The sequence below is a fragment of the Pseudochaenichthys georgianus genome, chromosome 12, assembly GCF_902827115.2.
Source record: "Pseudochaenichthys georgianus chromosome 12, fPseGeo1.2, whole genome shotgun sequence".
Taxonomy (NCBI): domain Eukaryota; kingdom Metazoa; phylum Chordata; class Actinopteri; order Perciformes; family Channichthyidae; genus Pseudochaenichthys; species Pseudochaenichthys georgianus.
Window position 1 is genome coordinate 22371106 of NC_047514.1, and position 72089 is coordinate 22443194.

Below are 72089 nucleotides of genomic sequence, written 5' to 3' on the forward strand. Positions count from 1 at the left end.
AACAGTCTCATAATACACACATGCACACAGAAGGATTCACACTTGTATTTCCGGATCCACACTTGTGTTTTTCAATGCACACACAAATGTGTTCCGTTTCATATACATGTAAATAAAATCCAATACAGAAAAAAGTTTGACATGTGTAGTTTTGATCCTCACATATTTGTTTTCCGTTTAAATCTCCTGCACCTGCAAACACAAACCGCTTTCTGTGCACGGATCGCTGTGCATTCGTGTGTAGGTTTTTTGAGACTCCCCTGACGGTCACCCGATTCGTACTTGTACTTTTTTCTATCTATAGCCAATCAGATGTCTCCTTCATTCTAAGCCAATCACATGAGCGCGCCCCCACGAGGGTATGATTTCTTGCGATTTGTGTGTGCATTGACAAACACAAGTGTCGATCCGGAAATACAAGTGTGAATCCTTTTGCGGATCATGAAATACAAGTGTGAATCCTTCTGTGTGCACGTGTGTATTATGAGACTGTTCTGAGCCCATACAAAAAAGGCCACATTGTTAACCCGAAAGTACACAATCTCACCATAGGCTGTTGCCATGGAAACGCATCCCTCGCCATAAAACACGATGTCGCTGTAGCTCCAATGGACACGGTTCGGTCGTCCCACAATCTTCACCTGTATACCACATCTCCATGCCTCAACAGCTCTATGTCAAAATCTGACATCTCACCTATGACGTTTTGATGGAAACGCATCCCTCGCCATAAAACACGATGTTGTCGTAACGCCTATGAAAAGGGTCAAAACAGCACCACACTTCAGATAATGGTTAACGGTCCAGCCCTCAACAGCTCTACGTCATTTATGGGGTTTCATCATATGCCGTTTCCATGGAAACGCATCCCTCGCCATAAAAGACGACGTCGCTATAACTCCTATGAAAATGTTCAAAAAGTGCTCAAACTTCACGTGTGTGCTAAAAGTCCAGCCGTGAAGAAATCTATGGGACAGTTATGAGATTTCTTCAAATGCCATTGCCATGGCAACACAATGCTCGCCATGAAACACGGTTTTCTCATAACTTCAGTGAAAGTGCTCCAAACGGCCCAAAACTTCACAGATTTGGTAACGTTGCAGCCATCAACGCATCTAAGCGTATTATGGGATGTCATCAAATGCCGTTGGCATGGCGACAGATCATTCGCCATCAAGTTAGCTCAAAAGTTTGCAGTTCAAATATTCTGCTGCTTTTCCAAGCCTTTTTCCAAGCCTTTTTACTTTCTTTTCTTCTCTTATCATTCAAGCCCCCAGTGTTCATGTGTAATTTCAATCTAAATTATTCACTTTCTTCTTACACATTACATTTCAGCATAGCAGTTTAGCGTCAGCCTTTCAGCATAAAGCATTCCCACTAGCAATTTCTTCAGGAATTGCATTCTCTAGTTTATTTATGGCATCCCGTTGGATTTGACGTCATCTGAACAGGACATCGCACGCTCACTGCTTGATAGCACGCGAAGGTCCGTTTACGCCCGTTGTTAAACACCATCGTTATGGGGAAATGCAAGTTTGCGTCCAACTAGTTGGAGGATAAGGAGGAAGGACAATCAATACTGTATATAGTAAATGTGAGGTAAAGTGTGACGCCAATGTAACCGGTTAAAACTCCAAGTAGCTTTCACCTGGTTAAATAAAGGCTACAAAACAAAGTGGCGATGAGGTCTTAAAATGTATGGAAAGGGTCTTAAAAAAGGTCTTAAAAGGTTTTACATTTGACATCAGGATTCCTGCATATACCCTGATATAAGAACTACTTTTGTTCTGTACACAGTAGCTTTTCTTCCTCTCAGCCCAAATGAGGTGATCTTGTAATCCTTCACATTACAGTGCATGTTCATTCCTCCTGTGGCTTTATATTGCGAGCATTAAAGGGAAAATAAACGTCATGTCCTGCAGATTTAGTGTAACAATAAGTGCACGGCTAGTTGTGGGTAAAAGGAATACAATTAATATCGTGTAATAACTGTTAAATGTTATCTTCATTAGACCTGATTAAACGTACATGGTGAAAAGTATCATTTATTATATCCATATATAGCTTTGTGTCATCTGCTATATGTACTTATGTCTTTGTATGAGTGTCTCTATAGATTACAATTATATTTGTATGGTTGTTACGCATTTATTTATTATTATATAAAGGCATTAAATGACTGGATTATATAAGTGATGCATTAATATGTTCATCATTTTTGTGTTGCAGCTGGTGAATGTAGAGAAATTCCTAATCACTTTACATAATGCTTGATAGCTTAATCTATATTATTATGTCATAGCATATGCAATGTCACTAGTACGTGGTGTAAGTTGTGGTTTTTATCTGTGGTCTCTAAAGACCATAAACCTTTTAAGGGGATGAAAATATGAAAATCGAATCATTTAACCTATTGTGATACCTGACACAGTGTTATATTGCTATCAATTAATGCAGTTACTACTCCTTATTAATCTAACAGTTAAAAATGGTCCTCCTTTCTCAATGAACTAATGCACAGCTCTTTATGTGCATGATCCTGCAGGGTCACATACACAAACACAAGGGATTGAGGTAAATGATATCCCATTATCGGCATTAATTGAAGGGATCATCTCCTGACATCTGTTGGTCCAACAATGGATGAGCTATCCAACATGTCGTCAAAATTAAAGCGTTGAAAATGCGAAAGGGTCAGTGTTGATGCATAACATGCACAGCGGGTTTATGACCCATCAAGATGGTGAGTGATCTCCTCTAATGGGTCCCTATTTCATAAAGAGCTCATTTAGTTAATCACTGAGGATTTGATCAAATGTATAGATTTGATGCTATTGTCCATTTCAGAAAAGCAGAGCAATTACATGAAGAGCAGGGGCCAGATGTCTGACCTCTGATTAAAAGCCAAGAAAGCAGCGCTGACAGCAACATTAAACTGAATTATTTCAGCTTTGAAGCTAGTTATGATCTCTTTAGTTATTTTCTTCCTCTCAGCCCAAATGAAGGGATCTTGTAATCCTTCACATTACAGTGCATGTTCGTTCCTCCTTTGGCTTTGCATTGCGAGCATTACAGGGAAAATACATTTCATTAGATCCCTGCAGATGTACGTGAAGTTGGACCTGAGCCTAAGAGGATTGTATCTGTGTTTATAGCATGAATGTTGAACCTCACATATGACTGGCCCAATCTGCTTTACTTCAGCGCCACATACAACAGAGATCCCAACCTTAATATGTGTACCTCATCAAGTCGCCATCTGGGCTTTCTGGGCATTTTGTTTCCAAAGCTCCTTAAAACAAATTCTAACAAATTCCTTCAGCCTATACATTCCTACGTATAGTCCAAGTCATGTATGTGCATTTCATTAGAGGAGGGGTAATCCTGATTAAAAAGCTTGATTGGCAACTACAAGACATAGAGGTGCTTTATATAATAGGGTGACCAGACGTCCCCGTTTGTATTGGCCTGTCCCCGGTTGAAACTGTCCCCGGAAATGTCCCCGTTTTTTAATATACGTTAAAAACACATAGCAAGGTGAAATAAAATGTTTCATGTCAGGACACACTGAGTAAACAGACTGCGGTCATGTCAGCCCCCACTTCGGAAAACACAGTCAAGCCAGCCCACACGTGTATTGCGGTGAGCGAATATCCTATGCATTACAGTAGAGGCCTGTAAAAACTGCCTTCAAAATAAAAGCGTTTACTCAGTCAATAACAAATATACCTAGAAAACACACCGAACATATTCATATATACTGGAGCTTAAATTAAGAAATATGTACTATATAATGTGATCAATATTAATTTAAAACAAACTACGTATAACTACCACATTATAACTGAGTGAATGTAAAATGTAAGTATACAGTTATGAAGACATATCTGACATTTCCACTGGGTGACTATTTAAAATGTATGCTGTTTAAAATCTCAAATTAGATCTATTGTCCATCTATATTTTGATTATTATTTAATGGAAACCGTCCATAATCAAAGAGTCATTCGAAGTCAATCAAATACTTATTTCAGAGTGATAGCAGGACACCCCATCTAGTCAATCAGAGAAAATCAGGACAATCCGATGTAGAATTTCAAAATAAAATACTTTTGAAATCTCATATGTGCTATCGTCCTTCTGTTTTTATACAAGAATAAATAAAAAACTGTCAAATCATCAAAGACTTATTTCACTTCAGGGTGATAGCAGGACACCCCATCTAGTCACTCAGAGAGAATCAGGACAATCTGACGTAGAGTTTCAAAATAAAAGACCTTTGAAGTCTCATATATGAGCTATCTTCCTTCTGTTTGTATCCAACAGTTCAAATGTTCGAATTACATTGAACCAGAATTGTCCTGCTTTTTTCTTTAACAGTGAAGAACATTGGTTATGTTAATGATATATTGACCGCAAAACTCAAAATGTCCCCGGTTTTAATTTTGAAAATCTGGTCACCTTATTATATAACATGTTGTACTTTGCTATGATGCATTTGGAAAAGGACATGAAGTCTGAAAATATCTGTAATACTAAATCTGTGTTCGTAGCTGCCTTATATGAATAGTTTGACATATTGAAATGCTCTTGTTTATTTGATTGCAGAGAGTTACATAAGGAGATTGATATTGATGTCATGTCTGCATAATAATAATAATGAAGCTATAGCAAGTTAGCTTAGCATAAAGACGGGGTATGGAATGAATCAGCTAGCCTGGTTTGTCGTTTTTAAACTTTTGTTTTTGCAAAGGTCAAACAAACAAACAAACAACACATAACACATGTGTTAATAAGTGTGAATAGGAGGTGCTTATAGCACAGCAAGGCTAACTGTTTCACTGTGTTTCCAGTCTTTATGCTAAGCTAAGCGAACCGGCTGTAGCTTCGTATTTAAAGTGGTAGGCTGTAGATTTTCTCCTCCCCTTTATCTGCAAGTAAGGGAATAAGCGTATTTTCCAACATGTTAAACTAGTCCCTTAAATTGCACACACATTTAAGAAGGATGATCCCTTGCTCTCCATCATTCTGTAATGTGTGCATTTGTGTTCATTCCAGCTCCTATAGGTTTGCATACATGTATACTTAGCCTACTTGTTTGTAGGCCATTTAGCTTAGCTTAGCTTAGCAACAACAAGAAAGAGTTAGGTTGGCTCTTTAAAATAAATAAATAATCAGGTTTCATTGGTTATGTGCTTGATAATTTATTGCAACTCAGTCTCACGGCATTTCGTGTTCACCAACACGATTTTTAATCTATTGATTCGTGTTCACCAACACGATTTTCCCCTTTTTTTCGTGTTGCACAGCACGATTTTAAAAGCAATGTATTTCTACTGGTAATGTGTTTCGTGCCTGCAGCACGTCTTTTTCTCCGGTCGGGTCGTGGAAGACCGGAAGCTGTGTGGTTCATAAAAACATGTTCTTACTCAATATCAAGCCACAGTTATTGCTTTTATTTTAAATCGTATAATTTCGGACTTTTGTTGCCGTCTGTGAGGAAAATAAATGGGGCTCAGAGCCTCAGAATACTGAAATCTGTTATTTTTAAATCTTTTTTTCCTTCTAATTTATTATTCTTTTCTAAATAACACACTGTTATTTATTCACCAATAACACACAATTATCCTTGCTTTTATTTATTGGTTTAATTCCATAATCTCGTTTTTTTTTTTGGCGTCCGTCAGGAACTGAATTTCAAAATAAAAATAACCGGAAACAGACGTAGGCATTTCGAGCGATTACCCAAGATCCTCAGCTATGGTTTAAGCTCGCTGATTGGATGTTTTAGCCGCAATGCATGCTGGGATTTGGTGTTAATATGAAATCTGGAAAAATAATAAAATAATACTTAATTCCGAGTGCTCTTGCTTTTCTCTTTGAAAGTCATCACATAACGGCATTGTAATACACGGTTCGGCTGCATTACATATTACAGATCTGCCGTAGTTCTTTATTTATAGAGCCCTGATGAGAAGACCTTTGGAAAAACTGGAAGAAATGCCACCGAAACTGAATACTTGACGTGGATCATAAATATATCAACAATTAAACAACATCTTCAATTTCTATTCACACAATACGTCTCCTTGCAGACTTTTACATTTGATCTAATTAGTAGATAAGTTATATTTACACCATAACGGTGCACAGCTGATATAAAAGGACTTGTAGTTTTTAAAGATATTACTGATTTTCTTTGAATATAAGAATGTAAATACTGAGTCTAAAATAGTATAGCAATATGCTGTACAATTATGTGAAAGCATGAATAAAACTACACATCTTCAGATGTTGTACATACATAAGTGTCCTACACTAATAATACAAAATTATTATGGCTGTGTGTACCTTGTGTGCACCGCCTAGTGGTTAAAGCATGTTATTGAATTATTGTTTGTATGTGTTATTTGATTAAAAAAATATTAAGAGTACATACTTTCATAGGGGGAAAGTAGAAGGTCTGTGATAGAAATATATAATATAAAAAATCAAGAAGATACTATAAGTGATCTCTACAATAAAACAGTTTAGTGCAGGATGTACAAAGATATTAATAGGAGGAGGTGCAACACAGAAAAACGAATTAACCTTTATTTAAACATTAAATAACAGATTAAGGTCTTCTTTTAAATAAGAAAAAAACTTTGGGGGTATCTATCTACAGATAAATATTAAGACTGACAAAGTACGTAACGTCTAATATATTGCTTTCCTACAATGTTAACTACTGTATGTTGAAGCACTTATTTTAACTGATATTATACATATGAATTATACTCTTATTTATGTAGATAGAATAAGAAATGTGCAGAATATGACAGTTTAATGGTGGAGGTACACACATAGATGTCTTGTAATGCACTGCTGAGGAACCTGTGACCCAGTAATGAATATACTTTATTACTCGTTTCCATTCATGTCAATTGCAGATAAATGTTTAACTCAAATAAGTGTAGTGGAGTAAAAATACCAGGTTAACCTCTGAATTGTAGTGGAGTAGAATTACAAAGTAGCAATGAGCTGTCATGTGGGTATATGTTAATGCTGCGCATTATGGACACAAGCGATTTTCACCCATTTATTAATTATATGTTTTACATTTGATAACACCAATGTGTTTAATACTGGCAATTTCTAATTGTGGGAAAAACGAAAATGTTCAGTAGAGACGTCCCATAGAACATTTTGCGAAACACAATAGCCAGCATGTGTAGTTCTGGGGGGGCGTTCGATTCCAGTTTTGGATAGTCTGGCGTGGTTTCGTTCCATTTCAAACAGCTGTTTGACGCTCGGCTAACCTAGGCGCACTGCCACTCCAACATCCAATCCCAGAGCTTGAAGATTAATCACGGGGACTGTAGTCCTAAACGATAGCTGGGGATTATGGGTAGTGTAGTGTCTTCCGCCATCCTAAACTCCTAGAGGCCTATGCAGACCCGGCGTCATGGGCGGGCCCCCCCATCCAGGATTTGGGCCCGCTATTTTAATCAGGGCTGAATACAACATTTTAATTGTTTTATTATTATGTTTATTGATGTTATTTGTAGGGTTTTGTCCTAATATTTATTTTTGTTTTAAACTATGTTGAAAGATTAGTTTAATATCATTTTTTTATTTTGCTATGAAATTCTGAATGAAATTCAGAATGAAAGGCTGCGCGCGAGACTGGTTTTTCGCTGGGTTGAGTCGTGTGGGTTTTTGAGTGAGATGCGGCACAGCAGCCTGTCAGTTTACTCTTGCTAGGTTAGTTTGGCTATTCTCATTTATATTTATCTGCAACAATGGATATCAGGAAGTGGTTCATGAAAGGAGTATGGCAACTCAGCGCCAGATGCAGGCACATTAGGACATCAGTTACGTTTACCAACGAGCTAGCAAGCCAGCCAGGGACAAGGGAGGCTGGCAATCAATTATATTTTGAAGAGAAGTTGACTCAAGCCGACTCTCTCACAAACTCCTGCTCTGTGCGCAAACAGACCGCTGCACACGCTCTCTGCCTCGCTCAATCTCTCTCTCTCCCTTTCTCTCCATCGCTCAACCTCACTCCACCTCTCCACCCTGCGTGCTTTCCCAAGTTGGCACAGCGTTACAAATGTGCCACAAAACCAACCATTTATTGGCCAGACCAGTGACTCAAACCACAAATTGTGAATTTGACACCAAATATTTCACAAACAAACAAGATAGGCCATACTGGCAAATGTGTTATTTTGTAAGAACTAGAGGTGCTTGTAGGTGTATTCTTTTACAATTGGTCAGAGCCAGGCTTCTGTCCTTTTAGCTAAATTAAGCTAAGCTAACCAGCTGCTGGCTATATCTTAATGTTTACCTTACAATCATGAGAGTAGTTCAGATTTTCTCATTAGCTCTCTGCAAGTAAGCGAATAAGCGTGTTTTGTAACATGTTAAAATATTCCCCTAAATTGCACATACATTTAAGAAGGATGATCCCTCGCTCCGTCTCTGTGTGTGTGTGTTCATTCCAGGTCTTATTGGTTTGCATACATGCATTGGTTTTGTTGGAGGAAAGCTTTACAAATAAACTCTGAAAATCCCTTTATGATATGTGTTGTACCTGCTCATATTCCCTCTCATTTCATGATGGTTTTATCTCTGCAGCTCTGATGTAACATCCCGGCTCAGGACAGGAGCACACGGGGCTCGGTGATGGGGATTACGGCTCATTCTTCAGCGCGCTCGGTTTATTTTAGGGTCTGACTGGATAAAACAGGATTAGCATCACAATGCATCCAATGGCCTTCAAACCCAGAGGTCAGCTCCTATCCGACCTTTGACATTTGAAATGTTTATAAATCCCCATCTGTGTTGTGATAGCTAAACATATATTTGATCAGCTGTCATTCCAGTGAGGTGTCCCTTTTTGATAAGTGCCATGCTGTTTTAGACGCTCAGTGTTCAGTGGTGACAGCTTTTACCTACCAGTGCATTTTCACTGCATGCTCAGTAGGGTGGTCCTTCGTGAGAGGTACATTTTTTGAATTAATTTATTTTAAGCTCCGACCACCGGAATTAGTTATGATAGTCAAGTGTCTCGTGGTGAATGTTATTCAAATTCCAACAACATTTACCCCTCCCTCATCAACCTGGGCTGCCACACCAGCAGCCACGGTGCTGCAACTGAGGCTAAACTGCAAGGTCGATGAGGGAGGGGTACATGTTGTCAGATTGAGGACAAAATTCACCGGGACAGTTTTCTTGACTAATAGAATGAATTCTGGGGGTTGGAGCTCAGACTTTTAAGGACCACCCAAATGTTCAGTTGCTTTATGAAGCTACTGATCGACCTTTGGGGAATTATGTCTTAATGTTTTTAAAATTTGGAATACACATTGAAATGTGTCCTCATTATTATAACACGATATACATTATTATGTTATATAATATAATATTGATTGTATTTTTTTATACACTTAATAAATCACAGTTAACAATAAAAAAAACATATATAAAATGATGAGATTACTAGATTTTTTTTTAAAAGAGTAAACCATGGAATAAAACAATAAAGTAATAGGCTAGAGATCACACAAAACTGAACACCTTAAAACAAAGTTCAAATTTAACGAAGGTCTTTCTGGTAAAAGTGAGCTTAAAAAAGTTGTTTTCAAATACAATTTCAGGTAGCATCCTCAGCTGAAAACATGAATACCCTTTTGTACTTTAAGTATATTTGGCTGCAAATACTAGTAGTATGTTCTGCCAAGAAAAAGTAGGAATGCAGTACGTATTGTGGACATTTGACTTTTACATAAGTATCTGAGTACTTCTACAACTCAGATACTTATGTATACTACATGTGACTACATGTTAGTCAGCTTATGTTTAACTTTGTATGTTTTGTGTTGATCCATACCTGCAATAACAAACCCACTTGCCTAACACTTAAGGGAAGATCAAGGAGATAAAGATTGACAGAATAATTGTTTAGCCTTGGGTGCCGCTTTGAAAAGGGGCCCGCTCTAACAAGTTATGGGGGAAAACTAAAATGTAATTTTCCTCGAAAGCTTTGTTAATATCTTATTGTAAAGCTAAATCCTTGGTTTTTGGTTGCTGTTTGAGTTGTGACCTGAAAGACAAGTTAATGAATCAGGCCGTAATGGAATCATAATTTACGGTCTGGCCTGCTCTCAGCACTTTTACATCCATCCACACACTTCTACTAATCAGAGCTGATGTCATCGCAGCTGGGTGGACCCTGCCTCGTCGTCAATGATTGAGAAACCCATATTACACATTAGCAATTAGATAATCACCCCCGAGCATGATCTTTGAACGTTCTCGGGACGGGAGACAGCATTATATATCTACACTCCACTTGATCTGGAGCCTTTCTGGCTTTAAAGCCCCTGAAAACTTCACTTTAAAGCTGAAGTATTTTCTTTTAACATTAAATATTAATGTCTAAATTAGCTCAAACTTAAAAAAACTACGTTTTCAACTATGATGAGTGATGAAGTGAGATTTATACTTTAACCTGTTGACCCGAGCCTGTTTTTCAGGTCTCAGGCTCGAAAATGACATTTCCAGAACAAATGACCATATCTTCCCTTCTAAAAGGGTTACATTAATCATCTTTTTTCTCAAAGTAATGATAAATCTGAGTTGGATATAGAAAAGTCAGAATCAATATAGATGTTTTTTATTTTAAAGAAAATTCAGATTGAACATAGTAAAAAACTGTAAATTATAGTGTCCGTCCAAAAATTCTTTTTTACTTATAGTGAAAAGAAAACTACCCTTGAATGATGGGATGGTAGACTAAAAGCTTTAGGAATCCAAAGTACAACATATAATAAGTACCCTGTATCTAGATTGATGCAAAACAAGTGACATTTGACCTTTTTAGAGAGATTTAGCAAAAGAAAACACTTCTGGGGTAATTTGGGTGAATTTGACCTATTTCTGGCCCCCCTTGGTTGAATTTGATGATTGACATCTCTTTTTAACCATCAGAGCCAATGGAATCGAGGGAAAGTTCCACATACACACACAGGTTACCAAATAAGGAGTGAGAGTGACGCATAGAAAAACCGGAAGCTGCACTAACCTCTGGAGCAGCTAATATTTATTCTCCGATTTTTGCATAACATTTTTATTATGGATTATCAATAATTTTTTAAAAGTGACAGACACATTGGATTAACGTATGGATTAACCTTCAGCCGCGTTTTTTCTCGTTTTAATGCCATTGAACACGACTTTTGATCAGAATAGCAGCTAAAGTGAGCATATCTGCGTGTTTTGCTACCTAAAGCTACGTTGTGTGTCTGTATTTGCTTCCTCTGTCACGAGTTGTGATTGCTCAGTGATGATATTTATATTTATATAATCTGTGGTATAATCTGTGATGTTAGCTAAACTTGTTTGTGCAGATCCAATAAGTAAATCGATCGGTATAACTAGAGTTCTGTAATAACGGCATTAAGATTTTTTCGCTCAGGGCAGATTCAGAGGCTCAGCGTTAGTCTTGTGTTTTTTTTGTGCTAAAAATGGTTCATATCATCAGTTAGCTGAGTTTCATCCCGTTACATGGATATGAAACATTCATAGTTTATTAAATATTAAGAAGCCCTCAGATGCTGTTTCCTGCAGATGATGCGTTTTTCCGCCCGGGGGTGGGGGGAAGGGGTTCAACAGGTTCAAACTCTGCTGAATCAGAACGGTGTGTTTGTTTAGATTTGATTGAGTGACAAATAAACCCACTAACAGGATAAAAACATTAACAAATGTTAAAATTAATGGATTTTTTTCTCCACTATAGTAATTTTGATCTTATTTATTATGGGGGAAAGTAATGCTTCAGTTTTGGAACCACAGATCTCATAGGCTTTTTGGATAATAGAGTCATGATGTGAGCTGTTGGTTACAACTTGAGCCTAGTATATTTATCCTACATCTGTTCACAGTTTTTCTCCAATAAAAGTATGCAGAATTAGCAATTAGCAGTTCCTGTTTACAATGTATCCATGGATATAAAGACAACTATCTTGGGTAAAATTTGGAAATTATAAGGATTTTTCTTTCTATCATATCTATCCGGATGTATAGACATTTATCTGCGATTGACAAACGACAAAGCTTTTGACCCGTTAAAAAGGATCAAGGCCCTGTAGTTGCCTTTATCTCTAGTTAAAATGATTAGCAGATATATAAACATAATAGTCTACCTTGATTGCAGACACCATATATTGCTCCAGCAAGAGTGGCATAGTCAGGGTAATGGCCTGGTTTATTGATTAACAGTCTTGAGTATTTACAGTGTACACACTTCTGCAGGGCAGCCACAGGGTGTGATGCACTCAGCAGCATGTGACTGGTACTAAAGTAGTCCTATTTCATTTGAAAGCTCCTGCGAGTGTGGAGGCTGGGGTTGTTTATGGTTTCTCTCCGGGGTCAGAAATTCATACAGCTGCACAACTGGAGGCTTCCCAGTTGGTTGGACACACACTTCCTGTGTGTCTGTGTCTGGGTCTGCCCTGTATGTATTTCGGGAACAGTTGACTGGGTATGGTCAACTGTTTTGTCTAACTGAGGACAAAACTGACATTCCCAGTTTGTTTTCACTGTAATTGCCTTCCGTCGAAGCTAAAGTCTTTACTAAAGGTTACTCAGCCCTTTTCCAGTTATTAGAGAGATAGAGTTATCTATCATAGAAATGTTGTCTTTGTACATGATGTTCCAGATTTTGGGTGGTTCTTGATTTGTTACTCTTTTTGCTACGCCAATCAGAGTGATTTCATTTTCCGGCAACCTTTGGCCGACTGCTTTTCGGCTGAAAAGGTGTCGGCACGGCTGAAAAGACACGACGGTGCGGGACACACCAATATCAGTAGGGCGCGTCGACGATCATCGTCGGCCTGACGCCCATCAACGGCCAAAATTGGCTTGGTGTGTCCGGGCCTTTAAAAGACAACTGGAACATTTGTATTTCCAAAAATAAAATATGATTGGATCTGTTTTGTTTTATCTTCTGAATGGTATGAATATGATTGAAACGTCTTCATCAAGGCCAAGCAAAAACGGTGAACGCTGATCATGACCGTTAAAATGACAACATAGTAGTAACAAACTTGACAAAAAGTCGGCATGATTACATTGTATTTCTGGAAATGCAGCTGAAATACTGTATTTATTTTATAAATTGACTAACTGATCATGTCATTTTAAACTCTAGTCTGTCGGGCGACAATTGATGGACTTTGGTCCCTCATTACTTCCCTGAGATCCCTTTCTGAGAGGTGCTCATCAATGCGTCAGATATATCTGTTAAATATTAACAGGGTGCTGTACAGTGCCAGAGCCTGCTCCCTCTATCAGGGCTTTTTAAAGATAAGCCGTCTGAACTCGTTGCCTTATCTTTAAACCTCATCCCTTTACAGCTCTGTAACCGGTGTGACTACATTACATGTCCGTCTGACCGCAAAGACGAATAATTCACATTCTCAAAGGAGACAAAAAATAAATAAAAAATACATTTACAATAATAGGAATTCTAAGAATTGATTCTGGCTGGCAAATGGCTGACAGTAAGAAAAGGGCAGTAATTCACTGGAATTGCTTCAAGCAGGCTTTTATAAGTACTATATTTGTATGCTTCAGTTCCCTAATAATAGGCTTGTTTGAGACAAGCGAGAACTGCGCAGACCTGCGCAATTTCGATCAACGTCTTGCATGATGATGGTTAGTCATTTTGTCCGACTTGCTCTGGAGGCTCGCCTACATGAGACGTTGTAATCTCGCGGGACAAAGAGGCCCGCAGCCTTGAGAGCGAGGCGCGGCGAGGCAGTAGGCTTGTTTGAGACACATTGCGGCTCGCCTCGAAAGTAGACGAGAGTAGCCGATCGCAGCCGGGGGAGGTGTCAAAAAGCTCGTCTTAAGTCGGACAGCTCGGACTCGGAGTCGGCTTGACTGGCTGGATTTGCAATGGCGGAAATTCCATTTTCCCCACTGTAGACAAAGGTGATCTCCATTGCTTTATATAGGTTTGTTAATTCAGTCATGATGATGAACCACACCAGTGACTGGGTTCCATAATTAGAAATGCTCCTCCCTCTTAATGTTTGCAAAACTGATAGGTGGACAGGCTACAAATGATCAGTCCCTTCAGATCCGCACACATGAAGCTTCATGAGCATGAATTGAACAGACCTGCTGCTGTGTTAATTCTTTAGCTGCCACGTTAAGCTTTATGATGTGTACAACATGGATGTAATTTGATTTAATCTTGCCATTTTAAATGATGTATTCAATAAATCAAGCATTTCGCTTCCGCAGCTCGTGGAGAGCAACTGCGTCAACTCGCTTCGCCTCGCTCTCAAGGCTGCAGGCGTCTTTGTCCCGCGAGATTTCAAAGTCTCATGTGGGCGAGCCTCCAGAGCAAGTCGGACAAAATGACTAACCATCATGCAACGCACTAGCAAGACGTTGATCGCAACTGCGCAGGTCTGCGCAGGTCTTGCTTGTAACCCAAGATGGACACTTTTAGCAAAGCTCAAAAATAAAACGAGAGAGAGATGAGTTATTGTTATTACAACGTGACTTCACTATTATTTAAAAACTCTTTCTATGGGGTTCTTTTATTTAGGGTTAAGTACATTGTCAGAATAAGTGAAAAATGAATTTAACTTCTGTTAGACAGCTATCATACTGAATACATATTTACTGTGAATGTGTGCAAAAATGTATGGCATATAGCTATCTAACAGAAGTTAAATCCATTTCTCACTTATTCTGACAATGTACTTAACCCCAAATAAAAGAACCCAATAAAAAGAGTTGTTAAATAATAGTGAAGTCACGTTGTAATAAAAGTCACGTTGTAATAACAATAACTCATCTCTCTCGAGTTCTCCTTTTGAGCTTTGCCAAAAGCCACTGTGTCAATATTGTCCTACTTGGGTTGCCGTCAGGAGTTGTCCAATATGGCGGACCATCTCGCACATGCGCACTGCAGATCGGGCAGAGCTGCAGATCGGGTAGTGACTGTCACTACCCGATCCGTCCCCCTGCCCGATCGGTACTGCGCATGTGCGAGATGGTCCGCCATATTGGACAACTCCGGACGGCAACCCAAGATGGACACTTGACATAGTGGCTTTTAGCAAAGCTCAAAAAGAAAACTCGCGAGAGATGAGTTATTGTTAATACAACGTGACTTCACTATTATTTAAAAACTCTTTTTATGGGGTTCTTTTATTTGGGGTTAAGTACATTGTCAGAATAAGTGAGAAATGAATTTAACTTCTGTTAGACAGCCATATGCCATACATTTTTGCATACATTCACAGTAAATATGTATTCAGTATGATAGCTGTCTAACAGAAGTTAAATTAATTTCTCACTTATTCTGACAATGTACTTAACCCCAAATAAAAGAACCCAATAAAAAGAGTTGTTAAATAATAGTGAAGTCACGTTGTAATAACAATAACTCATCTCTCTCGGTTTTTCTTTTTGAGCGTTGCTAAAAGCCACTGTGTCAAGTGTCCATATTGGGTTGCCGTCCGGACTTCCGGACCATCTCGCACATGCGCAGTACGGATCGGGCAGGGGGACGGATCGGGTAGTGACAGTGACCAAGCCCCCAGGAAGTGCGCCGGACTCAGATGAAAATATTCGTGCTGGCCAAACGGCGGTACTACACTTCCGTTTGGTTGCCAGGCCCGGAAACACTTTTTCCCATTGACTTACATGGGGAAAGAGTGGTCTGTAAATCGTTGGATACTTTTTTTTAAACTAAATAAACTACCCAGTATGAACACTTGTATAGCTCTTATTAAAAACATTCGTTCCTCAAGTTGTAATAATGTGCTAATAACGTTATTCTGAGAGTTATTTCCCTCTGCATTATGAACGCGCATCTAACCCACGGGACCGCGCCACCCGGCACGTTCATGTTACGTGTCCCGACCAATCAGAGCACACTGTGCTCACAGGAAGGGTGGGGGCTGGAGCTATTGGAGCTACAACGAGCCGTTAAAGGCAGAGAGTGAAATTCAGTGAATACACGTAGTTTACAGAGATGCTGTTTGAAAAACCAATGTGAGTTGCGTTTATCTTTACCCATGGATGCACAATAAGAACGGACCCATATCGTCTTACTGCCATCCCACGGAGCTGTAATAATGGATATATTGCACATGTTTGCTATAATTCATTATCATACTACATGGGCTGTATGATTACATCTTGTACCGTAAATGTTGTATTAAATAAAGTTAATATTACTTATTATAAGTATATATATATATATATATATAATTATAAGTATATATATATATATATAATTATTTCATGCTAAATGAAGCTCTGTTGCTTGGATATCACTAGATCCTGTTACAGCGTAATATAAGTACATAACGATTGATGTGTACGTTAGCATAATGACTAGCTAGCCACTAGCTGCTAACTGCCGCCTCGTTAATATCAAATCCATCATAATAACAAATCATTACCATGCTGTCATGAACTTGCGGTGCTGTTACGTGTACGCAAATTGACGTGCTTGATGTGAACGAGCATTTTGGTTAAAGTTGCGCATGCGCTATGAGCGCACATACGGGTACTTCTCAGGCATGCCGGGTAATCTGTGACGTTTCGCTCTCTCAAAAGTTGGGCCATTTTATCATCATGCGCTAATGAGCAACTCTCATAGGAATGAATGAGGCCCCGCCTCCCACGCTGTATCCAGTTCTTGTTATACATCCATGGTAGTGACAGGCGGCGCAGTTCCTCTCCACGGGCTGAGGAAGCAAAATGCTTGATGGGAAACGACTCGCTGGTATCTCGAGCTGAGCGCTCATTGGTGGTTTTTACCCCGTGCTGCTATAGAAACTCTCCAATTGGCTGGCAAAAGTTTGTTGTTGTTTTGTGTCAGTTTTACGTCGCCACATCCATTCCCATTTTTCATCATTGTTCCACAATGTTTATCATCATGAAATTAATATCTATATATTTTATACTATACTGCTTACCGTTTTCATACTTTATATATCTTAGCATATTCATACACACTATTCATACTGCTCACAGGCTGATATCTAGTGTATTCATACCCCTCACTGTTTATTCATCATTCAATTCATTCTATATTTTATTCTGTCTATTGTGTACATTACTTTTCACTTTACTGCTTGTTGCACCTGGTTGGAAGCTAAAGTGCAATTCGTTGTCTCAGTACCTGTAATATGTGCAATAACAATAAAGTTGAATCTATTCTTGAGCAGGAACAAATGTATTTACTTAGTACATATCTGACATTAACGATTAAACACATGTGTGCATTCTTTATAAATGCAAACCGAGTCAAGCCGACTCCGGAGGTGGCAGTATGCACCTTAAAGTTATTTGCAATCCGCCAAAAAAACGAGAGAAGAAGAAAAAGAAGAAGAACAAGAACAAGAAGAAGACGAAGCCGACTCCGAGCTGTCCGACTTCAGGCAAGCTTTTTGAGACCTCCCCCGGCTGCGATCGGCTATTCTCGTCTACTTTCGAGGCGAGCCGCAACGCGTCTCAAACAAGCCTAGTACCTTCACACACTCGATCTGTCCTTGTATAAACTGTAAGCCATTATTAACCTCTGCTTAAGCCCCCAAGATTGAAATCGCGTCATTTGCAGGAAACAACGTCTAAGGAACCTTAATATTTTATAAACTATGAATATTTTATATCCATATAATGGGAAAAAAACAATTTAACTGACCTTTTTCATTTTTTTTCACAATGCAAAAACCACAATGCTGACCCTCTGAATTAGCCCCGAGCGAAAAATGCTAACCTATTACTGCACCGAAAATCACTCCTAGCTCCCTTATTACTTATCCTAGCTGCACATCCAACACATCGTTTATGATCGTAAAGACATAGAATCTAACGGTGCCCACCTCAACACTGAAAGATACAAACTCGCGACGTTATCAACAAAAACGTACATCAAAACATGTGGCGCTAGGTAGCCTACAACGCTAACATGGTTTACCTTGGTTTTGTCTGGTCACAACTGGTCTTCAATGGCATTAAAACGATAAAAATGATTATGTAGTTAATCCATAGGTTAATATCCAATGTGACTGTGTCCCCTTTGAAATGTTCTGATAATCTCTAAGCAATAAAACTGCAATTCCGTTTTCAAATATCAGAGCAGGGATATTCCTACGCTCTGCAACAAGATTGCATGCGCAAAGACGCAACCTTTTTTAACATGAGTGTGTGCGGGACGTTTTCCTTCGATTCTATTGGCTCTAACGGTCGGAAAGAGATGTCACATGTCAAAATCGAGCAAGGGGGGCCAGAGATAAGGAAAATCCACCCAAATGGCCCCAGAAGAGGTTTTGTTTGCTAAATCTGTCTAAAAAGGTCAAATTAGATTAGATTAGATTAGAATCTTTAATGACCACACAGCCAGGCTGGTGGAATATCACTTGTTTTGCATCAATCTTGATACAGGGTACTTATTATATGTTGTACTTTGGATTCCTGAAGCTTTTAGTCTACTAACCCATCATCCAAGGTTAGTTTTCACCAGGGCCACCTTAATGCACGGGCTGACCTGGGCTGAAGCCCAGGGGCCTACGGAGATCGGGGGCCTACATTTTTTTCCCGGGTGTTTTTAGAAATGTTTTAAATAAACAAAGTCTTGGCTTTCAGAATATGAAACTTTTATTTCCAAAATCACACGATAAATACATTTTTGAAGCTTGTAAAGGGAAGAAGACAGCTCTCCCTCCCCTCCCTCCGCTGAAATTATTAATGTACTGTAAGGCGTATAGTAATCATAGATAACACGGCAGGGTCCATTACAGTTTGTTTTCATCTGATTTCAAATAAACAAAGTCTTGGCTTTCAGAATATTAAACTTGTTTCGGCAAATTCAGATGATAAATACAACTTTGAAGCTTGTGACGGCATAATTACAAGCGGAGAACGGAGTAACTTGAAACAGCCGGTGTTTCTCGTGAGTGTTTTCCCTGGGAAACAAACACAATACACACAAACGCAAAAATACACAAACACACACACACACACACACACACACACACACACACACACACACACACACACACACACACACACACACACACACACACACACACACACACACACACACACACACACACACACACACACACACACACACACACACACACACACACACACACACACACACACACACACACACACACACACACACACACACACACACACACACACACACACACACACTCGTGAGCTTCCCCCAGACCAGTAATCCAAACGAAAATATCTTCCCTCCATACTATTTTGATCATTTGCTCCGCTAATCAATCAGATCGATGGATTCCAGAGATTTTTCTCAAACATGATGACTCCGAAACAGTCAGTGGGCACCACTTAACAGCCAATCAGAATGAGAATATGCTTCACATATGACTTATTCAAATTGCGAGTGATTGAGTGACAGATGAAGGTTGTTTAGGAGAAAATGTCGGAGAAGAAAAAGTTTGAGAGTGGCGCTCGGAAAAGGAAATTGTTGAGGGAAAAGGAGTTTCGAGACAAGCAGCTATTACAAAACATGTCGAAGCTTACAGGTTATTTTAAACCTGTAGGCCAGGATGAGGAGGGAGGACAGATGAGTTCTGTACCGAGCGGCAGCGGTGTCGGCCGCAGGGCCTTGGAGTCAAGTAGGCCGTCTGGTTCTGATAGCGATGGAGTAGCGGGAGAGGAAAAACAGACAGGAGGGACATTATCTGTTGGAGGAGATGGAGAGGACGACGAGGACTTTCTACGCGGAGGGGAGCCAACGGCAACCGGACAAATACATGAGGGAGGCCCGATACGTCACTCATCTGGAGGAGAGGACCAGGCGCAGGTAGAATGGAGAAGTGCGATCACAGAGCCTGCAGAGGAATTGACTTTGATTTGTTGTTTAAATAGAGGGCCTACAAAAACTATCAGCCCCAGGGCCTGATGGCAGGTTAAGGCGGGCTTGGTTTTCACTATAAGTACAACATAGTTTTTGGACGGACACTATAATTTACCATGTTCAATCTGAATTTTCTTTAAAATAAAAAACATCTATATAGATTCTGACGTTTCTACATCCAACTCACTGGTTTATCATTACTTTGAGAAAAAAGATTATTAATTTAACCCTTTTAGAAGGGAATATATGGTCATTTGTTCTGGGAATGTCATTTTCGAGCCTGAAATCTGAAAAACAGGCTTGGGGCTTAAGATTCCCTGCACATTATGCCCATTAATCACAGATAGAGGAGCTGTAAAATGGCCACCCATAATCTCCTAAAGTAGCCTGTGATCATAGCACATAAACAAAGATCACACTAACACAACATCGTAATGCTTTCATTTTGAAATATCTATGGTTATAGTTGTGCTACATTTTATTTAATGATCTACGCTAAGCCACTTTTCACCAGAAATGGAACTAGGGCAGAAGTATTTTCCTTTTGACGTTTCTAACCCTTTCATAAAAATGCCATAGTATAGGATGCCAACAATTTCATTTAAAAAAAAGTATACTATGTAAAAGATTTTATGAAAAAACTACATATTATAGTATATCGAAAATATTGTTAAAAAACGCCATAGTATGTTTAAAATGTCATAAAAAACCATTGTATACTAACGACAGTATATATAGTATGTTGAAAATATGTAGTATAGTATAGTATCTCGTACATTTGCCCAAAAAGGACGTATGTCCAAAATATGCAAAAAACAACATAGTATGTTGAAAATATGTTTAAAAAAACGACACAGTATATCATGTGTACATCTTCATAAAAAACGAAAAAGTATAGTATGTAGAAAATATGTTAAAACAATCGTATGTTGAACATTTTCCAAAAAAACGACATAGTATACTATGTATGTAGTATTGTATGTCGAATATACGTATGCAACAAAACAACTTAGTATGTTGAAAATGTCATAAAAAAAGACAAAGTATAGGTCGAAAATATGCAAAAGAACAACAGTATGTAATATTTGCCAAAAAACGACATAGGAACGTCGAACATATGTTAAAAGACGTAGTTAAGTATTTCGAAATTTACATAAAATACAACATAGTCAAAAATATGCCAAAAAAAAATACATAGTATATTATGTCGATTTTTAGTATAGTAGTCATTTATTATCATGACTTGCTCTTATCTGTATTCAGTGATGTCATCTATTGTAAATATGTACAATGGTATAACAATGTTGTGGTATTTTTATTATTGCTTTTAGGATGTCTATCACCATCTGGCAAAGGGACTATCGATTTTGGCTAATTCGAGTACTTTTACATGTTTTTAATATGTTGATTAATGTACACTGTCCCTTGTTTTAAATAAATAAATGCAATAGTATAGTATGTCGAAAATATGTAATAAATAGATATAGTATCTCGTAAATTTGCCAAAAATTTGCCAAAATTGGACATAGTATGTTGAAAATTCCATAAAAAAGGACAAAGTATATGTCAAATATTTGCCAAAAATGGACATAGTATAGTATGTCAGAAATGTCATAAAAACGACATAGTATACTATATATGTAGTATTGTATGTCGAAGATATGCAACAAAACGACTTAGTATGTTGAAAATGTCATAAAAAAAGACAAAGAATAGGTCGAAAATATGCAAAAGAACGACAGTATGTCGTAATATTTGCCAAAAAACGACATAGGAACGTCGAACATGTTAAAAGACGTAGTTAAGTATTTCGAAAATTACATAAAATACAACATACGTATGTCAAAAATATGCCAAAAAAGGACATAGTATATTATGTCGATTTTTAGTATAGTAGTCGAAATATGCACACAAAAAATAGTATACTGTAGTGTGTCGAAATTACAAAACAACCGACAAAAATGGCAAAATCTCATAAAAAACTAAATATGTCAAAACATTTCATAAATAACGACATAGTATGTTGAATATATACTAAAACAAACAACATGGTATGTTGACATTTTCCAAAAAAGGACAATTTCATGAAAAACGATGTCGAAAACATGCAATATATTCAACATACTATACTGTAAAGTTTTTATGCATATTCTCAACATAATATATTGTGTTTTTTTATGTCGTTATTTTGCCCATTTTCGACATACCATGTCGTTTTTCATGAAATGTTCTACAGTTCTATGTTCTATGTTCTATGCCATTTATTTTAACATATTTTCAACATACAATACTATGACTTTTTTTATTAAATGCTCTACATGCCATATGTAGATATATGTAGATATATATGCCATATGTATGTCGGTTTTATTATATATTTTTTTACATACTATACTGTAGTATGTAATTATTGTACATATTTTCGACATATTATACTGTCGTTTTTTATGATATTTACGACATGCTATATCTCATTTTTTGTAAACATATTTTCGACATACTATATATACTATATCGTTTTTCATGAAATGTTCTACATACTACACTGTTGTTTTTTATGATATTATCGACATATTATACTATGTCGTTTTTTATGATATTTTCTGCATACTGTACTGTCGTTTTTGATTAAATGTTCTACATCCTAAACTATGTTGTTCTTAAGACATTTGTCGACATACGACTATGTAGATATAGCTAAGAATGGCAAAACGTTCAGAAAAATAAACAATTTTATAATTTTGGAAATGTCAAACGACATGATAATGCCATCCATCCAATGATTGCATTTCTTTGAACAATAAAACCATAAAACAATACTTGTTTCTTAAAAAGAGGTGTTTTTTTATTTCCTTTTTAACAAAGCCCAATACAGATTTGAAGCAAAACTTGGAGAACACTGGTAAATCTCAATCCAATCATCATGTCTGGGACAACCACAAAAAGATGAGCTTCAGAAAAAAAGAAAGACATCTAAGATAATCATACAACCCAGAACTGGGGCAAAGAAAATAATGGTGCATGTTGTCCAAGAACTATTGGAAAAAAATAATTGTTTTGTGACAATGAGAAACAAAACGTTCATGCCAGCAGCTGATGGGGGAGTAAGGGAAATCTTCTAGTAAAATAAATGTCAGGTCATTCATGATTCAGAACCAATAAAACCTAGAATAAATGGCAGTTACTATCATTGCTACAATTTTCTCTTGGATGAGTTACCTGGTCAAATACATCTAAAACACAATTTAGTAGTTTGTACAAGTGTACAACTTTTCTGCCACGAGGGGAGAATAATATGCAGGAAACAAAAAATTATACAATGTTTCCATGCTGAGAAATGTCTTAATGTCCAACGACATGACGTTTTTCTTTTCACGTTTCTTTTGACAGGAAGTGAACGCTTTGAGACTGGTAATCTGTTTACCTTTTTGCACAAAGAGATGCCAAAGATGGAGATTATTAAGAGTCAAATTTGAAAATAAATCATAATTACATTAGGTTAAGTTTTATTTATTTATTTCTCTTACAACTCATTTGTTACACAAATATATATTTAAAAGTGTGCTTGAATGGGAATGAGTGGGAATACAAATATAACATCTAAAATTATTTTAGGGCAGACCATTTTTGAAGTGATTTAATCATCAGTTAGTCTTGATGTGATGAGTAATAATGGTGGCTTCATTTAATGTTCTTAATTATTTTCATGTCACTGGGTTTACACACGTACCGATCCCTTGGACTTTTAAAAGCTAGAATAAAGATGTGGGAAAGTAAATCTTGTTGACTTTTTTCTGGTAAGGATTCCACTGGCACATGTTGTCCTTTTTGAAATATGAAATTATAGACTATCTGAAATGAGCCGGTCCAACCATGTAAACACAGTGATTTTCTGATACAGAAAAATACTAAGTGGACAATGTAAATCGATCTTTTAATAACAATATCCATCTGTTGAAAACACCAGTCTGCTTTAATATATTCTCATGTGGGAACATATATATTCTATAAGAAAATAAATCTATACTGCTGTTTTCGTGGTGATGGTTAGATAAGGGTTGTACAATCCCATCCTCCCGTTCTGTGAGTGCTCTCTGCCCGTCCAACAGAGAACTACAAGTATCTCTGTAAGAAATAGTATTTGTGACTGAAGCAGCTCAAATACTCAGAAGGCTCTGCCTGAGAAGAACATTAGTTTGAAGCAAAAAAATAAAATACTCATCTTTATACCAGTTGTTAAAGTAATTTATAGTAAAGTGTATTTTGCTATTATTATCTTTTAAAAGCCATAAGCAGTTTTTCTTTTACCGTACCTTGGCATTTTGACACAAAATATCCTCTTGGATATTTACACAGGAAAAGATACTTTTCAAGCAATAAAACAAGCTTATATCGTGGGTTGCAACAGAATAAAACACAGTTCTGAAGAAATAATGGAGAAAGAATTGCATAGCAGATCAGAATATAACTAAACAGGAACTGATCCTTTTTGGTATGGTGCACTTTGAGTCATGACTTTTCACATATGTACATGAGTCCATTCATAGTTTCACCTGCCCACAGTAAAGATCAAGTTTGCTTCTGCACCACAATGCAGACGCCTCGTCCTCTCTGCTCTTCTCATAAAAGTCCATAGGAGTCTTTTTCAAAAAAATTAAACTTTGTTTAAAAAGTGCCATTTTGCTACATTTATCAGCTGATCCACGGTCTGCTACTGAACAGTTAACACAAGCAAACGTGTCACACATCCCCCTGATGCCACACATTGTCCTGATTCTATGAGTTTTGGTCACATGGACAATCACACGCACTCACAGCCACGTACACAAAAACACTTGTGTTGAAACACACACACACACACACACACACACACACACACACACACACACAAACAAACACAAAGATGACGTTAAAGGAAAATAAAACGAAGAGTGGAAAAACAAAGTCGTGGCCGGTGAGTACACTTCCATTTGAAGAGTTCATCTGTTGCGATTAGACATTCCCGGCTGGTAAAGCTTTGAAAGAGAACAAGCACCATTAGGAAAAGGCCTCAGAGGTCCTCGGCTGCAGAGAGCTCAGCAGTGTCCTCTCCATTCTGTGCTCCCGCAAAAAGCAACGGAGAAATACATCTACATTCAGACTCGCCTCGGGCTCGTGGTCGGGCAAAGTCACTGAAATGTTTCAGGCTTAGCGGAGCGTCTTCCTCCGATTTCAAATCTGGGCCAGGCAAACGGAGCCTCTTTAAAACATGGAGTCCAAGGACCTGCATCGCTTCACTCTCTCTGAGGCCTTCTCCGCGTGTCCGTGGAAGCAGCCGGGGCCTCACCGCCTCTGCTGGGTGTAAACGGGGTACGCTAGCGTCACATTCAGGGAGTCATTGTGCTGGACCAAAGACGTGTGCTGGTAGTGAAGTACGAGTTCTTTCAGGGAGCCGTAGAGGTTGTACGGCTCGGCGAAACCAAAACCTGAGGGCGTCTTGTTGATGACGCAGTGCTTCACCTCACCGTCCACACTGCAAAGAGAGGGAACACAGTCACACTCTGCGGGGAACACAAGCGCTCTTTCTGACCACTCGCTGTTCAAAAACACGTCATCAAGTCTCAGAACAATAATAAGCTGCTCATACGAACATTAAACACATGTTATGTTGATACTGGAAGTAAGAAGATTGATTTTAATGATTCTTATTGTGGAAACATGCATGTATCTGATGCTAGTATGATGCGCTAGCAGTATTTGCTGAACAAGTCAACGTCTTCCCTTCTAGTGACCAAAAAGACGATGAATATGGACGATACCCACTTGAAACTAAACACTGCTCGAGCATCGCATGAGCCTGGGATGAACATAGGGATATAACGTTGGGGATGCAGAGGAGGACCCTGCCTAGTTAGTGAACGAGCAGCTGTATGAAACACAGGTAGATACGTACACAACGCTGCAGGCGTAGCATCCGGCTTTGCTGCTGTCTCGAACCAGGAATGTTCCGTCCCTCTTGCCCTGGAGGAGCGCCTCCGCCTGCAGCCGGTTGATGTTGCCCAGTTTCCAGGACCGCTCGTCGTGATGAGGAAGGTCTTCATCATCGTCCACCATAGAATATTGACTGGAAAAAAGAAAAAAAAACGTACGCAGGTGTAAGTTATGAGGGAACACGTTTTTTTACATTTTTACATTTGTCAAAAGTAAAACAGATACTCACTCTTCTGTGTTTTCGTTCTTGATTCCGAGCCACTCGTTGAGTTTCTTCTGTCTGACTCCCTTCTGGGTCAGCCACCTACAACAGAGCGAACATTAGAAACCAGGGCAGATCCAATTAGATTTCCCCCAGAGGGAAGTTGAACGTGTCCGGAGCGGCTGGTCAGAGTACTCACATGAGGTACTGGTCTCGGGTCTTGCGGAGCTGGATGAGGTCGGGCTTGATGCTGTTCATCCTCTTGTCGATCTCCCTGTAGTCGGCAGCCTGTTTCTTCAGGTCCTCCTCCAGTCTCCGCTTGCTGTCTACGATCTCACTAATCCGGGACTTCAGCTTCTCGTAGTTGCCCATAATCCTAAAAAGCAACAATGACGTTGAATTTCAACACAATCCATCTTTTATTACGTGCTACAAATCGCTTCCTTTCCGCGGCACACCGTGATGTGTCCTCACCTCTGGATCTCCTTTTCGTTTCCTTCTCTCCTGAATTTCTCAATATACTCCTTGCTGTAGCGCTCTTGCGTTTGGCATTGCTCCTCGAAGATCTTGATGGTTTCATTAAACGCCTCGATGGCGGTCCTCTTCATTTGGATTTCCTGGAAAAGAAGGCGCGGGATTAGTGCACGTTGTGGAAATATTGCAGTACGGTTTGGGATGGTAGGCGGACTCTGGATTGCACTCACTTGGGATGTTCTGGTGTATTCTTCATACAGACGGTCGTACTCTTTGTTCTTCTCCTGGTACTGCTGGTGGTACTCGCAGAGCTTCCTGCCCACGGCCTCGATGTTGTCCTCTTTCACCACCTGATCCTAAGCACAGAGACAAGACCGTTGCAGTTCAATCGTTTGACTACAAGCATTTTAAGCGCTGCTAGTTTCCCCTCTCAGCTGCCGCCTCACCTGCTGGAGTTTGGAGATGGGATACAGAAGCTTGACGTCCAGCTTGGGGTTGTACTGAGCCAGCGACTCGTTGCGATAGTGGTTGATGAGCTCCACAACCGAGCTGAAGGTCAGAGGGTCCGAGAAGCCGTACTTCCCATCCCGGTGGAATATCTTAATGAGCTTGTTGTTTCCCCCTTTCCTGTAGACCAAAGAAGGCGTTGAATGACCTCCGACGGGAGAATAGAAGCTGGTAGAGGAGAGGAAAGGGTTTCAAACTCACCTCAGAGTCAGAGTGTAGTCTCCGTGCATCTTCGTGGAGGCGTCTCGCACCAGGAACGTACCGTCCGCCGTGTCCCTCAGCTTCTCGTTGACCTCCTCCCTTGAGATGTCTCCCCAGTACCATTCGGCGTCTTGCAGCGCCATGTTGTTGTTCATGCCGTTGTTAGTCACAGCTGTGGGCTTGGGTGGTTTTGGAGGTAGAGCTGTGAGGAGAGAAATAGGATAGATATTCATTGACTGAAACGTGATTGGAGCACATTCACATGACATGGGTCTCCACTTGAATTAAATTATTGATTTTCTGTCAACCAGCAGCGGTGTTGATGCTGCCGTGGATCACGATTCAAAGCATTCGTTTGCCCTTCTTTAAAGCGTCGGACACACAACTGGATTCCAAATTTGAGACCCACGACATAAAATTCTGTCCAGCGTCAGGAGGATGCTGGGAAGCACACACTAGCTCTGTGACCCGTTCACTCGTTTTTTCCCCCATTGATTTAACTGGGATGAAAAAAAGCTGCCAGGGGAGAGGCGGCAACAGGGGGGGGGGGGGGGGGGGGATGAGTCAGGGAGAATGAATTTCATTCAAGAAAAGGACATTTCTATAAATAGTCCCAGCTGCAAAAACAGCGTTTGGTATTAGCAAATAAATGATGCCTATCTTTTATTTGCTACACGGCTATATTTTCATTTTAAGATTAAACTAGGTTAAAAGTGCATTTTAAAGAATGTTGTCAACACTGAGCTGCCAATAAATTCCCCTTCAAGGTTTCGTGTCCGACAGATATCCAGCTTTAGTGTTAGACAACCAGTTCTGTATCACAGTCAGTATTTACAACCCAGAATCAAAAGTGATTTTCCCATTGCAGTTTAAGGCAGCACAAAGAGTCTGATTTGCATTGTATCCATGGTGATTTTCTCGTGACGTGAAGGAACATGTAACCACCGCTGTGGACCCTAAAGAAATACATGTTCAACCTGCGGTCGCTGCTCACGAGCTAATAGTTCCACAGTGAGGTTAGCTGCAACAGAGCTATAGAGAGCTATTTCCAACCCACAATGTGCACTGGCTTTGTTCACTGCCTCTATCGCAGCCTCTCCACAGCGACCCTCAGGACTCGCTCTGAGAACACGTGCACTGTGCACAGGCTACAGTTGTGACATGGCAGAACAAGCAAAGCTTAACAATCTGTGCAAAATGCAGCCGACCAACTCAACCACAGCTCAGGGCTTCCGCTGCACTTCTCAGAACCTTTGCCTTCAATCCACGTCTCCTCTCCAGATTACTAGAGAGACTCAGGTCTTAAACCCCTGTGTGCACAAACCAGTCCTACCCGGAGCCCACATGAGCTCCACACGTCTCTACAGATAGACAGCTTGCATATCGCATTGACTGTTTCACATCCCAATCTCAACGTCCAGTTAAAAACCTGTTCAGAGCAGCCTGCTCAGTAACGTGTTACATCACTTACCACAGCCAATCACAGAGGGGCTCCGTCACCAACCACTCCTGCATCTTTCATTTCCGGAGAGCGATGAGGTCATCCTGAAAGCCTTTATACTCCCTGCTTTAGTTCTTAACAACACTGCAGCTAAACGGAAACAAATGCATTGTTGGCTCTGCAGCGTCCAGCGTGACGTCTGAGTATGCATCCGTTTTAGAAAGCAGCTGTGCAGCAGAAAGAGAAGCACCTGCAGCCTGTTTCCATGCTGCTGCTCTGTGCCTCTCCCCCTCTCTGTGAGCGGCTCTCTCTCCTGCAGGCTGCTCGGCCCCTCCCCTCTGCGCGAGTCGTGCGGAGCTTTAGTCCGACCCACTGCTGGCACTCAGACAAAGCCAGCTCTGCTGCAGCAGCACGTACGCAGCTACATTATAATGCCTGGCCCGGTCAGCGGCACCCAGAGCCTCAACATGCGTCTGTAATCCCACAGCGTGACACGCAGCATGACAGAGAGAACTCCACTGGTTTCCTAAGTGAAATTAAAGTAGGCCCAGTTCTTGGTAAGGTACAAGGACTCAAGAGGAATGCAGTCCTGCCAGGTTCAACTGAGGAACCGTTGTTAGGACTCTTCATGAATAACTTAAGAAGCAGCTCAACTGAGCACACTAACTAGATACAAGTGGATTTGAAGACATGTTTTAATGCCAGAGAGAGACCGTGACCTAAATGCCTCTTTCTTTAAGAAGTCAAATATTCTGTAGGGTTTGAAATAGTTATTTGACTGAACATAAACATTCCCTACTGTGGCAACACATACATGTTTGATAATGGTTGAATATTTAACATGTGACTGAATTCACCAACTTCCCTCGGAGAGAACGAGAGCTTTGTGAGCACTTAGTGAGCATAGCTACAAACAGCTGCCAAAGGCAAAACTGCTCTCTGACAACTACGACTGGACGCTAAGATAAGTACAAGAGATATTATTCTTGTTCTTTTCTTTTCTTCAGCTATAGTATTTCTTTCTTAATCTCCCGGCCCTTTTCATTATAGCCTGAAGGCAGAAGTATTGAAACACACCGCTCTACTCTCGTATGGCAACGAGAACAGATTCAAATAGAAAGACACAGAACGTCAGACTTACGTTGCGAGTTGTGCATATTTTGTTGAATCATCAATCTCTTCTTTGCGACTTCGCTGTTATTCCCAAAAGGTAAAATACATCCAACAGAGTGACTTTCAAGTCCTCCAGCAAAGCTCCATTTCATAGTTTAGGTTACTTCAAAAAAAATCTCTGAAAAAAGGTTTCGCAACAGCTTTATGTGCTTCTGGATGAAATCCGGGTAATCCGCTCTCCGTGAGGCGACGGTCTGACTGACTGAGTTCCTGCTGCGAGAGTAAGGTACAGGTCTCTCTCTCTCTCCCTCTCTCTCTCTCTCTGTGGGTTGTGCGAGGCCTGCTCGCTCCGAGGCAGATAGTTAATGATTAGGGGTAGCTGGTGTCAGAGCTGTTCTGAGAGCAGCCACTCTGCCAGCTGCGTGTGTGCGTGTCTCCGGTCACTCCCTCGCTCTCTCTCTCCCTCTGTTTGTAAAGGAGGAGGCAGGGGGAGTTCAGTCTCAGTCTTATGATTAACTTGCAAAGTTTCAAATATTTGCTGAGGTGGGCACTTTGAGACAGGGAGGAGATGTGGAGATGAGAGAGAGAGAGAGAGAGAGAGAGAGAGAGAGAGAGAGAGAGAGAGAGAGAGAGAGAGAGAGAGAGAGAGAGAGAGAGAGAGAGAGAGAGAGAGAGAGAGCCCCTAGGACCTGGAGCCAGCCCTCGGTTAACAAGAAGTGCTCTGTGGAGCAGGCCCACTTTCCAGCCAACCAAATCTAAGTGGGCCTTTTGTCGCTTACTTAAAATAGGCACGCAGTAACTGGGAGGAGGCGCGCACACACACACACACACACACACACACACACACACACACACACACACACACACACACACACACACACACACACACACACACACACACACACACACACACACACACACACACACACACACACACACACCACACACACACACACACACACACACACACACACACACACACACACACACACACACACACTATGTGTTTACAAAGTAGATTATTCTTTCTCTCTCTTCTCTGTATGAGACAGGTGACTGAAACCAGTTTGGGACACCTGAACTTTGATATTAGACTGCGTCCTGTTTGTGTGTGTGTGTGTGTGTGTGTGTGTGTGTGTGTGTGTGTGTGTGTGTGTGTGTGTGTGTGTGTGTGTGTGTGTGTGTGTGTGTGTGTGTGTGTGTGTGTGTGTGTGTGTGTGTGTGTGTGACAAGAACAAACAAAAAGTGTTTCAGGGTTTGAGTCCTTCCTGCCCGCCCGCCTGCCCGCCCTTCAATCCATCCACCTCAGTGCCAAATGCTCCCGCAGGTGCAAGTGACTGACAGCTGAGAGTGGCCCATGCCCAGCAACATTATAAATAGACCTAACAGGTAATAAAATGTTTAAACAGCCACAGCCCGCCCTGGGCCTCCGGGCCGGCAACGATGGTGCTTTTAACTAGCACTGTAAAAACAGAACCGTGCCACGCAGAGCACTTCACTCACACACACCCCGCCAGCTTCCTCTGTGCAGACCACCACTGCACCGGCCCTGCAAAGTGGCTCTGTGCCGCTCTGTGTTTGACATATTACAAAATAACAACATCACCCCTGAAGAAAAAGAAAGAATCTCCCCTGTGAAGAACACCAGAACAAGATGTCATCAGTTCACACGCGTCCTGGGCCACGTGTTCAATATCAACCAGCAGTCGCATTCATCGCAAAAAAAAAAAAACAGAAACCAAAATCAACGCGAGCAGGACATGTTGCACTCTGTGTTCCCATGGGATCATTGGACCATGTCATGAACTTTCAAACCCGACCACAAGGAGCCTTTGTTTGTAGCTAACGCTTTCGCACCAGTGTAGACCTTATTCAAACAGTTTTGCAACAATGATCATGAGGGAATGTGTTTCGGTGAATACACGATGAAGTTGTCTTAACTTGCCCTACAATGTCAGTGCTCTACCTCCAGCTTACCCCCCGGGCCTCAACGCTCTGTCTTTAAGCTATTAATAGATCAGGTCTGAGGGTGTTCCGTGTGTGCTCTGCAGCTCGAGTCCCTGCAGAACACACAAATCAAACAGCAGCAGTGCAATGCCAAGCAGTGGTGCATTTCTTTTTTAGATATATCAATAGTATTCGAGCAGGAACAAAAAAAACAGCATTTGAAACGTCGTGCATGGCGGTGGTAAGTACCTGGAGCCGCCTGACTGTCACTCATTTCACTGGTCACCAGAACCTCAATGATCCTGATGTGGGCCTCCGAGCTGGGTTCACAACTGCAGAGGGTGTAAACACAAAAAAGGCAAGTTAGATAAAGTTCCTGTTTCACAGCGCAGGTGACTCGGCTGCTCTGATTACTCTGTGTCTCAAGCGGATGGCAATGCAGGCTTAGCTACTTTAATTGTGCAGAACAGCTGGTAAGTAGAAAAGCTCCAACCTATATCTGTGCACAGCTAAACCCACGAGTGCCTGGCAGACTGTTGCTGACAGTGTGTCGATGTGCGAGTGTCTGGAAGTGTGCACGTTTCAGAGTGTGTGTGTCTCCGCGGTGCATGACTGAGCCTGCACACTTGTCTGTCGCTGCCCCCCCCGTCCGGCTCACACCCACCTGGTGGTCTGCTGTCTGAAGAGCACAGGGCTGAAGATCTCGCCCAGGGCTCTGGCGCTGAGCAGGTTCTTGGACTCGTGTTGGCACACTCTGGAGAAATGCCTGAGCAGACAGTGGAAGGTTAGCCAGTACTGGGGAGGCAGGGTCGGGGCGCTGGTGATGCGGCGGAGCAGCTGAGCACATTCCTCAGGATTCACCACCTCTGCGGAAACAGATGAGGACGGCCGAGAGGTCAGTTAGGCAGATGTGAGACAGACAGATCCTGCCTGGGTCGAAGTGCAGCGTAAAATGAGAGGTGTGTCTTTAAACAACGAAGCGGTGGAAAAAGCGTGTCATGTGCAGTTATGAAACTACAGGCAGATTGTGGTTGACAATGAGCGTAAAGTACACTGGCAGGTGATTGGCTGCTGGCAGATGCTGGAGATAAACTCTCAGGCTTGTTTTAGTTCCTATTAACCTCAGAGATCCTGTCTCTGGCCATGTGACAGAAAGAGAATGCGGCGCGACAGAACAGTGTGCTGTGAGAAGTGTGTCTGCAACAAAGAAAGACAAACGGAAACTAATTTATGGAGAAAGTTACAAAATACACTCGTAATGCACTAATTACTGCGAGGGGGAAAAGCACCTTTGGTTAAAAACTGAAATGCTTTGTGGTTGTGTTTTCAAAGAACCGAATGTTCAGCAGGGGAGAGTGCATTCATTTCATCGGTGTGTTTCTGTGCAGAATAGAAATGATAGTTGCGTGTGAGCGGGGGTCCTCTGCTCTCACCTTTGGCAGTGAGGACCATCTGAGCGTATATTGCAGTGGGGATGATGGGCTGGGGGAGGTCCTGCAGGTACCTGCGCAGACCGTCACACAGGATGGGAAGCTCCACCTGATCCAGGTCCGCTGAGGGGGGGTCTGCAGCACAACACAACACACGTTTAGAAACTCGAAAGTCTTTGTGCAAAGTGAAAGACGTCATCACTGGCGTTTGTGCACACCGCAAACTAAACCATTCATACGTGGATGTAACCGTGGCAGTACTTTCTGTTCTTTCTCAATAGGTGTGTAGCGCACTTTGTAGGTCACCTCACGCCGTTATCTCGGTTCGTCATCGACACATCGACATTTCTTCTTCCTCGTTCAACTATTGAAAAACGACTGGCTTAACATAGGCTGATACAAAGAAAAGCTGCTTACCACATTCAAAATACGGTTTCACTTCAAGTCCGCCACCAGCAGTGAATGTTCGATATAAAGTGGGGTTATCCACACCTGCAGATAATCACAGAAACAAAACTCATTACATTTATAAAATGAGAAAGCTATCTGGTCATAAATGCACATTGAAATGCGGTTAACAAAGACAGGCAAAAGGTACATTTAAAGTACTGTTTCCGTGGTGACGCTTACCTTTCTTCTCGATGGTTTCGATGAGTCTGGCCATCATGGGTGGACTCGTCTCTGGGAGAGAAAACTGCTCCGTCAAGTCCAGCAGGCAGAGACCTGGAGCAGGGAACAACGCATTGTCAAAAAATGTGGAAGCAGGAAGTGCTTTCTACCATTAGTTTGAATTGTGTCAATGCCGTCTTGTGTCACATGTTCTGAGACATTATGAATGTGTTAGCCGTGTGTGCCAAGTGTCAATGGGTGGGAAGCTGGCCCTGGGAAACCTTTCATGTTTTGTCTTGAAAAATCACTTAAAATAAATGATCACCTTTTATAAAATACAGAATAACTGCCAAGTATGTTTCTGTTGATAAGCGGGCTACACTGCAAGAGTGTATGACATTTTAAATCATGTGGCTTACAGGTGACTTTTAGCATCTCAAGGTCAGAGGAAATACTGTTTAGGTTTTTAAGCCTGAGGCAACGCAAGTTTATTTATATAGCACTTTTCAACACAAGGCAATTCAAAGTGCTTTACAAAAAATGAAAGACATTAAGAAAATGGCATTTAAAATCAGTCATTAAAAAGAAAAGCTAATAAAATAATTAAAAGAAAAAATACATGGATAAAAGTTACAGTGCAGTCTAAGATGTGAATAGTTCAATTAAAAGCAGCGACAAAAAGAAAAGTCTCCAGCCTGGATTTAAAAGCAGTCAGAGTTGCAGCGGACCTGCAGGTTTCTGGGGGTGTGTTCCAGATATTTGGAGCATAAGAAGATCTTTTACTTACACATGCAAAATATCTTGCAAACCATGAAAGAACAGAAGTGCTTTCACATTAAATGTGGCTCGGGCTGGAAGTCATGTGAGCCAGCCAAGGCTGAGGAGGTGTATGAATTAAAAACTACTCAGAACTTCAAAGAGGAAGCAGGTCCGAGACCAAAGGACTGCCTGCAAAAGTAGAAGGTGAGTATTTACAACAGCCCGATTCAACCGGAGGTGCTGAGCACTCAAGTTAGGGTTTGCTGGACCAAGAAACTAAGCAAATACCCTGTGATATGAGGTAAGCCAGGCCCCAGATTCTTTTTTATATTTCTTTAGAACTTTGTACCCAGGTGTGGACATGAAAGGCTGAAGGGGTTGGCAGGGATTTTATTTGGATTTGCAAAGGCGTATTTTGAAAGGGTATTTCTCTGAAAGGCTCGACTGTTCAACACTGCAGATTCAAAAATGTTCAGAAACTATGAATGGAACCCTTTATAGTAACCATATTTTTCTTCCTTTCTACCTTAAGAAATATTAAAATGTTTGAATCCACCGGTCCCATTGATGCAGGCATGCCAGTCATTACAGAGGAACTACCCTCCTCCACCACAGAGTGTTCAATCAAGCCAATAATGAACCGCTTCATCCAATTCCACATCCTCTTTGGCCAGCGCAGCTCACAGGCTGGCGTGTTGCGTGTGAAGAAACTGGATTACTGAAGTCCTTGCTAACCACATAACACACACAACTCCATGTAGGACAACTGGTCATCTGGAAGACATTATTGGAACGGCGGAGCGGGAGGGGTTTTTCTCGGAAGCAGTGAACTCCGAGATGGAACGCCAGCGTTTCCCTAAATAGAGAACGAGACACGCAGCCCTGCCATCGCACACCTTGGAAGTGTAACCTTTCTCCCAGACAAGATATCTAACACGGCTGCCATTCTACAGCCAATGTTTTTTCGGAGAAACCTGATTCATGGGCTGAAGTTATATTTAAACTTCTAACCCACCCACATATCCAATGTTTTATCAAAGAAAATTGCCCAAAGCCACATCCTAAGGCTAGTTTTATTAAAACGGTAAGATTTCTGACATAAGAAGTTTTAAACATGGCATTTTGTGAATACTTGAGACTTTTCAACACATGTTTAAATAGCCACATATGGAACAATAGGTTAAATAAATCTTCCTTGTATGTTTCAAGTAGCGCAGTGATACACTCTTTAACGGGAACACCTGTCAAAAGAGATCCAGAAGTACTTTGTGTTTATTTATTTACAATCTGTAATCTGTGGACGGCCTCTGACTGACACGGGGTGACCTGCCGATAGAGTTGCTTCTTGGTACTGTCAATGATGTGATCGTTTCAGCAACGATGGAATTGTATCAAGTAGCAGACAAGATATGGCAGAAATGTTTCGAGCTATCGGTGATGACTTCTGAGATGGCTTGGCGTGAGATCAAGCGAGCAACATGCAGACACTCGCCGGAGCCAATGGAACATGTTCAAATATACACACAAATCATTTGGAAAGATTTTTGAGTTGACTTTACGCAATGATAATCATTTGTGAAGTATATAGATAGCAGAATGTATCACATGTCTTTAACTGTTTACAGAGTGCATGAGTTGGATGTATTTTATGCAAGTACTTAAGGGTAGCTGAAATTCTGGTTTCCTCTGGAGGGCTGTTTACATTCAGCCACACGCATAGCAGCTACATTATAATACCTGACTGTCTAATCAATGCCACACACACACTAAATACCTTTGTATTACTGCAGTGCTACTACAGTAATACACAATGTTACTGTTGTCCTACTCTATTTAGAACAGCAGAGGGTCTACACCCGGCACGAGACACTGTTCTAATTTCCAATGGATTTTTTTTTTGTTGGGAAGGAGAGTCTGGAGAGAGGCCCTATAGGGGCCCCTTGGACGTGTCTGTACAAGCCTGCATGTTGAGCAGAGCTTCGCATGATATCCCAGAAGGCCTCAGCCAGTCAGTCAGTGAACCACAGGTTGAGGAAGTCAATGCAGCTGCCACTGGTGCTGCTGTGGTGTTGGGGGGCCCAGCCTGAAACCGTATGTCTGAACCGAACAGACTGCAGACTGTGGGCAGGACAGGCGTGGGGCACCACCGACAAACTAAAGATAGCACACGCTTTGGATACATTTAGAGGGTCGACTCGAGTAACCAGCATTTTCAAGTTATACCGTTTCTTCTTGTCTGAAAAAGGTCCAACTGGGGCACGGCAGTAAAAAGCAATAACCAAGGGATTGCACTTCAGACCGCGCACACATGGCTGCACATTATTGAGCAACAGGGCATTATATTACAAAATGTGTCACATGTGTTTCATGTAAAAGTCGGTTGTACAGTAATTAAGAAGAGAGGGTGCAGACCTTCAACAACTTAGAAAACACATGAGATTTAACATGAACAAATATGAAGTGAAGCACTAACATGCTTTAACATGCATGTTCTAGAAGTCAATGAATGATACAAGCTTTGAGCTGAAGGAAGTAAAAAGAAGCAGGCAATGTCTCCTCCTGCAGGAAGGAAGCTGCAGTGCAGAGGCTGAGCAACAGCCAATGAGGAGGCTGTTGCTACAGCCTGACAATTAACCCTATAGAGGAAGGACCATCGATGAGTCACAACACCTACACACACACACAACCACTTTCCAACACCTTTAATAGGCCATTACTACCTGAAGAGTACATATGTAATGCCTTCAATACATATATTCAGAATGCAGACAGTAATGTTTTCCCAGCTGTTCCCACCATGCAGATTGATTTTCAGGTATTCCTTTTACATTAAAGTTGCAGTCAAACACATAGGGATCGAATAATATTCATTTTTGGTTTATTGTTTTTATTATATAAGACACAGGCCTAACTCTGGTGGTCCATTTTTCATCACATCAAATGTCATTATATTAGGATATATATATATTCCATGACTGGAGACTTAGATTTACTACATTTAAAAAATGGTCAAAGTTGTGTCCATCTTTAAGTAAAAGTAATCTGTGAAGGTCTTCATCTGTTTCTAAAAGATGTCCAGGTGCAATGTGAGTTATGCACTGATCCAATGTCATTCTATTTCTCCTTTTGAAAAGAAAACTATGTGAATATTTGAAAGAGTCAAAGCAAACGTTGGTGATAAATTGATATTTTGAAGTTTCTGTCCAATAGCTTATAGAAAACATGAATTATGTTGCTCTGTTCCAATCTTAACTCAATTGAGTTTTTCAATTATGAATCACTTTTGACAGTAATCAGTGCAGAGCCTGGTTAGTTTAAGGACGAGTATTTGTCAGAAAAATAATAAAGAGTTATCAAATGTAAAACCTTACAATACCCTGATAAAGTGATTGTACTTCGTGCACTACGTTGTACATGTTTAACAGTGTAACTACTAATCTGTAAACTACAGAACCCGTACCAGCTGGTTAAAATAACTGATGCCATCGACCTTGTTCAAAGCGTTACACAACGCCCACTCCACAGCACAAAGCCCACTCAGTATTCAGCTCCACTAGCTCGTCCACCTCCCGGTCAAATACAGGACATATTTTAAATACCTTTTCTGCTCCCTAATCTATCTCTCTCTCTCTCTCTCTCTCTCTCTCACACTCTCTCTCACACTCTCTCTCACACTCTCTCTCACACTCTCTCTCTCTCTCTCACACTCTCTCTCTCTCTCTCTCTCTCTCACACTCTCTCTCTCACACTCTCTCTCTCACACCTCTCTCTCACACTCTCTCACACCTCTCTCTCTCTCTCCTCACACCACTCTCCTCTCCAGGCTCTCTCTCTCCTCTCTCTCTCTCTCTCTCTCTCACACTTGTTCAGTTTGGAGAGATAATAACAGTGTTACTTTTATTGAGCCCTGGAGTTCCATTACTCATCTTTCACATAAATAAATAGAAACTCATTTTCTAAGAATGTGTATGATTGTAGCATCTGAGGATGTGTCACCATTTTTTTCTCACAATTGTAGTCAGGATAACCTCACTGGGCGGCAGCGGCTCGGTCTGTAGGGACTTGGTCTTGGAACCAAAGGGTACCCGGCAGCCTCTCTGCTGCTCTGCCACCTCTCCTATCTGCATGTGGCTGTGTGTGTGCATGTATATCCTCCCCTGTGTGTGTGCATGTATATCCTCCCCTGTGTGTGTGCATGTATATCCTCCCCTGTGTGTGTGCATGTATATCCTCCCCTGTGTGCGTGTGCATGTATATCCTCCCCTGTGTGCGTGTGCATGTATATCCTCCCCTGTGTGCGTGCATGTATATCCTCCCCTGTGTGCGTGCATGTATATCCTCCCCTGTGTGCGTGCGTGCGTGCGTGCGTGTATATCCTCCCCTGTGTGTGTGTGCATGCATGTATATCCTCCCCTGTGTGTGTGCTAAGGGTGTAACGGTACACGTACCCGTACGAAATTATTCGGTACGGGCCCTTCGGTTCGGTACACGTGTGTACCGAAGTGTACCGAACGAATATAATGTTAAACGTAAAAAATTGAGACCGTGAACAACTTCTTGGAGTAATTTGCTCCCATTGTGTTCAACGCGTCAGAGGGACCAAGTCATTTCATTGGACGAGCTGGTCAGAGGGATGCGTTCAAATGTAGTCAGTAATTTGAGGAACTGTCGAAATGGCGAACGCAGATAGAGTTGAGCTTGAAAATCCTCCAGCATCATTGAAGTCTCCGGTTTGGGAACATTTTGGTTTCGCAGTTACGTACAAGGATGACGGACAAAGACAGGTGCACCGAACCAAAGCTGTTTGTCCGCATTGTTCAACTAACATTGGTTACGCGGCTGGCAATACATCAAACTTGCATTTGAAAAGGCATCACCCGAACGTGAATATCACCGGTACCAAAAGTGCAAACCCAACTCCCACTAGCATTTAAGCCTCCACCACTCGCAAAAACTTCAGACCGAGCCAAAGCTATTACAAACGGCAAATATCCTTATGTTGCCATGTTAGCAAAGCGCTACCTGGCTGTATCTGCTACCTCTGTCCCTAGAGAGGGTGTTCTCCACAGCAGGAGACATTGCTAGTGCCAGCAGATCTGCCCTTTCGGCAAGCAATGTGGACAAGTACATTTTTCTTTAAAAAAAACATGAAAATACAATGACAAGCAAGTCCTAATGTCAAACTGGCTGCTTAGGTGCTAGTACAGTACAGTTCAAATACAGATTATTTCAGTTCATCGAAAAGCTGCACCTTAATGTTTATGTTATTATATTTTATATTTATTTGAGTGAATATTCATAGTTTAATAATAATTAAAAACCCAAAACTAATAGTTTATGTTTTGTGAGTACTAGTACAGTAAAGTTCAAATACAGATTATTTCAGTTCATCGAAATGCTGCACCTTAATGTTTATTTTATTATATTTTGTATCTACATTATTCACAGTTTAATAATAATTTAAAAAAGATATGTTATGTTTTGTGATAATTTTTTCTGCTGTACCGAAAACGTACCGAACCGAACCGAGACCTAAAAACCGAGGTACGTACAGAACCAAAATGTTTGTGAACCGTTACACCCCTAGTGTGTGCATGCATGTATATCCTCCCCTGTGTGTGTGCATGTATATCCTCCCCTGTGTGTGTGCATGTATATCCTCCCCTGTGTGTGTGCATGCATGTATATCCTCCCCTGTGTGTGTGCATGCATGTATATCCTCCCCTGTGTGTGTGTGTGTGTGTGTGTGTGTGCATGCATGTATATCCTCCCCTGTGTGTGTGTGTGTGTGTGTGTGTGTGTGTGTGTGTGTGTGTGTGTGTGTGTGTGTGTGTGTGTGTGTGTGTGTGTGTGTGTGTGTGTGTGTGTGTGTGTGTGTGTGTGTGTGTGTGTGTGTGTGTGCGTGTATATCCTCCCCTGTGTGTGTGCGTGCATGTATATCCTCCCATGTGTGTGTAATGTGTGTGTGTGTGTGTGTGTGTGTGTGTGTGTGTGTGGTGTGTGTGTGTGTGTGTGTGTGTGTGTGTGTGTGTGTGTGTGTGTGTGTGTGTGTGTGTGTGTGTGTGTGTGTGTGTGTGTGTGTGTGTGTGTGTGTGTGTGTGTGTGTGTGTGTGTGTGTGCATGTATATCCTCCCCTGTGTGTGTAATGTGTGTAAACACAACAGGGTGGGGAAAGACATTTCCCTGTAAGGGATGAATAAAGTATATCTTCTTCTTCTTCTTCTGTTACATACTCAAATCAGCCGAGCATTGGTCAGTTGCTTTTTACATTGGGTTTTAATGTGGTCTAAATCTAATTGTTGACATGCTAACTATGTTTTTTAAACTTTCAGGTAGAGAGCAATCGATTAGTGAAGCAACAGGGAAATCATATTTATAATAAAGGAGCGTGTGGAAGATCACTGTATGTATTGTTTTGTTTATTATTACCATAGCACATATAAGGTATGGTTACAAGGAATGTCACAGCTATTGGTATACTACTCAATATTTGTATATTATTTTCTTGTGAAATCCCTTATTGTGATTATATAGTTGCCATATTGTTATTTTGGACATTTTGATTGGCATTTTTGCTATTGTCTTGGCAATAAATATATATCAGTGTTTCCCCTATATACAAATAACGGCGGCGCAACGCAGCTGCTGAAATATATATTTTTTTCTACAAGACTTCTCCCTTTTCTGATTTTCCATTGAACCGTTGAGTAATTGATATACATGACCGTTGGCTTGGCGCTCATCCTAATTGTTGGCCTTGATGTAACAACATTCATAATTAAGTAAATGTATCACCCTTTTCACCCCGGTTACACTTTTCATTCGCCCTGTACGATGGGCGCTGCAAGTGATGAAAGTGGGGGATGTTGGCTTATCAGGCGCCCGCAGCTCACAGTCAAAGTGCGAGCGAGCGAGCGAGGGAGAGCGAGAGAGAGAGAGAGAGAGAGGGCGCACCGGTACCGGCGCTGTTGTTATTAGAATCTGGTGCTAGCTGCGCTAACGGATATAAGAAGTAGATATTTCTACAACCAGGGTGGAGGAGAGCTCTCCTGTCAGACTGAGAGGCTCAGTGAGGTAAAGGACTCTCTGAGTGTTTGGATAGTTAATTTTAGTCTAAGTTATCTCAGTGGGTCTCAAACACATATTTCCAAGGCACTCCTTTATAATCATTAGGATAAATAAAAACAGGTTTGAAATCATTCCAATGTAAACTATAGGACAGTAAACCAAAAATATCGTTTAAAGTTGGAGAGATACAAAAATATGCATAAATAAATAAATGTTAACTGGTAAAATAAGATATGAATGAACAACAAAAATAAAATAAGTTACATTTATTTGTTATTGGCTGTGGTAAGTTATTGGTTATGTTCACATACTTATTTGATTATTAAAATGTAAACCGATCTTTTTCATATGGGTGTTTTAGAGTTGTACCCCCTAGATCTAGTCTCTAGTAAGTGGGCGCTCAAAGTGCACCAGATTGAAGCATTTTACTTTAAAATGTTCAAAAGAAAATCTGAGGATGTGACGTCCACCCCCCAATTAAAACATGTTCATACAATACTGAATACATTTGAAGCCATTTTGACGTATATTACCTATGTCAATAAGTTTCTGTTTTTGTGTATTTGTCTTTTGTAGAGATTTTTCATTTATTCTTTATATATAAAATCTCGCCTAGGGCAGCAAATTGGCTAGAACCGGCCCTGGTGCTAGGCCTCAGGAGCCTTTCTGGTGCTGGCAGACACATAGAAACAAATTGGCGGGGCGCACGTGCCTTAGCACCGCTGCTATGACTCCATCCTAGGGGAAACACTGTATATCGAAACAAATAATGAGTTATAGTTATAGGCACCAACAGCATTTCAATTGTGTAAATCCCAACATTTGTTAAATATTTTTTAGCTTTTGTCCAATTTTTAGAGGGCGGTGGATTAGTTACTACTACTTTTGTCCTCCGAGACTTTTGCCAGGAATATCACAAGCTAATATTTACAACTAAAAGAGTCAAATGAAACTAGAATATTAAAATGAGCCTCGGGAAAGCAGCATGTACAACGACAGTGTAAAACAGCAATCGCTGGAGTCCTATTCAGTGTGCAGGCCATTTATTGTCCGGTTGCATTGTGCACCAAGTTACTGCAATCAGCACTTAGCACAATACTGATTCATCACAAAGCTACAAATCAGTCTACCACGCAGTCTGTGTGCAGCCCTCCACCAAAGAAGCACCAACACATTCCTGGCTCCAGCTGCCTTTAGGCCCACAGAGGAACATCGGAGCAAATACAAACAAATGATAAAACTTCTGTGCTGCTGTTTTCTTTCTGTCACACTCTGATTATCTGATGTGTGATTGTGCTTCCTAGAAGAAAACAAGTGAACTGCATACCACTGTGTGTGAATCCAAAAGATAGGTTGCAACATGCCCAATTAAGAAAAAAAGGGAGAAGGGAATTCTTAGAAAAGAAAAACTGAACATACTATTCAATACGTACAAGAGGCCCAGAGGCGTCATGTCAATCTCCAGCTTTTCTAAGAACTCTCCCTGCTGACGTCTCCTTTGTATCAAATGTCCAACTCAACCTAAATGTTCCATACAGTAAGTGGCACAAATATGTGATGATTTAATCCACTTTTTTTTTCTTTACTCGTAATGAAAAAGGCAGTTTATTTACAAAGAATAATCCACTTTTGCAACATACTAAAGTCATATTCACCAGAGAGGTTTAACATGTTTGAGTGAAATTGAATTGTTAGCAGTGTAATGTACTGTTACATAAGAACTGAAAACATGATAAGCCTCAGACTCAGAAAAAGGTGACGATGAAGCTTGATGGCATCAAATCATTCCTTAAACAAGACTAAGCATGTAAAGTTGAACCATGTGAGAGCACGTAGAAATAACAACCACTTATTCACTCCTTTATCTCCAACGTTTAGAAGAATGTGCTCTCAGGCTGGCTGCTCAACAGTTTTGCACGCACACATTTTTTTTAACCATGTAGAGCCATCATCAACTTGACTTTCAAAATTGAGGAAAGTCTGACTTTATAGCTTTGAATTTCTGCCCGTTGATTTGATCAAACTTGTTTTGAAACAGTTGAACTTTTAGGAAAAACTCCGCCTTTTTCACATCAAATAGGAAAAGGAGTCGACTTGAGATCTGGGTTTCAATCTCCGAGTTGCTTTTTCTTGGCGGGCCTTAACACATATATATTCTCTCAACTGAGAGGCCCAGAGAGGGAGCAACACTTTAATGTTTAAAAAAGGCTGAGAGCTGGAATCAGGCGGAATAGTTTCCCAGCCTGGTCCTCTTCTCTCTCTCCCTCACCCTCTCCACATCTGCTGCACTCATGTAAACCCCTGTGGCTCGGAGAGGAGAGGCCCCTCCATTCTCCACCTCTTTCCCCCCTTCCAGAGCTGACTGTAGGAACTATCAAAACATTAAAAAAAAGGGAGAAGGGGGAGGCGGAAGGAACAAAACAAATCTAAGGAGTAGGCGGAAGGGAGTGAGATCCCTTGGTGGTGGGTAATAAATCACACACACTCTGGGAGCAACAAGAGCCCAGCCTCCTCGCAGAGCCCCTCTTCAAAGCCCCCTTGAGCACGCAGAGCCCGAGTCCCACCCTTGCTCCCTAACGCCTGCATCGACCCCTTTGCCTATCCCACAGCCCCGTTCCAGCCCTGATCCTTTTGCACACCATCCCTCACACGGACCCTTTAGCAAGCACAGGGGCTCTCTCTCTCTCTCCCTTACCCACAACCTAGGGGCCCCTTCTCCCCCCCCCCCCCCCCCGCTCCCTGTGTCTCCCACCGCTCAGGACACAGAGACTTTTCTTCTCCCGGTGCTACATTCACACTCGCTCCAGGCTCAGCGCTGCCACTCAACCACAACACAGCCATTTAACACATGCCCCCTTCATACGGCTCCTCGCTCAGCCTGCAAACCACAGCAAAGAATTTCACAATCGCACCACAAAGCGCAGAAACTGGAAACCTGGCAGATACAGCTGCTCTTTAGGTGAGCAGACAGCCTTAAGCGCACATTGGTGCAAGCCGCAGCGTCTTTAAAAAGATGCACTTTTTTTAATTGCAGCTCATAGTTGTGGCATGAGCAGTAACGCTGATTCAGATTTCAAAAGGGTCATTTTATATGCAAATATCTTTAAACGCAACGTGCTAAATACAGCTTACTTTACATCTCTTGCCAACAAAAAGAAACTACAGTACAGCAATAATTGGTGCTTCTACATGCCACGTAAAACCCTTAGCAAGTTATCTTGCATTAAGGAAGTGTATGATTAGACTTATTTGCCCTCTCACACCAAGTGAAATAATTGTCATTCATCTCTTTGTGTCTGCTTAACTCTGCGCACTGCTTTCTGCACATCTGGAATGTACGAAAAACAGCTTTAAATTAAGTTGTTTCATTTGAGTTGTTTATTGTACAATTCTTGTAAATGGTTTTGTGAAAATGTGGGTTTACGAGTAGTTTAGTTTTAGAGCTAAAGTCCTGTATTTCTATGTTCTTGCTAAGTAAATCATAACACAACCTTGAAAAATGTTAATCAGTTAACAAACTAAACTAGACAACTTTGAAGATCTAGGAAAGCCTTTTTTTTCAGCCTTGATGAAGCTATCCAAACTGTTTCCCCAGGCTTTCAGAGCAATGTGTCCTAATGGCCGGTATATAGTTATCGTATCGTCGTTCTCTACACCGATAAGGGAAACATGGCCCTAAAGATGGTGCTTTTGGAGAAACGTAGATGATACCAGCTGGTAATATATGGCCGATATGCTCTGGGGTTCCTGGATCAACGGCAATGTTGTCCCCTGGGACTGAGCGTGGTTCACATCCAGTGCAGCTGTACAGCTCTGGGCAGAGCCACTTGTTGTCAAAGACAGCAACTGTTCTGCTAGTTCATCATGTTTCTCACACTTTGTTAACCCAAATCCAGTTATGCGTGTTGTTTCTGTTTTCAATCAACAAAATATTAGTTGGGGGTCAGTTGATGACATGGTGCCAGATGGGCTTCACTGTTATCTTATGACCAAATGTTCATGTCACAGAGAAAAAAAAACTAAAACGCTTTAGCTGAGCGAGAAATACACAAACTGAAAACATGCAAGAAAATGTATGTAAATGTATGAGTTTAGATGAGGGTTTACACCAAATTGCAAACATGGCAATATGGAGCTCACACCCAAGGCAAGGGAACAATGAAGACTTTTTTTGGATTACAGCAGTTGAGTATACTGATTATTGCCACACAACATGAACTCCTGAATGTATACCACTGTTGTAGCACAGTAAATCAAAAACTTGAAAGTAGTCAGTGGAGGGTTTGGAAAGGTGAAAACTGTTGGAAAAAAAGACACTGAAAGGGGCCTGAATTATTGTCTACTTAGCATTTTTTATTGTTTGAAGAAGTAGAAAGTAGGGCTTTAAGACTAAACCCCCAATGATAGCTGATGTAATATATATCAACTGAATCAAAAAAATCATGAATTGGCAACAATCTAGATAATCTAATTATCTCAATATTTCAAGTGAAAGACCAAACAATTAATCCAGTAAAGAATTGTGTGGTAAAAAATAAGTAATGAAGAAAATGTGGGTTGCAGCTCTATTACCTCATTCACACCAACGCAACTCCGGTTCAAGCTCCGTGCTAGAGCTTTTCAGGTTCAGAACCGGTTCTTCGGTTTAGCTCCGGCTCTTTTCACACTGCCCAGAGTCCGACTGGTGCTGCGTCATTGCGTCATTGTTTGCGTCATGACGTAACCGTTTGCGTGCCTGCTTCATAAAGCCAAACCTCGCGGAAACCCCTCACAGCTGACACCAACAACAACAACAACAACAATGGCCGATTGTGTTGAAGCGCTACTCGTTTTGGTTTTGCTCTGTCGAAACAAAATGGGACGACTTTACTACCAACCTTACAGTTGTTACATGCTACATTCAAAACTGCTTTACAATCGTAATCATCAACTTCAACGACGATTCCGATTCCCCCTGCCCCCGCCTCGACGTAAGCGTGACGTATGTGGTGCTTTTGCTCTAGCCGGACAATTTTTTGGTGCTTGAAACTAACTGGATTCCGGAGCTAAGAGCCTGCTCCGCTGCGGTGTGAAGAGGAAAACCCGGTGGTTTTCAAGCTCCAGCTCCGAACCGGCCCTGAAACACCGTTGGTGTGAATGAGGTGTATGTGGAAAAATGCTGTGCTGTTAAACTCACCTTGCTCTGAGTCGCAGTCCGCCCCCACCCTGAAGACGCCTGGAGCTTCAGGTAGGGGTCTGAGGGGCCGTGGCTTGGGGGTGGGAGGAGAGATCCACTTCTTTCCGATGAACTCGACATATGTCCCAGGGAAGTCCCCCTTTTCCTGAGTGGTTTCATTGAAGCCTGGCAGCCAGCCAATCTCATCTGGCCTCTGTTCCAGTCCATCAGTGTACCCAAGGGCCACCAGGGCTCCTTTGCTTACCAACAGGATGTCCCCCACATGCAGACTGATGTCCTCCTCCCTCTCCTTCTTGTAGTCATAAAGCGCTCTGTACTGATATCCTTCAGCACTCATGTTGATCTCTTTGTGCAAGAAGTGCTTTCGAAGATTCAACCAGAAATGTTACTTTTCAGGTTTCTCTAAGTATGTGTTCAGTCCAGGTACACATTTGCTTGTACAAATAGTTGTACGAGTATACATTTACCAATACCAAGAAAACGTTGGTTGTTCTTGGGAGACAACACTATCTAGCTAGTCTTCATTCTTTCAAAGTTCCTGTCTCTTCTGAATGATTTTTGGCTCTCTTGGAGTGGCGCCTCACAGTATGTACCCATCAGTACATGGCCTGCAGCTGCAACCCTCAGAATACTATCCAGACCTGTAAAGTGAGAGTGGAGGCCATTTGTAACACATTGCATATGACAATTACAGTATGTAATGCTCAGATGTCATCTAAAATGTACTTAATGAGATATAACACATTTAACTGCGTTCTGCAGGAAAGTTATTGAGGATTTTATTGTGGTGGTAAGAATACTTATAAGAGTACGATAATACTTTATAGTTGGCCAAACTTAAATTTTAAGCATACACAACACTTTTAAGAATTGTAGTATTTTACCAGGCTAATATTTGAGCACATACTTAAAATATATTATTACTTGATACTACCTTTGCAACTATACTTTGACACATGGTAAGTTGGTGGCAGATCATACTTGCTTTGAAGAAAAAGGGCAATAATTTTGATGAAGTGAACAATTAAGCCGCCTTTGTACAATCATGTAGTAATAATATTGTTTTTTTATGATTTAATGGTGTACAGTATGGTCCCATACTGTACACTACTAATGATCATCTGAGAACACAATGACTATCCGGCAGTACATTATTTACTGATGCAGACACACATAGTGATTAGCTTTTTTCTTTACATGCTGCATTTAACCGTTTCTGGCTTGATGTGTTAACTTAACACACATTATCTGTGCTGTTCAGCCAACAGTCTGTTTAGCCAGACTGCTAATGTTAGCATGATCCGTGACAGCTTAAATTCTCAACGCTGCAATTGTTATATAACTAGCAGAGGTGGGAGAAGTACTCTCAGATATTTTATTTGTGTAAAAGTAGAAATAACAAAGTGTAGGTATACTCTGTTACAAGTAAAAGTCCTGCACTCAAAATGTTGCTCAAGTAAATGGATTAAGGTATTGGAATCTACATACTTAATGTACCAAAAGTAAAAGTACTCATTAAGCAGATTGGCCCATTTCAGAATAATATGTATTATACGTTTTTATTATTATTGAAGCATTAAAGTGTTGTCAAAGCTGGTAAAGGTGCAGCTAGTTTTAATGACTTTGTATACTGCAGGATAGCTTATGAATTTACTCCAGGTGTAACTAAAGTCTGATTTAAGTGTTGATTATATTTCACATTATTTATCAAAAAGTAGTGGAGTGCAATACACTTTTACCTGTGAGTTGTAGTGGGGTATAACTACAAAGTAGCAACACATTTAAATACTCAAGTAAAGTACAAGTCTTTCAAAAATGTACTTGAGTAAATGTACTTAGTTACATTGCACCACTGATAATTATTACATAGTAATATCTCTTGGTCAAAAAGCTGCCAGCAAACTTGTGGATTTTGAAAACACAGAGCTGCAAGATATACTAGCAACTTGTGTTTTAAAAGAGTAAAACAGTAACGTTGCAGAAAAAAATGTCGAGAGAGCAGGATGGTTAACTGTGAGCTAAATTAGCTAACATGCTAACGTCAGCTTGTTAACACGATTGGCCAGCGTTCATTCTGGAAGATAAGAGTTTGCTATAAGGTGCCATTGTGAGTTACATGTTATTAACATATGCATGACACCGACAGTAAATTAGGAATTGCATTAGATTAATAATAATGTAACAACATTACAATATTGGAAAAAGCTTTTTCAAGTTAACGCAGAGCTCAACAAGTAACCTAAGTTTTACCAAACTGGATTAAGGTAAATATACTGATATAACAACTAGCACTTCTTAAAAAACAGCACTTCGTAGTTCGACATTCGCTGTCAAGTGATCGAGCTTGTCATGAGTAACTACATACCGAGTCTGCATGGATCCACATGCGATCCGACGATCCTCTTCCACTTCGGTAAACTTAACAGTTTATACGGGATATTATACGAAAGAACGCAACCCTAAACAGATCCTTTATCAGGACGGTTTAAAACATAGAACTTCCACTCGCGTTTAAATCCGGTTTAACAGGTAGAACAAACTGTTACAACCCACAGCTTGTCGACATAACGGCACGACTCTCCCGTCCTGAACAAAATGCTCCCTTGAACGTCGCCCCTGCGGCCAACAAGGGGCAAGACAAAGCATGGCCTCTGATTGGCCAGCGTCCCTGTCAATCATTAACATCAGTCAATCCGACCAGTCAGATTGGCGCTAGTAGGGCAACTCTCCTCCTTCAATGTACCCTTGGAACACCTATGGAAATTACATAACTTTCTGCACGCAATGTATACTCAAGTCCTTTTGGTTTTTATTATCATCTGTTCTCATACTCGACGGGGATTATTTTCACAGCATCCAAAGCAATAAGAATGAGGGCAATGTAAAGATATCACTTTACAGTGTAAACTATATGTGATACACAATCTTTAGGATATATGAAGAACAACAACTATTGTCGAATAGCCTGCTTCTCCTGTCTTTTTTCTAATTTAATACCATAAACTACAGCTGGTGTGTTACATTATGTGTCAGATAATATCCACAAAGCAGGAAATGAAGCATAAAAACGTTGTATGTTACACCCAGGAATGCACATAACCACACTCAGTGGTTATTTATTCAGGCTATAGCTCTCCCTTTTTGTGTATTTTTTCATAAATCATTACATGTTCTCAGTGTGGAAGGACCCATAATCCTATAGTCACTATCTGAGGCACATGACTGTGAATGTGGGTGGCCTAATTATGGTCTGGAAAGAGGGCAGGCTTCTGGCAGGAATCCCCTAGTATAAACCCGGCTTTGCTAAAAGAGGCTGTAAGCAGCTTTGTACAAGGGAAGGCCTCTGGTGTTCTGCAGTCAGATAGGCATCAGTGGCCATCACCAGTGTCAAAAGAGGAAGGAGTATAAAATACAGGAGATAATGTGGTTTTGAAATCAATAGTAAGTAGGAACTTGAAACTGCTGTTCTAGTGCGTCAGAAAACTTTATCAAATGCACTTGATGCATGTCTTTGAGTCATCTTGAACTTTTTTTGACAAGAAAAAGCCCAAATGTTGCAATTTCCCTTCTACTATACTGACCTCACAGTTACAGTTAACTTTGTTTGCATGAACAAAACATCTCATTTTAATCCCTTATATATGCCAGGCCAAACTGTGTCCAGTAGTCACTGGATATTATAGTAAAGATTTATATTACTACTGCAGACGATAGAAGTTAATATTTGAAACGCCTACACTATTTAATTATTGACTTTGCCAGCACCACACCACACCTCACACCCCAGGCTCTTGTGGCTCAACTGCTTCCCTGCAGATGGCAACTACCTCTGAAGGATATCTCACTTGAACCACACATAAACGCTTACTGAACCCTGTTTCATATTTTCTAAGGAACATTTCAGAGTGACACCTACAACAAAGGCACATCAAACTTCCCATTAACTTTGTTTGCACAGAATATTGCAAAAACAAGCATGTTGCGTTCATACTTGGTGACTAAAGCAACACAAGAATAAAAGGTGGTTAATCTAGTGTTCTTCACTTTCTTTAACAGGTGGACGTCTATATTTAGCATCTGTGTTTTGGTGAAGTCCTGAATCTCAATAGTCTCTTAATATTTCCGTGACTCTCAACTGGACACTGGATTTGTTGATGCTTAAAATATTTTGAACTTAATACAAAATTGTACAACGTTTCTGATTGCATCTTCTACTTTAATAAACTACAGCTGATAAACAGTGTCATGACTGAATTAGTACATTTTTGTCCATGGTAACTTAACAGAATCTACTGATGTTTGATAAACAGATCAGGTTTTTTCTGCGCTTGTCATCTTATCAAGCATGAAAAGTACTGGGTCCTTTTCTACGAAGTTGTTTAAACGACTCAGGCTAGCAGTTTCCAGTCTTTATGCTAAGCTAAGCTAAGTTACTGCTGACTATGAGAGTGCCATTGATTCTCTTATCTAAGTCTTTTACACAGATCCATTTAGTTTCTAATGAGCTGCAGCCTGTCGAAATCCTTGAAATGATATTTTCTCTCTTGGACTGTTCTAGTACGTCACATGCATTATTCACTATGTGAATTATGCACTTTTAGTTGACACATTTCATTGAGGTCCACCATACTGTCAGACCTCCTCAGCTTTTATCATGCTAATGTTCAAAGTGTGAAGTGCACATGGACCACCTACTGTGCTACAGCATTCCAAAAACAGACGGAAATGGGTCAACAATGCAGAATGATATTGCTAAAGTGGCTAAAATCCAGCCTTAAGTTAATGATATACTGTATCTACAAATATCACAGAATTAAATAAATAGAAAAACCTAAATGTAATGTAAGCACTGCTTCTTCATATGGATAACACTTGCTCTCAATATCATTTTGAGCATATGTTCTTCTCAGTCAAACATTACCTCTGGGACCTAAGAATTCATTCTGCGTGGATTGGGCCCCTTAAACCATTAATCTATGCAGTGTTTGCAGGGCTTTCATAATGGCTAACTTTAGCGTGCAGAGCTCTCAGGCTCTCAGCATTTTACCCCTCCTATCCCTCTATTCACTCACTTTTGTGAGCAAGCTGAGAATTCTCACATGGGTAACCCCATAATGCTCACTAACATAGGATGAACTCGTGAAATGCATCACCCACCAATACTTATTTAACTGAAACCCAAAAAAAAGGGAAAAGAAGATACTTCCTCCTTATGCTTTGGTTCCACATCGCCACAGGAATACTCTCCTTCCGCTGTATTGGCACATTTGATTGTTCAGTGTTTTATCATACGTTTCTATTGAAGTGCCCATTATCCTATGAGAGGAATGTGACGAAAACATTCTCAATACCCTCTTGGAATCAACAGAAAGGCAGTCTAAGCGTCCCTGTTTGTCTGCTTATCTGAATTATTGTGTTGCATTGTTGGATAAGCCTGTGACCTAAGATTTTCAACGACATAATTACTCTGTAGCTATGTTAGTTTGACAATAAAAAACCTTGAACCTCTTCACCGTCTATCGAGCGGAAACATGTATAAGAAGTACTATTTATATAGATTTATCATTGAAGATTTTTCAACATTCATTCAATATGTTCTGTTTTTGTGGTTATTTATAAAGGCTGATCACATGTTCTAACCGCTAAAATATGACATGCTTCCTTAAATAACTCAACAACACAAATAAGATGTTCTTGAACTTAGAAACGCGAATCAATGTGGGTTTCCCACCCGCCCTGATTTACAAAGAGTAATTCACTTTGTCGGGAATAAGTCTTCATTAATGCAACATTTATCTGTACTTGATGATTTAATGCCACTAATTCTGCATCTTGCAGATTGTATTATACATGGCACAGACTTGCTTGTGTGCTTTTCAGGAACCACATTCCTCTGGTATGAAAGAGCACTTCTCTCTACCCAACCATCTACTCAGACGAGACAGGCAATGACCTTCTTCTCTGGACTACTCCATAAATCTTTCATTTTCAATATTAGCCACAGTTCAAGTGTTTTATGGATAAGAATTCCTACATACTTTAAAGAACATACAGTCATATTGTAAAATAGTTGCATGCGCCTATGAATCAGGAGGATTACTCATGATGTGACTGCATGAAGTTACCAAGAATGTGACAATTTTAGTTTATGGCTCACAGTGCTAATTTGTATTTCCTAATTTTAAGACATAAATCTGCAAAATCTAATGGACCATGTGTTGGAAACATCTCATTTACATATCCAGCAGACATGGAGCAACATTAGCATTAGCTTTTGATGCCTACGTCGATTAAAGCTCTGTTTTGGTCTTTTTTGAGAAACAAATCTGTCTCTAAATATTCCACCCGCTAGTTGCTAACTTTGTTTCTACAGTTTGGTGCTGAGCAAGCAGCGTACAATGTTTGGGCTGTAAACACCAAAAAATAGGCTAAAAGACACTACAAATATGGAGTTGGTAATCTCTCTCCAGTGCCCTCTCATTTGGGACATTTTACATAAATGTAAAGTAGATATCAATCTTATCTTACCCTATCCTGGGAAATAATGAACAACTATTCCTTAAATACAAGATCACCCTAATATTCAATATAACTGTAGGAAATGCACTCAAATGTGCTGTAAACTATCACAATAAAAGTAGGTTTGTGTAGTGCCACATGTCAGCTGAATAATGCTTCAAACATCCAGTAACTTCTGCCTTGCATTAACAAGATGTCTTGGAACAAAGCACTGCAATGTGATTCATGAATAATGTTGGCAAGCTGTAGTGCAGACTTCTGGGAAATCAGTGATAGAAAGCTGAAAAGTAATCTAAGGTGAATGTTTGGACATTTTCCACCTCTGTGTATTTCTCTGTATTTATTCGGAGGATTCGAAATTCTTCTCTTAAATCTTTGCAGCAGCGATCTGTTTAGAGATGTAACTTGACCAAAGATCAATTGATTAGTCCATCCTTTCTAAAAGGTTTACGACTGACCATCTGCCGGTCCTTATTGGATTTTTAAAGTATATAGTTCCAATTAAAACCTCAATGCTTACTACCATACTTCTGCTAAACTTCTATTTTATCATTGCCATTTCCTCCCTCACACATCTCTCTGCCTATTCCCCTCTCTTGTCAACTCTTGCCTGTCTGGAACACTTTTTTAATCCACGTCCCCCCCATCTTTACCGCATGCTGTGGGAGAAAAAGGCGGTGACATGTCAAATAAACATAAGAGGGAAAAAATGGGCGAGATTATGTGGAGGGACAGCACTGAAAAAGTCGCCGGCTAACATTACACTGGAGGCCCCCCCCCCCTGTTTGATGTGCGCACACAGAGAACAGTGACCTAGTTCGGCTGTGACATGTTTATGGCTGATGAGCACAGGCCAGTGATTTCGCTAGCAAAGATTGAAACCTTGATACAGGGCCCTCTCATTTGGAGCACTTGGGCTTGAAGCCATTCCAAGAGACGAGACAAGAGTCTTGTTGGGGGGGGGACTTGAATACTCCTCCTTCATTTCTACCCCTGTCTTCCATTGCCTTCTCTGTGTTTTATGTCTCTTTCTTTACATTTGTAGCCATGTTAGTGGCATGTTTCTAGAGATGTCAGTCTGATGTCTGCCTAACAGTCCACCACTTTGTTCCAGACGGAAAGAACATCCAATGGATGAATTACCATGCATTTTGCCTGGACATGTATGGTCTCCAGAAGATAAATCACTCACTTATATTGCTGATCAAACTTTTTCTCTAGAGCCAGGATTTGGTTCATTTATCCTGGGAAATATCTCAAATATACTGCATTAATAGGCATATTTATGTTGCCCTCAAAACACATTTTAATAACCTTAGAGATATCTTAAAGTCCATAAAAGGAGTTCCTTTGGCAGGCCATTGACAACAATCTTTTCATGAAATCCATCAGATTTATTTCTAAAGGTTTGGCTCACTCCTTCTTGTTCATCACTATATGTAGGACCTCCATGGTAGTTGTCTTAAGTGCCTGGGCAGGAAATGCCTCTCCTGGCTTGAATTATTAATTTTTTTCTGCAATACGAGACAAATGCATCTGGCTGCACAGCGTTGACACAGTTCTTGACCAGAAAACCCAGCAACCTCCTTGCTTATTTACTTTTTCTTGTAAAAAATAAACGTCTATATTATATTACACTACAAGATACAATGACATCAATGGCCCTATTTACCATTATTTTACAACCATACTTAATGTTAAGTTCACAAGTTCAGAGGTTCAAGAACAGTAATGATTCTTTATTCCTCTGGCTGCTATTTCATGGCCAAGGCCATGTGTGAGTTGCCACAGGGCCTGCCTGACAGCCCGAGTGTATTCATTTTTCAGATTACAGCTCTGATGAAGAGGCCTGTTGTGTAATTACAGGCAGCGCCACAGCGACTCTTTGTGAGATTCACGTTACCGGGGCAACAAGGCAAATTAAATATGTCTCAGAGGAGAGTAAATATACCCTTGCTCTAAAAGTGTAATCTTGTTTGATGTGTTCGCCACGACGCTCTCCACGTGAGGGAGGAAATCATTCACAGAGATTGGATAGAAAGGGCTGAGTTACCCCGCCATACCATCAGTCAGAGAACGGGAAACACGAGTATGATCTTCTCGTTCTGACATTAATAATGCAGTAACTCAACCACTGCGGATGATAATTTCATGTGGTTGGCTTTGCCTCAAGATCCATTTCCACTGTTATTCTTTTTGTTCCCTTGGGATTTATCTTGCCGGCAATGGCAGGGTTGAAATGTGCTCACCGTCATAAGAAAACTGGCCAACACAAAGAACCCTCATGGTCAATATTGATATATCTATTGATATTAACTGTTATTTTTAGCCACACCGAAATGTCAGTTGTGTCATGGTTTTGGATTTTTGTTTTCCTCCTTGTGTCTTGTCTGATCCTACTCCCTGTGTTTGATTTCCTGTCGTTAGTTTCCCTCCTGTGTCTGATTGTGCCTCATTGTGTTCACCTGTTGCCCTTGTGTTTCTGCCTGCCCTGCCAGCTGTGTCTTGTCCTGTGATTACCCTTCTGTGTATTTAGTCTTGTCTCTTCCTGTGTTCAGTGTTGGTTCATTATTTTGTCGTTCATGTCTCCCTTCCTGTGGTCACAGTCCCTTTTTGTTTGGATGCTACCTCGTGCCTTGTACCTATTCGTGGATTCTTGTTTTTCAGCTTTTTGTGAATAAAGCTCGCCTTTTGTTCCATTTTGAAACCTGTGTCCCTTCTCATTCTGCATTTGGGTCCTATTTTACCCCAACCCTGACAGAATGAACCAACCACACCCAGCGGATGATCCCTTTGAAGTGGAATTGTATTCATTTACCTACTTGCTGGCTTGCAGCTATGGTGAATGGAGGGGAGCAACCAGTGCGGAGCAAAAGAGGGCTGCCCTGGCAGAGGCATACCAGAGGGCAACAGAGGTTAGTAAAGTTCTTACCTGGCTGGATTATGAACTTCCTCCAGACATGCGTTTCCTAACCCAGGCATGCTAGCCCCCTGCCTGCCACAGTTCCCAACATAGCTTCTTTCGAGAACGCCTTTGATGGGTCTCGTCTGGCTTTTGGAGGTCCACAGAGCCTCCAAAAGGCTCCTAAGAGAAGGAGACACAGGTCCAGGCTACCAGCCCGAGCCCCTGCAGCCATGTTTCCGGCTCCAGCACCAGCCCCTGCAGCCATGTTTCCAGCTCCAGCACCGGCCCCAGCAGTTATGGTTCCGGCTCCAGTACCGGCCCACACAGCCATGGTTCCGGCTCCAGAACCGGCCCACACAGCCATGGTTCCAGCATCAGTTCTGGCCCCAGCAGCCATGGTTCCAGAACCGGCCCGCAAAGCCATGGATCCGTGCACCAGTACCGGCCCACACAGCCATGCTTCCGTGCTCCATTACCTGGCTCACACAGCCAGGGTCCAGGCTTCTGTTCCGTGCCCAACAGCCATGGTTCCAGCTCCAGCAGCCATGGTTCCGGCTTCAGTACCAGCCCCAGTAGCCATGGTCCAGACTCCAGTTTCGGCTCCAGTGCTGGCTCTCCGGCCGATGCCAGCTCCCCGTGTCCTGTCGGCATACCGGCCGACTCCAGCTCCTCGTCTCCTGTTGGCTCTCCGGCCGACGCCAGCTACCGTGTCCTGTCGGCATGCCGGCCGACTCCAGTCCCTCGTGTTCTGTCGGCGAACCGACCGTCTCAAGTCTCCTCTCAAGTTCCTTCTCGAGTCTCCTCTCGAGTCCCCTCTCGAGTCACCTCTCGAGTTTCCTCTCGAGTCTCCTCTCGAGTCCCCTCTCGAGTCACCTCTCGAGTCCCCTCTCGAGTCCCTTCTCGAGTTCCCTCTCGAGTCCACTCTCGAGTCCCTTCTCGAGTTCCCTCTCGAGTCCCTTCTCGAGTCCCTTCTCGAGTTCCCTCTCGAGTCTCCTTTCTAGTCACCTCTCCAGTCCCCTCTCGAATCACCTCTCGAGTTCACTCTCGAGTCCCCTCTCCAGTTCCCTCTCGAGTCACCTCTCCAGTTCCTTCTCGAGTTCCCTCTCGAGTCCCCTCTCGAGTCACCTCTCAAGTCCCTACCCAATGTCCTGGTCCGTTGGAGGTTCCGCTGGGGGTACTGCCAACTCCATGTCCTGTCCCATTGGGGGTCCCGCCGACTACTCTTTTGCCGGGGGTCCTGCCAACCCTATGTCCTGTCCCGTTGGGGGTCCCGCCGACGACTCTTCTGCCGGGGGTCCTGACAACCCCATGTCCTGTTCCGTTTGGGGTTCCGTTGGGAGTCCTGCCAACTCCATGTCCTGTCCCGTTGGGGGTCCCGCCGACTACTCTTCTGCCGGGGATCCTGCCAACCCTATGTCCTGTGCCGTTGGAGGTCCCGCCTACTACTCTTCTGCCGGGGGTCCTGCCAACCCTATGTCCTGTGCCGTTGGAGGTCCTGCCAACTCCATGTCCTGTCCCGTTGGGGGTCCCGCCGACTACTCTTCTGCCGGGGGTCCTGCCAACCCTATGTCCTGTGCCGTTGGAGGTCCCCCCGACTACTCTTCTGCCGGCGGTTCTGCCAACCCTATGTCCTGTGCCGTTGGAGGTTCTGCTGGAGGTCCTGCCAACTCCATGTCCTGTCCCGTTGGGGGTCCCGCCGACTACTCTTCTGCCGGAGGTCCTGCCAACCTTATGTCCTGTGCCGTTGGGGGTTCCGCTGAGAGTCCTGCCAACCCCATGTTCTGTTGGAGGTCCCGCCGTCACCTGTCTCGCCGGGGGTCCTGCCAACTCCTTGTCCTCTTCCGTGGGGTATCCTGCCGACACCTGTCCCGCCGGGGGTCCTGCCTACTCCTTGCCCTGTTGCGTTGGTGGTCCCATCGACACCAGCCCTTGCTCCATCCGGGGTCCCATTGATACCAGCCCAGGTCATGTCCAGGATCCCGTCTACGCCTGTCCCACCGGCTCCGGTGCCTGTCCGGCCGAGACCGGGTCCTGTCCGGCCTCCGGAGCTGTGCGGTCTTCGAACTCGAGCCCGGCCCCCTGAGTGCCACGGCCTCCGCCCTCAAGCCCGGCCTCCTGAGTTCCCCAGCCGTGGTCTTCGCCCTCGAGCCCGGCCCCCTGACTCCTCGAACTCTGCCTTGCCCCGGGCCGTCCGCCCGAGACCCCTTCATCGAACTCTGCCTTGCCCCCGGGCCGTCCGCCCGAGATCCCCTCCATGGATTATGCTTTGCCCCCTCCACCCACCCTCCAGGTTTTGGACTTTTTAGGGTTTTTTGGGACGTCTGGAATCCGTCCCTTGAGGGGGGGGGGTTCTGTCATGGTTTTGGATTTTTGTTTTCCTCCTTGTCTGATCCTACTCCCTGTGTTTGATTTCCTGTCGTTAGTTTCCCTCCTGTGTCTGATTCACTTCAAGACACTGGTACTTGCGTACCATGCTGCGAATGGATCTGGCCCTTCCTACATCCAGGACATGGTTAAACCGTACACCCCAGCGCGTGCACTTCGCTCTGCATCAGCCAAACGACTCGCTGCACCCTCACTGTGAGGGGGACCCAAGTTCCCATCAGCAAAAACACGTGGGTTTGCTATCCTGGCTCCTAAATGGTGGAATGAGCTCCCCATTGACATCAGGACGGCAGAAAGCTTACACACCTTCCGGGGCAGACTGAAAACTCATCTCTTTTGACTCCACTTCGAGCGATAGAATGACTAACAAAGAACTGCTAACAGAGCACTTATATACTAATAAAGGACTGGCTTATCTAAAGCCAGTTGAGTAGCACTTGAACTGATTGGCTCTATGAAACCTGATGTACTTATATGATTCTGTTTTCCTCAAGGTTGTGTCTTCCTGGTCGAATGTACTTATTGTAAGTCGCTTTGGATAAAAGCGTCAGCTAAATGCAATGTAATGTAATGTAATGATTGTGCCTCATTGTGTTCACCTGTTGCCCTTGTGTTTCTGCCTGCCCTGCCAGCTGTGTCTTGTCCTGTGATTACGCTTCTGTGTATTTAGTCTTGTCTCTTCCTGTGTTCAGTGTTGGTTCATTATTTTGTCGTTCATGTCTCCCTTCCTGTGGTCCACAGTCCCTTTTTTGTTTGGATGCTACCTCGTGCCTTGTACCTATTCGTGGATTCTTGTTTTTCAGCTTTTTGAATGAATGAATGAAAACTTTATTACAGACTCAGGGTCCAGATAAAAGACATTACATATAATAAATTACATACACAGCATAAAAAGAATTCATAGTTTAAGCTCGCCTTTTGTTCCATTTTGAAACCTGCGTCCCTCCTCATTCTGCATTTGGGTCCTATTTTTCCCCAACCCTGACAAGTTGTTTCGCATCGTTCAAGAGAAAAATGATGCAGCTGAGATGGCTTTTGTAAAGCACTTTGAATTGCCTTGTGTTGAAAAGCGCTATGTAAATAAACTTGCCTTGCCTTGCCTTGAAATTCTCCAAACTTAAACCATCAGTAGGCCTACAAAGATAACAGAAACTGAAAATATATTTGATCTTATCCTTAAAGCTTGCGTTACGGGACCTGATAGCCAAAAGGTCAACACACATAACAATATTCATAATGTTACGCATAAGAATTACTAGAGGAAAAACTGAGAATAAGAAATAATTACAAAGAAAGTGGGGAAAACAATGTCCTTCTTGACATGATGGAAACAAACAAACAGGCGACAGAAAGGTCTAAGAGTCGGAGTTCACAAGTATGTAAGCAGTCAAACAACTACAGCGTGTTGGTATTTGAGAGGTAAAGCGGAGTCCAGTGTGCGTGTGAAGGTTTATGGCTGCTGAGGAGCAGGTGGCACCTTGTATGGCAGTCTCGGCCACTCGTGCATTATAGCGTGTGTGAATGGGTGAAGGCCTGGGTTGTAAACCCCTTTTGAGTGGTCTCTAAGAATAGAAAGGAGCTATATAAATGCAGTCCATCTACCATTTAGCACCCCGGCAGATTGAGAGCCAGGGTCACACATGAGACATTTTGATTGAATTCTGTGATTTGATTAACTGCTTTGGCAGAGACTATAGCTCCATTGATATATCTTCTGAGGGGAGGTTCAGTCATTGGTTTATGGAGAAGTGTATGGATTTCCAACTGAACAGAACAGCTTTCTTGGCGATTGCTAGCGCCACATGTAAGATGTATTGCTTGTTATTGTTAAGTTTGACAGGTCTCAGAGCGCAGATGGATGGAGATGGTGGAATGCAAGAAACTCTAGTTCACAATTTTCAGATGTGGGCTTTCTCAGAAACGTTAAACCTGTAGGCAGAGCCAGAGGGCGTGTTAGTAATTGTTGTGGGTGTCAAGTTCACAGTGTCTGCCATACTGTGAGTTGAGTGCATTTGTTGGCCTGTGAGGTGTGTGTGGAGTTTACTTTGCATCGGACATCTATAATTCTGTTACATGCGCATCACCCCACTGGAAACTAAAAATGACAGTGTAAAGAAAAGTGACAACATAATCTGCAGCTTCAATAAATTACATTTATAATTTCTGGGCACATTTCTGGTGAAAACTTTGGCGCATTGTTGTATTACAAAATGTTACTACAACTAAGTCTCCAATTCAAACCTCTCACTGGCCTCTTATTCATGGGAATGGCCAAAATGGCTCATGGGTATTGAAGTATTCTGACCTGTCTGTTATGCCAACATCACAGGAAAAACAAGATTTCTCAGTAACAGAGTTTAAATGTTTAAAAATGATGTAAACATAAACATACAGTATTGTTACATCATGTGGAATAAGTGACTGTGTTTTTATGTTCAGTACATAATACACATAGTAAAACAATCACTTTCTCAATAGCATATTAAAATTGTAATTTCAAGAATGTTAGCATGCTGACCATTCAGCTCAAAGCTCCGCTGTGCCTAAGCAGCCTCACATAGCTCTTAGCATGGCTGGCGTCTATAAATATATTTTACAATAGCAATTATTAGTCTCTGCAATAGCTGGTTAGCCTTGGGACAAGCACTAAAAGCACGACTCAGCTGGAAACATGTAAGAGGCATTTTGACGCTTTGGCTTTGCAATGAGAAGAATATCATGCTAAAGCACCAGGTTTCAAATGTTGATGATATGTGTTGCAAATATGAAAAGATATTGCCATGCATAGACCCAGGACAGCACTCAGGACACACACTGCTCTGCTCTTCTCTCTACACCGAGGATCGGCTCAGCTATTTCTCACCTGCGCTTCAAATTCGTCATCAACACACAGCGAGGGTTTAAAAGTGTCGATTTGAATTACATGAGGAGGGCTATAAGGTATGGCTGCAAATTGAGTTTCCTGGTAGATACTCATCCATTACTCTGTCACTGCAGGCCCGCTGTTACATTTTCAGTCCGATTGTGAGATATGTCATTGGACTCAGAGATCCAATCTTAGTGACTTATTCTGCAGCTTCTCTATGTGAATGAATGGGTTCTGTATATATTCAATGCTATTTTAATATAGCCTATCATGAAATCAATGCTTGATAGTCTAAGATCATAAATACCAAAACAAAAGGGACTTGTAAGCAAAAGACAGATCTTTTGTGCGTGATGAAAATAAATGAAAATAGCAGATATTATCTTGTACAGTCTGTTGCAAAGTATATTACTACAGATCATGGTCATAGACGAGAGCTTTTGTTTAGTTTAAGTTGTTTATTTATAAGCCAGGAGAATGTAATAAACAACCCTTCAAATGCATTGAACGTGAATCACTTTTAGACCCAAATGCTGTAAATCTTTCCAGTGCACAATAAAGCTTTAATAAGCCTAAAAATAGTCCTCATACTGAACACACATTTTCCATTTACAGTACCGTCAGAAATATTTATCTGAAACAAACTAAAGCAAACTTTAGCACCTAATACAACATACAACAAATGTCTGTTGGACGTCACATCCAGTGGTCTTAGTGTAATCTGATTTGAGCATGGTAGGCAGGATCTCATGTTGATACTTGAGCTGAGACTCTCTGGAAACAGGAAAAAAAAAAAAAGGAAAAGCTGTACTGCTAGATTCCTGCATGTGGGAACAAGCGCACTGTTATGTTTTGAGTCCAAGGTCAGAGATAACCGTAGTATCTTTCAACTGTAAACCCATAAGATCCTCTGTTTAAAGGAACACAACCTCTTTCATTATACAATCCTGACTTTTATGACACGTGAAGGCAAACAGGAATCCAACGGACATTTGGCTGGGCTCTGACAGCAGATGGCAAGAGAATCAAAACACCTCGATTGAAGAACAACTGAAGAGAGGAGCAAGCCTTTGAATGCAGCGCTGAAAGAAGCTCTGGCCATTTAAAGCAGTTCTGAGCAATGACCTGCTATTTCATCTGAACTAGACATCCATTTCCCAGCACAAGCTTATGTATCAGCGTGAAGGACAAGATGATGGAGAAGGCGCTGCATTGTGTATAAGGACCGACCATCTGGCATCATAAAAGTCTGGGAACAGAGAGGCCCCACAGTGTCCATCACACAGACAAACACAAGCTACCTTCAATACTTAGTTGTCAAGCTTGACTAGTGGGTTTGTTTCAACAGCAATTTCTGTCAGAAGAAGCATACATTCTTGATACATTAGCTTTTTATTTACGTATATTTACGGGCTTGCTAATACTAACAGGTGCAGTGGCGGCGCCAGAGTATTTTTGTTGGGTAATCTATGGTAGGGCTAATCCATATAGTGGTGGGGCTCAAGTCAATATTTGTAATGTAATTACATACACGCTATATCGCACCCCTTGACAGTGAAACGCCAAGCGTGAGGCTTTTATTAGCTTTTATTAGTCTCCTTTTATCAGCTAAATTACATCGAGAGCAACAAGTGTGAGTTAAACAATACAATAGCCTATTCTGCTAATTCCACGTTGTTACAACATGCTACGCAGCGGCAGAAACTATAGGTTACTTACGTAACCCCAGGCCTCAGAGTAACATGAAGTGAGATGTCTCACTATGGGATGCGCCTCAACGCGTATGCAAACAGCAGCATCAATCTCATTACGCCAATCCTGATTGGCTGGTGATCTTGACGTCTACGTCAGGGAATCCACCCACCCTTTAAGTAGCTTGCACTACGACGCAGCGTCATTCAAAATAAGCACCTCTTCTCGCTTCGCCTTAGCAAGAAGGGCCGTCTGGTGAGACATCTCACTTCATGTTACTCTGAGACTGGGGTTACGTAAGTAACCTATAGTTCTCATTCATAACACTCCGTTCGATGTCTCACTATGGGATATTGAAACTCCCGTATTGCTAGACATGCTTATCTCGAAAATCACCAAAACAACCAGAACTTAACAGGTAGAACCCTGTCTCAACACGGGGCCCAGCACTGCATGGGCCACACTTGGAGCAGAGACATCTAGCCTGTAAAAGCGGACAAAAGTGAGCGGTGAGGACCAGCTCGCTGCTGCACAAATGTCTTGGATGGAAACACCCTTGAACAAAGCCCAGGTTTGCAGGCCCGTTGTTGCCTGCAAACCCTGACTCGTATAAGCCAGAGCAATCGCTTCCACAATCCAGTGAGAGAGCCGTTGCCTGGTAACGGGCTTGCCCTTATGAGGGCTAGCCCAGGATACAAAGAGTTGGTCATTGCATCGAAACTCTTTTGACCTGTCCATATAGGTGCGTAAAGCACGGACTGGGCACAGCAAATTCGGCCGCTGTTCCTCAGAGGAACACAGTGGCGGAGGAAATGCCTCAATGTCAATGGGGGTACATGAGCCAACCACCTTAGGTACAAAGGCAGGGTTGGGCTTCAGCAACACTCTCGTTTGCCCCGGGGCAAACTGAGTGCATGAAGGATTTCATTTCATTTCATTTCAAACCTTTATTTAACCAGATTGGTCCCATTGAGATCATAGATCTCTTTTTCAAGGGAGACCTGCAGCATATAGGTTCCACATGAAACATAAAACAATAAAGGACATTATACATTATATTTACAGGATACATAGTTATAGACATTTACAAGTGCCCATTGTATCAGCAAGCATTTCATTTAGATAGCTTTATAAACATGCAGAGGAATGAGATTGCTCAGTTTCAATTATTGCTGAAGATTGTTCCAAGCAAGTGGAGCTGCGCACATAAAAGCTATCTTACCTAAGACAGTCCTTGCTCTTGGCACATCTAACAAGACTACATCATGTGATCTCAGACAATAGCTGCTTGCAACTCTCTGTGTTATCGGAGAGCAGATAGTCCAGGGAGTCCTGCCGTGTTGGTCAGGACTCCCTGGAAGAAGAGACTCCCTGGAAGAAGAGATCTTGTATCTCAATGGGACATTCCTGGATAAATAAAGGATAAATAAAAAAAATAAAAAAAATAAAATAAAAATATATAATACGGAAGTTTACCCAACAAAGCTTTATAAATAAACGTGTACTAATGACTGAGCCTCCGTACAGAGAGTGATGGTAAACCTGCCTTGGTATACAGTGTACAGTGATGTGTACGCACTTTACAATTTGTGACAAATCTCAGAGCACTGTGATACGCAGCATCTAACTTGCTCAGGTAATTGGCAGGTGCATTCATATAGACCAGATCCCCATAGTCCAGCACAGGTCAAAAGGTCACAGAGACTAGCCTTTTCCTGGCCTCAAGCGAGAAGCAGGACTTGTTTCTGAAAAAGAAACCTAGCCTAACCCTCAGTTTTTTAAGCAGGTTATTGACATGAAGTTTAAAAGAGAGACAATCATCAAGCCAGATACCAAGGTATTTGTAACAGGCAACAACTTCAAGTTTTGTTCCTTGCGTAGTTACAATATCTAAAACAGGCTCTGGTGTCTTTTTTGCTTTTGAAAAGAGCATTACCTTGGTTTTATCCACATTTAAAAGAAGCTTTAATTCAGAGAGCTGAGTCTGAATAGTGTTAAAAATAGCCTGTAATTTAACAACAGCCTCTTTAATGGAGGGACCTGCACAATACATCACAGTATCATCCGCATAAAAATGTAAAGTAGCTTCATCCACATTATCACCTAAACTGTTGATGTAGATGGAGAATAAAAGTGGTCCTAAAACAGAACCTTGTGGTACACCATTAGAAATGTTTAACCACTCAGAAGACAGTCCATCAAAATGAACACATTGGGACCTTTCAGAGTTCACAAACCACCCCACTGCATGGCTGGATATGCCAATACTGAGTAGCCTCTGCTTTGAAATGCGATGATCAACGGTGTCAAACGCTTTGGAAAGGTCAATAAACAGAGCTGCACAACTCTGCTTATTATCTAAAATACTAGTAATGTCATTTACCACTTTCATTGTCGCAGTGATGGTGCTGTGTTTCTTTCTGAATCCTGACTGATGTTTAGACAGGATATCATTTATACATAAAAACTCCTTTACTTGTTCACTCACAAGTCGTTCGAGCACCTTAGCCAGAACTGACAATTTAGAGATTGGCCTGGCCCTATAGTTATTTAAAAATAGTTGCCTCCCCTCCTTTCAGTAAAGGCAAAACATAAGCTGACTTCCGTACTTTTGGAATTGTGTTTGTGCTGAGGGAGAGGTTAAAAAGAGAAGTAAGAGGTGGAGCAATAAAATCTGCAGCTATCTTTAAAAAGAAAGGTTCTAAGTTGTCCGTGCCAGCCGGTTTCCTAGGATCTAACTTGGATAATGCTTCATGAACAATACCAATAGTTAAAGGAGTAAAACTGAAAGGGTTTTCCAGACCACATTGTTCAGAGTCAAGGATTGGAGCGTTCACAGAAGCAGAAGTACAGTTAGTGACAGAATCAAACATTGAGCCACAAGACACAACATGCTTATTAAAGCAATTTAGCATAGTAGCCCTGTCTGATATAATGCCAGATGCTGTGGTGAGGCACGGAGGTAGCTCATTTGGGATATCACCAGTGGAAATCGATTTTATGGCTTTCCAAAATTTCCTAGGATTATTCAGGATGTACAGAGAGCGCATGAATGTCACTGACTAGCTTGGCAGATGCCAGAGCCAGTAACAACACTGTCTTCAGTGACAGGTGTTTCATGTCAGCTTCTTCCAGGGATTCAAATGGAGGTCGAGTGAGCCCATCTAAAACAACTGCCAAGTCCCATAAGGGCACCAGTGACCTGGAAACAGGGAGGAGCCTGCGAGCCCCTTTCATAAAACGGCAGACCAAGGGATGTTGGCTAGCCGTCTTTCCCTCAAAGCCCACATGGCATGCAGCAATTCAATAGCAGCCAGGTACACTTTGATCGTAGAGAAAGCTCTGTGTTTATCAATCAGGTTCTGTAGAAATGATAGAATCACCCCGACAGGACATTGAAAAGAGATGTGTCATTTTTGAAGGCACCACTCCTCAAACACCCTCCACTTACAGTCATAGAGGGACCTGGTGGAGGAAGCTCTCGCACTCTGAATAGTGTTTATCACCTTCTGAGGGAGTTCCACTGTATTCAGGTTATACCACTCACGGAACAGGCCCATAGTGCCCAGCGCTCTGGGCGTGGGTGAAAAATCGTCCCCCCGCCTGAGACAGTATGTCCCTGCGTAGCGGGGGCTGCCCGCACAGCAGCTGATATATCTCCGCCAGCCAATACATTGCAGGCCAGTGTGGAGCTATTAGGATCAGTGTGTGGCGTTGTTCTCTCACTCTGGCCAGAGTTGGGGGTATCAGAGCCAGGGGTGGGAACGCGTACAGAAGGACCGGAGGTCAAGCGTGCGCGAGCGCGTCCACGCCTAACGGTGCGTTTAAATCGTGCATTGAAAAGAACAGCTGACATTGAGCGTTTTCTTTTGATGCGAACAGATCCACCACGGCCCGGCCGTAACACACCCACAGCTGACTCACAATTATTGGATGTAGAGTCCAGTCTGCATAGAGTGGTGAACCTCTGGACAGTAGATCCGCCCCGAGGTTCATCACTCCTGGTACGTGCGTCGCTCTCAGAGAGAGGAGACGTCCGCAGCTCCATAAGATCAGTTTGCGTGTCAGCATGTGTAACTGGAGAAAACGCAAACCCCCTTGGCGGTTTATATACGATATTGTGGTCGTGTTGTCTGTCCTCACGAGGACATGATGTCCTCTGAGAAAAGGCAGAAAGCGTTTCAGGGTGAGGAACACCACTAAAAGCGTGACCGTTGGAGGTCTCTGCTCCAGAGACCCCTCACAGGTCGACCTTCGTATATACCCCCCCAGCCCGTCAGACATGCGTCTGTGGTGACCACCTTCCGCACCCATAGGCACGCCCCGTACTAGAAAAGTCGGGTGCAGCCAGTGGCGCAGTGCCATTATACATTTCATAGTGACCATCACTCTCCGCGCCATGACGCACGGGGTCCAGTCTGAGGGCAACTATCCAGCGCTGAAACTCCCTCATGTGTAAGCGTCCCAGTCGTACCACCAGGACGGCTGACGCCATGAGCCCCAGTAACCGCAGACATGATCTGAAGAGAACATATTTGCGTGGCTGGAAATGAGCGAGGCAAGCCTTGAAGGCTTTCACTCTCTCTGCTGACAGGCAGGCTGTAAAGGGCACCGAATTCAGGCGTAGGCCCAGGAAGAGTACAGTCTGGGCTGGGGACAACATGCTCTTTTCTGTGTTTATTACAAAACCCAGGTTGAGCAGGTGTTTTACGAGGACATTCGTAATAGCCTCTTGCTCCGACTGTGCGAGAAGGAGCCAATCTTCCAGATAAGTTGCCAGGCGAATACCCTGTTGTCTTAACGGGGCTATCGCGGCTTCTGTATACCGTACAAACACTCGTGGGCTGAGAGACAGACCGAAGAGAAGTACTCTGTACTCGTAACAGACACCCTGAAAGGCGAACCTCAGATATTTCCTGTGTGGATAATATACTGGGATGTGGAAATACGCGTCTTTCAGGTCGACTGATGTGAACCAATCGTTTTGGCGCACGAGACGCAACAGAGATGTGTGAGTGAGCATTCTGAATTTGTATCTTTTGAGATATTTGTTCAGAGCGCTCAAATCTAGTATAGGCCGAATCCCGTTCCCTCCCCGTTTGGGAACGAGGAAATACTTGGAATAAAAGCCGCTCTGACTCTGTTCGGAGGGTATTATAGATATAGCCTTCTTGTCTAGTAGCGAGAGGATCTCTTGCTCTAGAATATGGGCCGACTCTCCCCGGGCTTGCGAATGCAGAATGCCCGAAAAGTGAGGGGGGGTGACAGCGAATTGGAGTCTGTAACCCTGTGTTATTGTCTTGAAAACCCAAGCAGAATCTGTGAGCATCCTCCACTTTTCGCTTCTCAAAGCGAGTGGAGATGTCACATCCCTGTCATCTGCCCTCTGTGTCTCTATTTGTTGTGTCTGAACACGGTGGTACCCCAGGTTGACAACCCCGGTCGACACTGCGCATGTGCGTGGCGGTGATGCCTTCACAGCCCCGTCTATCGTCCGCCTTCTGAGAGAGGTAGCAGCCACTCTTAGAAGGGGGGTAGACGTCAGACTGTTTCTTGTTTTTATTGTCTTTCTTTTCATTTTTATTGACTGCGCCCTTGGCTTTAAGCCTGGAAACGACAGTGAAAAATGATTTATTAAAAGACAATAGTGATGACATGTGTTTGTGTGACTTAAACGAGCAGTGTAGCTTGCTGTCGTTGATGTTAAGTCCATTTCCCTCATGGCGAGAACTTGAGGATGACGTTCTGACATCACTCGAGGCGGCGGGAAGATGGGGGCATGGTTGCACCCCGGAAACACATGAGCATCTAACACTGGAACGTGTTCTGGAGCTGGAGAACAGGGAACTTCCAGCTCCTTTATCGAGGAGAGGAGAGGAGGCTGTCAGGCCGCCCTCTTCTTCTTCCTCGTCTGGGCCGGCTGTGCCTGAGCGGCTGCTGCCGGAACCGGAGACTTTCTTGGCCAGCTCGTCCTCGCCTCGTGTCTGGGCTGGAGCCCCGGGGCGGGCTGTGGCCTCTGCTGTTTCGGGATCTTGAAACGGGCAGGACGTGAGGCAGCCTGAGCGAAGGTTTGCCGCGTGGCCGTTGAAGGCGGCGGCTGGACCCTTCGGGGAAGACAAAGCTGGAGAGCCTCATCCTCCTTCTTTTTGGATTCACACCGCTGATGCATCGAAGCTAGAGCGGAGCCAAATATGCCCTCGGGAACAATAGGCATGTCCAAGACGTCCTCTTTTTCCCGGTCTGGAAGGTTCGTCAGGGTAAGCCACCTGGCTCTCTCCTGTACCACCATTATCCCCAGTGCTTTGCCCGGACTGCACAGCGCTGCACACGGAGGCAAATGTCCGTGATCGCTGCGATTTCGTCCCACACGGCAGGCTCAGGTTTGATCGACATGTCCTCGCAGAGCTCCGAGCTTCTCCATGCCGACACAGTCCAAAGAGGAGGCACCCTGGATTGGGGCCTTGTTGCTGAAAGGCCGGTCTCTCCACGAGACCGACACCTCTTCCAGCATCTCTGGAAAGACTGGGAGAAGCTGCTTCCTCATCCTCGCTGCTTGGGGCAAGTTCTTCCCCTCATAGCGAGATCTGGAGGTCTCCTTGGCCACTTCAGGCCAGGGAATGGCCAGCCTGGACGCAGCGCGTTGGCACACAGCCTGCAAGTCCATACTGAGGCAGGGTGAAGCTGGTGTGCTTTCGCCCAGGGGAGCGGACATTGCCTCCGGCTTGGCAGCCTGGGCAGATGAAACGAAGATGTCATCTTCGTGCTCATCCGAGTTGGATAAGAGGAACTCAGAGGCATCCTCTTCATCCTCCTCCATATAATCCAGCTGTAGGACATCCTCCGCGGGTGGAACCACGGTGAGGTCCAGTTGGGAGCCCCAGCTTGACACAGCGCGGGGCTCCGCTCTCGCGGCTCTTGCCGCCACCGGGCCCCAGCCTGACACGGCACGGGGCTCCGATTCTGCGGCTACCGCCGTTATTGAGCCCCAGCCTGACACAGCGCGGGGCTCAATCTCCGCGGCGGTCGCCACCATGTCCCGATTGCCGGCTGGGGAATCAACGGACATGAAGGGGTCCCGTACCGACAGGCTAGCTTGGCGCGCTAGCCGCCGGTGGAGGCTCTTGATGGTGAAGCGGGCACAATGCCCGCACGAACCGGGGGTATCGATAGCTTCCTGGGCGTGTTCCAGCCCAAGGCAGGACGAGCGGACCTGGTGTGAGTCCGTGCCCGAGATCCTAAACCCGCAGCCGCTGAGCCGAGCCTCCGACTCCTCTGGTGTGAGGGAGAGAAGGGTCCATCCTCGTTTGCCGGGGTGTTGGCGCGGAGGGACAAGCTAGTAACAGGTATGTTACCGAAAAAAATCCAACCTTATCGTTATTCTGAAAGGAAAAAACGACGGGGTAGATTTTTCTTTCAATAATATTAACTGGTGTGTTAATATCTTTCTTATCTCCGTCTCCTCTGGTGTGAGGGAGAGAAGAGTCCGTCCCCGCTCGCCGTGGTGTCGGCGCGGAGGGATAAACTAGCAACAGGTATGTTACTGTTTGAAGAAAAAAATCAAACCTTAGAGAGAGAGAGAGAGACACAGACACAGGTAAACAGAGAGAGACGGACACAGCACACAAAAGGTGGCCTGTGTCTCTATTGTTATACAAAACACTTTTTCAAATGACTATTACAAAATATATTCAAAACTCACTATTCACTCTTCATGTGGGTCGTGTGACTCTGGCACCTGTTCGACTTGTACCTCAATGCGAGGGCATTTAAGAACAAATCTATCCATCCGAAATATACAATTAATCCTAGAAGTTCTGCTGTCTGTCTGCAATTTACTCGGCGCGAGTTTGGGCACTTTTCACTGTGAACGTGACGTATCGACGTATCAGTAATGCATGACGCAGCAGACCCAACGTTTCGTTGCTCTGATTGGCTGTAGGTCTATTCAAAATTGCATTCGGAGGCTTTTTGATCTGACGCGGCCGCGCTGATATTATAACGCGAGAGAATTTCCACACCTTTAGTGTATCAAACTCACCCACTACTTAGACTATTCCTTGCACCCCTCTAGCATAAGCCTCAACTAGTGATGGCAAAATGAAGCTTTGAATGAAGCATCGAACCACTTGGAAAATTGTGTCGGAAATAGGTTCATTTCTCGAAGCTTCAGTTACAGAGACCTCTCCTGGCGAAGTGCAAGGCTGCAGTGGGTTTAACGTATCTTTGCCTTGAAATAATGAACTGAATATTCGATGCACACACACACTAAGACTGAATATCATGTTCTATTTGCAATTAAAGATTGATAATTGTGTGTATTGGGTTATTGAGAAGAGACAAGAGAGTGCTGGAAAACAAAATTGGGCAGAGAGGGCCTTTTATCAGTTATTAAAGTATTAAAGTTGAAAAGCAATGATCAAAAGTTTGACTATTCTGGGCTTTGAACCAGGTGTGAGGAGGACATCACTGCATCCTGGCCGCCGGCTCTATCCACTGGGCTATCTATTGTTTAAACTATTGAAGTGTTTTTATACTAATTATTGTCTTTTTGTTCACAACTTCTCCACATTTTGAAGTGTTTCACGAGCCAGAACGATCTATCTTTCTTCCTGGCCTGCTCTATAACGATCCAATTAAAATGCAATACCAACAACTCAACACAACAACGCAAACTACGACAACAACCCACACATTGTGCATTGTTTAGAGCGGTTATAAAGTGTTGAAGCGCTCAAATTCGAAACTGTTTCAACCTGTCACCTGTCAGAATCGAGACGAGGCAGTGCATTGAATCACCTGATTGGACGGCGAACCAGTGAGTTGATTCATTCAGGAAATGAAGCAGTTGCTGCTTCGGACGTCACATGTCACGTGATTTGAAGCAGTTGCTGCTTCGGACCT

At 42.4% G+C, this 72089-nt stretch overlaps 1 protein-coding gene across 3 annotated transcripts; it reads right to left on the reverse strand.

Moving 5' to 3' along the window:
• Positions 1 to 22744: 22744 nt before the first annotated feature.
• Positions 22745 to 49420, reverse strand: pik3r1 (phosphoinositide-3-kinase, regulatory subunit 1 (alpha)). 3 transcript variants are annotated; one of them, XM_034095267.2, is made up of 15 exons: positions 49187 to 49420; positions 46822 to 47462; positions 33840 to 33932; positions 33627 to 33701; positions 33213 to 33344; positions 32444 to 32645; positions 32029 to 32111; positions 27279 to 27480; positions 27017 to 27197; positions 26801 to 26926; positions 26571 to 26713; positions 26296 to 26472; positions 26124 to 26198; positions 25857 to 26027; positions 22745 to 25436 (listed from the first exon to the last, which is right to left on the reverse strand). In XM_034095267.2, the coding sequence occupies exons 2-15, from the start codon at positions 47156 to 47158 to the stop codon at positions 25247 to 25249; spliced, it is 2187 nt and encodes a 728-aa protein (XP_033951158.1). In that variant the 5' UTR covers positions 47159 to 47462; positions 49187 to 49420; the 3' UTR covers positions 22745 to 25246. The 3 variants fall into 3 exon arrangements, with proteins under 3 accessions (XP_033951158.1, XP_033951159.1, XP_033951160.1); XM_034095268.2 differs by lacking the exons at positions 32029 to 32111; positions 32444 to 32645; positions 33213 to 33344; ... (2 more) ...; positions 46822 to 47462; positions 49187 to 49420 and adding an exon at positions 29861 to 30304; XM_034095269.2 differs by lacking the exons at positions 32029 to 32111; positions 32444 to 32645; positions 33213 to 33344; ... (2 more) ...; positions 46822 to 47462; positions 49187 to 49420 and adding an exon at positions 28750 to 29077.
• Between the last annotated feature and the right edge of the window lie 22669 nt (positions 49421 to 72089).

Excerpts from the sequence above, each read along its gene's own strand:
- pik3r1 (XM_034095267.2), bottom strand. The coding sequence starts at position 47,158 with ATGAGTGCTGAAGGATATCAGTACAGAGCGCTTTATGACTACAAGAAG. Across the intron at positions 33,345-33,626 it reads GAAACCGTATTTTGAATGTG|ACCCCCCCTCAGCGGACCTG; the intron begins GTAAGCAGCTTT and ends GTTGTGCTGCAG. Across the intron at positions 26,927-27,016 it reads CCATCTCCAAACTCCAGCAG|GATCAGGTGGTGAAAGAGGA; the intron begins GTGAGGCGGCAG and ends CTCTGTGCTTAG.